The 72,089-nt window shown below is 34.9% G+C and overlaps 6 protein-coding genes across 13 annotated transcripts; 3 read left to right on the top strand and 3 right to left on the bottom strand.

Annotated features, from left to right (window-relative positions):
- Positions 1–2,881: 2,881 nt before the first annotated feature.
- On the bottom strand, positions 2,882–7,009 carry LOC133671267 (uncharacterized). Of its 8 annotated transcripts, XR_009834236.1 has the most exons (4): positions 5,030–7,009; positions 4,474–4,520; positions 3,827–3,910; positions 2,882–3,351 (listed from the first exon to the last, which is right to left on the bottom strand). XR_009834236.1 is itself a non-coding variant. In XM_062091988.1 (2 exons), the coding sequence occupies exon 1, from the start codon at positions 6,876–6,878 to the stop codon at positions 5,034–5,036; it is 1,845 nt and encodes a 614-aa protein (XP_061947972.1). In that variant the 5' UTR covers positions 6,879–7,009; the 3' UTR covers positions 2,882–3,351; positions 5,030–5,033. The 8 variants fall into 8 exon arrangements, 4 of the variants coding, with proteins under 4 accessions (XP_061947972.1, XP_061947970.1, XP_061947973.1 ...); XR_009834235.1 differs by lacking the exon at positions 4,474–4,520; XR_009834237.1 differs by lacking the exons at positions 3,827–3,910; positions 4,474–4,520 and adding an exon at positions 4,114–4,196.
- Positions 7,010–12,772: 5,763 nt separating this feature from the next.
- Positions 12,773–16,647, top strand: LOC133671388 (beta carbonic anhydrase 5, chloroplastic-like). The gene is made up of 9 exons (XM_062092149.1): positions 12,773–13,175; positions 13,276–13,343; positions 14,139–14,300; positions 14,387–14,435; positions 14,577–14,690; positions 14,846–14,899; positions 15,236–15,318; positions 15,447–15,552; positions 16,205–16,647. Exons 1-9 carry the CDS (start codon positions 13,056–13,058, stop codon positions 16,406–16,408), a joined length of 960 nt encoding a protein of 319 aa, XP_061948133.1. The 5' UTR covers positions 12,773–13,055; the 3' UTR covers positions 16,409–16,647.
- Positions 16,648–18,328: 1,681 nt separating this feature from the next.
- On the top strand, positions 18,329–20,127 carry LOC133671490 (protein PELPK1-like). The gene is made up of 5 exons (XM_062092256.1): positions 18,329–18,638; positions 19,106–19,201; positions 19,289–19,372; positions 19,477–19,571; positions 19,741–20,127. The coding sequence occupies exons 1-5, from the start codon at positions 18,329–18,331 to the stop codon at positions 20,125–20,127; spliced, it is 972 nt and encodes a 323-aa protein (XP_061948240.1).
- Positions 20,128–20,640: 513 nt separating this feature from the next.
- Positions 20,641–20,958, top strand: LOC133671491 (protein PELPK2-like). Its single transcript, XM_062092257.1, has one exon. The coding sequence runs from the start codon at positions 20,641–20,643 to the stop codon at positions 20,956–20,958; it is 318 nt and encodes a 105-aa protein (XP_061948241.1).
- Positions 20,959–21,284: 326 nt separating this feature from the next.
- LOC133670997 (mitochondrial uncoupling protein 5-like) lies at positions 21,285–22,565 on the bottom strand. The gene has a single exon (XM_062091610.1). It carries the CDS (start codon positions 22,443–22,445, stop codon positions 21,477–21,479), a length of 969 nt encoding a protein of 322 aa, XP_061947594.1. The 5' UTR covers positions 22,446–22,565; the 3' UTR covers positions 21,285–21,476.
- Positions 22,566–28,649: 6,084 nt separating this feature from the next.
- LOC133670913 (mitochondrial uncoupling protein 5-like) lies at positions 28,650–30,160 on the bottom strand. The gene has a single exon (XM_062091516.1). It carries the CDS (start codon positions 29,772–29,774, stop codon positions 28,806–28,808), a length of 969 nt encoding a protein of 322 aa, XP_061947500.1. The 5' UTR covers positions 29,775–30,160; the 3' UTR covers positions 28,650–28,805.
- Between the last annotated feature and the right edge of the window lie 41,929 nt (positions 30,161–72,089).

Below are 72,089 nucleotides of genomic sequence, written 5' to 3' on the forward strand. Positions count from 1 at the left end.
TTGGCCCCCTATTTTTTAATTTTGTCCCCACTTAACAATTCTTGATATATTAAGGGCACACAAGGATGCAATTGAAGAGAGAGAAATTCTAAAAAATTTCATTGTGAATTACTACAATGAAAAGTCTAGGGATTTTAGATTTTGTTAATGATTAATGATTTTATTATATGAAACCTAACAACATGACAGTGTCAAATGCCAACCTTCCCAATGATTTGGATGTGATAATGTTGAAAAAAAAAATAATAATAATATAATTTTAATTTTGAATAACACGCAATGAGTTTGCTATTAGGTTTGGTTTCCATCACAAAATCAATAACTTCATATTGGTATTTTCATCTTAGTACTGGTTGTTGTTCATCATAGCTTATGAGATGAAAAAAAAAAAAACAACTAATTGAATAAAATCATCTAATTATCAGCTAAATTGACATGAAACCAAGATGAAAATAAATTAATTTTTTTTTAACCTATATAACCATCAGAAAATTAGCAACTAATATCGTGTTATCATAGTTTCATAATATAATGCTAATTAATTCATCAATATCATAGTAACATAACAATTTGAAGATGATGAAGCTAAAGTACAAATTAAGTCGCTTTCTTGAAGGCACAAAATCACATAATGGTGATCTTGCTAAGGCATTGGTCAGGTCGATTTCTTAATACGATTAGAATCACTTCTCATGGCGCAGAACAAAATTATTTTGCACATCATCTCAATCATATAATAGCCCACCATCTAATATAATAATACACTTCAGATTACTTCAGCAAACAATCAATCACATTATATATATATATATATGGACTTCTTTAGAATTTGATATTGTGATATTAGTGTTTTAAAAATATTTTTTTGTTAAGAAATATATTAAAATATAATTTTAATATTAATCTATTAAAATAATATAAAAACATCAAAAAAATTAATTTTTTAAAAATAATAAATAAATAAATTTAATTTATTTTCTTTTAAAACACATAAACAATGCAAATCACTGTTGATACAAGATTAAGAAACAAAGGTGTTGTAACGGCAGCGTGGATAAGCTTAATATTTCCCACCCGGTGGGTGTGGTCATGGAATTCAACCTGTATTTTTTTAAAAATCAATTTATTTTTAAAAATGTGATGATTTTAAAAATAAAAAAATATTATTTTAATATTTTTAAACAGGTTATTAGGAGTGGGTATGACTTCAAAAATTATTAAATTAAATTTTTTGTATTTGTTTTTGGTAATTTTAATATATTTATATAAAAAACTAAAATAGTATTATTTTAATATATATTTTTAATAAAAAATATTTTTTTAAAAAAACACATGTTGAGAAGACATGATCATGTACACACAGTTCACAGGCTGAAGGTCAAAGAAGGGAACCTCACATCACAGAAATTACTCCTGTTGGAAAGTGATTTATGGTACTGACAAGTGACCACACACCAAAGAAATATTAAAGAATTGAAGTGAAGTGAAGTGAAGTGGGGTGGGGTCCATCCGAACTCCATTTAAAACACTGCTCCGTGTTTATGTCAAACCTACGCACCACCTAGTACATAGGAGGAGGACCCTTCAATAATTCCACCTTTCTCACACAACACATGAAACACGGTTCAGCCTCCATTTGTCCGATTTCTTTTTCTTTTTCTTTTAAAAATATTTTAAAATAATATTTTTTATTTTTTTAAAATTTATTTTTTATACTTCCATCACATTAATATTTAAAAACATTAAAGATATTTATGTATTTTAAAAGTATTTTTAAAAAAAATTAATTTTTATTATTTTTTTCTTTGCTTTAAATTTATATTTTTTGATATTTTTATATTATTTTAATATGCAGATATCAAAAATAATTTTTTAAAAATAAAAATTTTATTAAAAAATAACAGCAAACACACTTTTAAACATGCTCTAAAATTTATTTTTTGATTTTGAAGATCAAACTTGTGTTCTTATTCTAATAAAAATATAACAAAAATATAACAGTACCCTTAATATCTAGACCAAAACAGGCTCTAAAATGAGTATTGAGAAAGATGGAGATGCTAGTAATACGTGGAAGAAGATATGCTACCTATGCATAGTCATAAGATTTAGACTCTTTTGGGTGGGTTGACTCATCTAAATATTTAATTAAATTGTAGACCCGTAGGATCATACAAGTTAATTTAAAACTTTTAATTTCGATATGCTAAAGTTAAAAATAAAATACAAAAAAAAAAAAACCAATTTTAAGAAACATGCTACACTGGTAACTGGTAACACTGCTTCCACGCACTTCTTCTTTATTGCATGCTCTAAGCAAAAGCATGAACAGAAGCAGACAAGGAGAATCGTGCTAACTAACCTCTAGAAATGAATGACTTCACGGAATGCAAATCCTGTTTCTTAATTCAACGACTTCCTCCAGTCTACTTTTATATACAGTAGCGGCCTTCGTCTCTAGCGGCTAATCACGCAGAAAGACATTTCATGTTGACAAGCCATTAAACGATAATAACCATGCTTCGATGCCAAAACATGCATGCAACCGTGATTGTCAGCGTGTGCTTGCGCCACCGATAAATAATAAAAAGGTTTAAAACAGACCAGTCCTTCATGCACAGGACTACGTGGACGACAGAAACACACGGGATCAATCTTGAAAGCTTGCAACTGGACATGAGAAAAATGTTGTTGTTACCTTGTACCAAGGTGGGGAGGGAATCTTACCAATCACAGGCTGCATCGTTCCTCACACACGAGAAGTCGGGGGATGGGAGGAGCCATTGTCACTACTCTGCATGGTCTGCTAATATATTGATCAGATCATGTGCAGGCATGCAAAACTTTGAAAATGAACGCTATGGTCTACCATGCAATGATGTAGCAGCATACACAGAGAGCAATGTGTATATTAAGTTCTGTCAGTGGCAAAACGTAAACCCAGCTGCTTGATGAGTAGCACTAAACAAAATGAGGGTAAGGATGTTTGAGCAATCACAACAAGGGAAGGATAAGACTAATTGATACTCAGCAGAGGAAGAAGATGCATCTTAGGGAAACTAAAAGGTGGATTAATGGCACAGAAACTATATTTTGGAGAAGTTAACTGTCATCAATGGACAATAAAGCTTATTCGGTCGTGCGTTTATGAATTGCACGTGCACTGTCTTCACAGGGAAACCTCATGTCTGGGAGTGAGAGCAGCAGATGATACCTGGATAGCCCAAATGAGTCCACGGCCACTTCTCACGAAAAAGGGCTGCAGGGGGCTACATCACTTATAAACTCATTTCCATCATCTCACAAAATATTCCTTGAGCATCATCATACACTGCTGAGGAGCTGGTCAACCTACATGCCTTTCAGAATGAAGATCAAGCTCCTGGGCACGATTTTAATTCAAAATTGATCAAGCAGCAAGGATAAAAATGCAGGAAGACTATAACAAAATGCAACACTTCACCAGGTACACAAAAGCGTAGCTGTCAACAACTCGGTAAATCCATGAGAAAGAGTAGAAGCCTAACACAAAGGTAATGCAAGGTTTCTGGCCTGGGATAAGTTAATAGGGTTGCGGATTGCATGCATCTGTTATTGCAGCACCAGGATTAAAAATTGAGGAGTAACTCAAAACTGTATTTTACGCCCTTCAATCAGTTTAGCGACTTCACATGCTTTTCAACATGGAAATCATTTAGCAACTTCGAAAGAAATCCTGAAAAATCAACCACCTTTACTCCATTTTATAATGAAATTTCCTAGTTCTGAAATGTCTAACAAACTTGCTAGTTATGAAAATCCTATGCATATTAGGTCTTCAGTTAACAGGGCTGATATGAACACGGGTGAGGGCTCTGCAATTAGCAACTGGAACGCTCAGCTGCTGCAGTGCAGTCTATCTCTACAGGCCCTGCATTCAGGCAAAAAAGCTCCCCATCCGATTAGCAGCTCCAAAAAGTTCAGCATTCCATTGCTTAAAGACGCTGTAGCTTGCAATTACATGCAACAAGTAGCACTCCAGAGTTTGTTGTCTTTGATACACTGTTGGTCTTTAAACTACATGACTTGGCTTTTCATTTTTTTTTATTAGTCAATTTTTGCTAATCAACTTACCAGACTTGATAGCATGACATGAGATCATCTCCCATAAAAGTGCTATTTCTATTCAAGTCCTAGAATGTGCTTCGCTGGGGTACCTTGAAAGCGTGAAACAAGTAGATTAGTTTCCCTAAAGGCACTATTTCAACTAAGAAGTTCTAACATACTTCCAAATTTATAGTACACAGGAGCACAGTAAGTTGCAGCTGTGAAAACCTCTCTCTCTTAAATTTCATGGAAACCTGAACTCTATATCTTATCATTTAAGTTTCTACCTTCCATTTAAAATCTACCACTAAAACAGAGCATGAAAACAGAAGGTAGTAAATTCAAGTAAAAGCGGACACTAAAGACCACCATATCTCATCTACTCACTTCCTTTAGTTCATCACGCAACTATCGGGAAGGGTAACCATGGAAATCTGGAAAAAGCAATCAATCAATTGGAGGAACAAAACAACATAAGGAAGTGCAAGCAAACTTATTCACGAAGCTCAATGGAAACAAAGAAATAAAAGTGTAGCAAATCACCACAAGACAAAACTTCAGGGACATATGCAAAAGAATTCATGCAATAGATAAGAGACTATCCAAGTTTCAGTCATGACAAACCTCTCAGTCATTCACTGAACTGAATTTTGCGCTGCTACTTGAAACCAAACACTCACCAACATCAAAGTCCAAACAGAAGAAACAAACCATTCCAGATAGTTAAGGAGTAACTAAATCAACCAAGATAAAATTAGATATCAACTACTAGGCAATTCTGCAAACAAAATGCCCAAAAGCCAAAATGCCTGCAAAATAAAGATTAGATTTCAACTACGAGGCAGTTGTGCAGACAAAATGCCAATAACTCTACATGATTATACTACAACATTACAGCAAACTGCTACGATAACAAAGTAACAACAAAAAGGAAGTGCCTTACATCGCTAAGTAGCCTTCACCTTATCATCCCCTACAACCGAAAGTATGGGCAAGGTACTTAAAAACTCATCAAGACCCTCAAAAAACCCAATCCCTTCAATATTATCCTCCTCCCCATGCCCAGGCCCATTCCTTTGACTTGGTCCAGGTGCAGCCTCATCCACCTCATTACTAAACATCACATTCAAATCCAACTTTCCCAAATCTTTTGCTGCCTTCCTTTTGCCACAACTCCCTTCCCCCTTTTCCACCACCTCCTCTGGCACACTACCCCCACCATCACCGTCCTCATTTTGAATATTTTCTGTTCCAGCCCCTGCTCCTACCCCCTTCTTCAATCTTTCATTTTGTGATTTTTTCGCATGTTTATTCGGAGTTCCTTTCCCCTTTGCATTTTTTGCTTTCTTTCTCTTTTTTACACCCCACTCATCACCAGAATCAGACTCATCTTCACTTGTGTCAGAGATATCTATATACACATCATCTTTATAAATCACCTTTTGCTTCAGTTTATTATACATTTGACCACCACTACCAACAGCACCACCAGCTGGGAAAGGAGCGGAAAACATTGCAGAAAACGGAGACCAATTACTACCAAACTCATTACCTCCTTTCTCATTATTACCTGAAAACCCCAACGGAACAAAACCCCAGCAGCAAAAGTATGTATCTTTATCAGTCACCGGTGGTGCTGGTACCATGACAGCATGAAATGCCCTTCTACAACTTTGACACCTTAGAATACACTCCTCATAAGCTTTAGGATACTCGTAAAGTATATAACAATAAGGACACGCAGTCCAAAAACTCGATAACTCTGGCTCACTCGCATTCGCATGCTTTGTCCCAGTTGCAGCAGCAGCGGTGAAGGTGGTTGTGTGCTTCATCGCTTGCCTCGAATCAGTGGCACTCGGTTTTGGCGCTGATCGAGATAACCCAATCACAACCTCTGGCCGAGTTGGCTCAGTGGGAATCTTAGACAGAGTTGACTGCTTATTTGGCTCAGTGGAAGACTTCAGCGGCGTAGGCTCACTGGGAGCCTTAGACGGGGTTGACAGCTTATTTAGCTCAGTGGCGGCCTTCAGCGGGGTAGGCTGCCGAGTTGGCTCAATGGGAGCCTTAGACGGGGTTGGCTGCTTATTTAGCTCAGTGGCGGCCTTCAGCGGGGTAGGCTGCTTAGGCGGTTCGATTGGTTTCTGCTGAGGCTGTCGCCAAGTTGGCTCGGGATTTCTCTGCTGAGTCTGTGAACGAGGTGACTCGGCGGGTTTGGTCTGAGAGGGGAACCGAATTGACGACTCAGGCATCCATGGCATACTGAACTGCGGAACAGGCCGAATCGGCTCAGGATTAGACGGCGGTTGCTGTTGAAATGGTGGAGGTGGCGGTTGCTGAGTCACGAGAAGACCGAGCTGACTCAGTTGCAACTCATGATCATACATTGCCTTCTTAGCAGGATTCGAAAGCACGAGCCAGGCCTCCGACACAAGCTTGAACGCCTGATCAGCGAAGAGCAGCCGGTTCCTCGTCGGGTTGAGCAACAAGGCGAGCTTCCGATACTGATCCGCAATGAGTTCGAGATCCTGGGTCAAGCGACCGAGTTGGAGAATCATATAGTAATCATAGTGGTGATTGTTCTCGACGCGTAACTCTCCGGCGAGGAGAGTGTCGGCAACGGCGATGATTTGATCGGAGAATTCGTAGAGTCTCGGGTCGGATTCTCGGGCTCGGATCGCGAAGCTCTTAGCCCCGTGCAAGTCACGTGCTGCTAAGAGTTTCTCTGATATAGTTAACCACCGCTCTGCTTCTACTCTGTAACCGTTTCCGCCTCCGCTGCTGCTACCGTCCATTTCTTTCTGTTTATCTCTCTAAAATTATTCTCTCTCTCTCTCAAAATTTTATTGGTCTTTTTTTTTAAAGGGCAAGGGGGAGAGAGGGAGGAGAGAAAATTGGGGAGTGGATATATTGTCTGGACGAAAATGGACGGGTGGTTTCAAAGAACTACGTAAACTGTCTGCTTTAAGGGACTTGAGGAGGGGTTCTTTTGGTCATTCTGTAACCTGGTCTCCTAGTGTTGTGTTTTTGTGCTGGAGATGGGGAGCGTGTGATGTTGAGGGTGTTTTGGCCATTTTAGGAGGGAGATCGGTGTTTTTGTTTGTTTATGGGGATTTTAATGAGGGGTATTCTGGTCATTAGATACGTGGTCCGGCACGGAGACAGTCCTGGAAATTAATCGAGGGTGTTATGGTCATTAAAATTGGGAGCTTATGTTGAGAAATGGAAGGACTGTTTTGTCATGTGGGAGAAGAAAGAAGGACTGGTTTTGATACTGTTAATGGCAGGGAGGAGGCTTCTTTGGGGGGTAAAAAAGGAAAGAAGAGGCTGGAAATGAAGGACAGCTGAGTTGGGACGCTTTGGTGGGTGACGGACAGAAGGGTTTATTACAATTTCCATTTTAGAAAAATCCAACTAAGGTTCTGTTTGGCAGTACAAATCATTGCTATTTGAAAGGAGTATACATACTAATAGGATACATACAGGCATTGGTAGCCCATGAGCAGGGGAGAACCAATGGGTCTTCACATATACTCCCTACAAAAGGCCTAAAGCCTGCCTGTATATTATATTATTAACAAAAACTAAACCTTGCAGTGAATTTTTATTTTTTAATTTGATTATTGGTGTTTTTTTTTTACAACCGAGCCTTTTTTAACTTAAATTAGAGCTTAATTACATAATTTTTTTTTTTTAAGGATAAGGGTTGAATTAAAAGATAAAGGATTAACGTGATAAAAATAGGTAAAATAAATGGTATGCATGTAATTTATTTGAAAAGTTCATTTTAGTCCCTTATCTTTTTAAGTTATTGGTAATCGGTCCCTATAATTTTTAAATATATATATTTTGGTATCAAATTTATTTTTTTATTTTTAGTTCTTTTTTGGGTGGAGGAGACAGAGGGGGTCACCGAATTTCAGTTTAGAGAGAAAAAGTTATCGTTGTGGAAGATTTTGACAAAAAAAACAGTTGATTTTTATGTCAAAAAGTTCCACATGATGAGGAGAGTTAATATTGGGTGTTTTTTTTATCCTAAAAATAGATATGGGCTTGAGAAGACTCTTAGTTTCAAGTTGATTTCGGGTTTTGGATTGTTCTTATTGCGTTTTTAGAGGCCATGAATTAGTTTAATAAGGTTTCTAAAGTATTTTCTAGGTGTTTTATGTAAAAAAAGAAGGAGGTGGGTCAAAAGTAGTTTTTGGGTAAAAAAGAAACTTTTTTTTTGTCACACCAATGGCCAGATTCTGGGATTTCTAAATGACGTGTTGTCTGCTGCGACATACCTGATTTCTTCTTGATTGGGTCAGGCGCTAAGCCTGGCTTCCCAGGCCAAGCAACGTCTGACCTATTTGTTTTTTAAAAAAAATTATTTTTTTATATTAATGACTTTTTTATACATGTATTTTAAAATAATTCTTAAATTTAAGTTTTAATTAATATTCATTCTCTATGATTTTTTTGGGTTTTTTTAGCCTTGGTTGAATATCGATTATTTTTTAATTATTTTGAGTATGTTTAATTTTTTCATAGGTTAGTATAATTCATCTATAATTGTTTTGTATATTTTATATAGATTAAATGTTTATTTTTGATAATATTTTTAATATGTTCAACATTGCATAATATTTTTCTTATTCTTTTGTTTTATTCAATAAATATTACGTGTGTGTCAAACTCTATTACAAATTGATTTTCATAAACAAATTAATTAAACACAACGAGGTAAATGACCTGTGTTGTGATATTAAATATTTTGATTTATATTGATCTCTTGATTTTTCTAATTATGTTTTTATTTGTCATTAATTATGTTTTTTTTTCATTTATTTACACAATGGTTCGTGATTTATTTAGTTGGAAGTGTGCATAAGTTTTTTGATTTACATTTATGATTTTTTATGTAAAAAAAGATGTTTAGAAATTCTACATGTTCAAGTTTTTTTAATCATGTATTGGTGTTTTCAATTTGATCCTTATTCTTATTATTTCTTTTTTTTTCCTTAACTCTTTTATAAGAGTTTTATTGTTTTTAATTTCACATTTTAATCTAAGTTGATAGTGTATTATTTTTTTATTTATTTTTGTCCTCATTGATCGGTTTATATATATATATATATATATATATATGTATATATATATATATATATATATATATATATTTATGTTTGTTATCATTGTCTTTTTTTTCCCATGTGATTCAAATAAAGTAAGCTTATTTAGTTGGTTAGAACTGTAACCCGAGTTATTGGATTTCTCTTATTTTTTAAAACATCCTAATGACGTCTAAATTTTTAATTGGAAAAATAATAAGGACTCGCAACGTAGTGTGGGCACCAACCTTGTAACACAACCTAAAAGAACTCGGTGTTTCATTGTACACACACTCACATTTCACTGTGGATTTCTATAGTGAAGTTATCATTTTGCCATTTATAATTTAAGTTCTATAGCATGCATTTAAGGGTAATATTATATTTTTCACGTGACACATTTGCTATTACATGATTGAATTGGAGTAAATGAGTCTTTTAACTTTTTTATCTGCATAGTATAATGTCTAAAATACCCTAAAAACTTGAAATTCCTTAATTATAAAGGCATAAACGTATTCAATTTTATATTCTTTTGGGCATAATGTATTTACTAAAGTGCCTTTTAAGTCAAATGATGTAATATCCTACATCGACGAGTGAGGATTTGGTAACTGACCTTATTAGTGGTGCTGGTTGTTGACTTGTCAGACGCGTTTTGAGGCCATGCATGGTTGTCAAGAACAAATCCGTGAGGGCGGTAAGACCCAAAGCGAACAATATCTGGCAGGTTGGGTCGGGCTATGACATTTGGTATCAGAGTCAGCCTCACTGGTTGTCCGGTTGTGCCGATGAGGTCATTGGGCTCCTTGAGGGGGGTGGATTGTAATATTCCACATTGGCGGGTGAGGATTTAGTAGTTGATCTTATTAGTAGTGTTAGTTGTTGACTTGTCAGACGCGTTTTAAGGCTATACATGGTCATCAAGAACAAATCCATGAGGGCGGTAAGGCCTAAAGCGGACATTATTTGGCAGGTTGGGTCGGGTTGTGAAAAATAATCTACAACTAAGATTTAGAGTTTTTTTGATCTTTTTATTATGTTTTTTTTAATATTGTGTGGGTTTAGGGACAATTTGATATTTGCATAAATTGATTTTTTTTTTAAAAAGAGAAAAGCAGCACGTGTGGGAGGTGTCCGCGCCCTTTTAGTGGTGCATGCGGCGCCTTCAAATGGCCCACACCACATTTTAAGACTGTGTTCAATGTGTATTACTTCCTCCTTCACGGTTATTGTTACTTATTTTTGGGTCCCCACAAAAAAAATACAAAAAAATCAAAAACATTGTCGGAAGAAAACCTTTTGGACTTTTCTTCCTCAAAATTAAATTTTCTTTATCAATAAGACCTTCTTCAATGAAAAATATGCTGTCAAATTTCAATCTTTGCATTTTTTAACTTTCTCAACCAATTTTTAGTCATTTTCTGGGTGCCCTGATATCTTTAACGTACTATAAATGTTAACAAGGCATAAAAAAGTAAAAATCTCGTAAATGATCAAAATCATAGTTTGCAATTTAAATATTAACATTTTAATAACCACCATTATCAGAGAAGAGATGTGATGATTAGTCGGTCAGATTTATCATCAACTAAATTGATGATCGTATTACGTTGTTAACCGAATTATTTTTATAAAAAAATTAAGATTATACTAGTGCTTTAATAAAGCGAAAAACATTTAAGATTTAAGTCATTGACTTACTTAGTTCAATAGGTGTAAGTGTGATTAATTTAATAATATAATTAAAAAAGTAGGTAACGAGAACAAATAAACTAAACTAAACTAAAAAAAATGTACAATGATAAATTTTAAAAATAAACACAGGCTAATATTATCTTTTCAATATTTTTAAAAGGTCTTCATATTTTTATTTGATAATAAAATTAAATTAAATGAAAATGTGACAACCTCATTGAAAATAAAAAGAAAAAACATCTCAATTCTCTAAAATAAAATGTTGACGGATGTAATTGGAAAAAAAATCAATTTAAAAAAGAGCATAAAAACTAACTCGAGTTCACCCGAGTCAATTTACCATTATACACGATTTGAGTCATGAGATTATGATAACCTCATAGAAAAAAAATTGAATAAAATAACGAAACTTAAATCTTAGATAGCTCATTTTTGAAAGTCAAAACTGGAAAAAAATCTAAGAAAAAGCAACAAGAAAAAAGACTCAAGTTAACTCGCTTAGCCCATGACCTTGGGCATGAGATTTAGATAATTGCATTGAAAAAAAGTGAAAAACAATTACTAATATTGCAGGATAAAATTGAAAAATTAATCAATTTTAAAAAAAAGAAGAAAAAAGTTAACTCAGGCTAATCTTTGAAATCCATCACTCGAGTCATGAAGTTGAGACCAACCCCTTATAAGGCAAACTCAAAAAATTATGAAGTCAAATTCTCAATCAACAAAATACTGAGGGATAAAAAAAAATTCAATCAAAAAAGAATAAAAAAGTAAATATCAATAAAAAAAATGAGGGGAAATTTGACATAAATATAAAATAAAACTAAATGCCTAGGGATAAAATTGAAAAAAAAAATATAATAAAAAATATAAATAAAAAGAATAAGGACTAAATTTGATATAAAAATTAAATGAAATCATATGGTAAGGGATGAAATAAAAAAATCAATAAAAAAGGATTCATAACAAAATAAATAACAATTAAAAAAATAAAAATCTAATTTAATAAAAAAATGACTTGACATATTTAAATTTTGGTAGGCCAATGCGATCCTCGATGAGAGGATAAAAAAAAAGAAAAAGATCATTGGAGCCCAATTGTTGCCCATCCAACGACTTGTGTCAAACTACTAAGAAGAGTGCGTGCATGAAGCTTCAATGCTGTTATGGAAGTTGCTGTTTGGCCACTGGATAACTTCTCATGCGCTGCTTGAACATCATAAATGCCTCTCACCTGTTAGCACGTGTATTGACTACACCAACTTATTCACCGTAATCCCATTTTGTTTTAATTTTAATTTTGGTCTTTTAATATTTAATTATTTTAAATTAGTAAATTTTTATTTTATTTTATAAAATCAAGCATCAATAAGCATAAAAAAATTCTCTAATATTAAAAAATTCTCATATCAACACAGCTAAAATAAATTACCAAATCAAATCCTAAATAAAATCAATATAAAATAAATATTAAAAAAATTAAATAAAAAAAGTTGAGGGTTAAAAAGAAGAAGACATGAACTTCCCTTGACTGTAATATACTGAGAGTACTTTAGTTTATTATTATTATTATTTTTTTGTCTTATTCACATATAGTTGGAATCAACAACTCTTCTAAGATCCTTGACCTAGATATACCCTCTGGTAAAACGTTGAAAATGAAAAAAAAACCAATATACTGATAACAAAATACTATTTTTTGTTTTGTTTTAAATGAGAACCTGTTCTTAACTTCTTATATTGTTTGTAAATATGGAAAAACTAAATTTACATTGAAAATGTGAAATCGACACCAAAAAAAAAAAAAAATTAACAAATGAAAGTGGAAAAGGCTTAAGAATATAAAGAAAGCCATTCCTTTTGCTTTGCCTTTTTTATCCCCTTTGATCCTTTACACCACCATGTACCCATCAGAGCAGGGTTGTTTAGCTGGCATCTTCATGAACACACACACCCACGTTGTTTGACCTCTTTACATAGTTTTCTCCGTCTTTCTTTGAGACAAAAACAGGTGTTTCTTTCTTGTTCTTTCACTAACACTTTAACCCACCAGCCCACCACATCCTCCTCCTCCTCTCTCCGGGTTTTTTTAATCAATTAATTACATCTCTCCTATGTCTATGAATTCTCCTCATTTCTATCCATCCAAAGACACAAACTTTACCTTTATTTGTCTCTCCAATGGCTGTCCCATCACCACCTTTCTCTCTTTCAAAACACTCCTTATCCAATTCCCCTTCATTTCATGCTTCCAACCCTTCATTGGATCCCTCTAAAGCTTCAGTCTTGGGAACCCAAAATGTAAACTTTTCGTCTTTCTCTCTGTGTATGGATATAAAGATGTTATATTTATGTAGTTTCTTTTTGTTGGTTTATCTGTTTATTGCTTTTCTTGTTGCAGGTCTTTGGTTCTAAGGCTAATTTAGGAGGAGTTGAGCAGACCCATTTGAGATTGTGGAATAATTTGAAGTAAGTTGTTGTGAGTGCCTTGGTTTTGTATTGATTTTCCTTCTCTTGTTGTCAAAAGTTACTGTTTTATTTCATTTTCTTATTGTTGTTTAATTTCTGTAGCTAAATCAATAATTAACTCAAATTTTGATTTTAATGTTGTACTGTTATTTTAACCAGAGGTTTATCTTGAACTATTTTGTTTTTGATTTATTGAGCTGAATTGATTTCAAAATCAATCTTGATATGACTTTGTATTCATAATTTAATCATAGAATATCTGGGATCTGACACTAGCAGACTTTACAGGGATCTTCAAAATGACCAGTTAAAGTTGCAGGTCGATGCATGTGGTTGTTTTATACAAAGAATTATTCTTTCTGTACTTCAAAAATGTATAGTATAGTGCAAGGACATAACTTGCCTCATTATTATTTTTATCTGTCTACATTTTTCTTGAGTTAAAAAACATATATTGTTTCATCAATTTTCATTTACTCTGCCATCCCTTGGTTAAAATACTGAGGACTTTTCCCCTGCTGATGATTTATCCGGTGATGTTGAGGATATTACTGCCTGGTGATTTTCTGATGATTTTTTTTTCTATAAACATCTAAGTCTTTTTAATCATCTACTTTATTTATAGGAGAGATTGTATAGTATAAGACAATGACTACAACCAGCAACCTTTGGTATTGAGCTTAAGAAAGAAAGATAAGCCTGTCTTTGATTTAATACAAGTTTTTTGCCATCTAATTCATTAGTTTGTTGCATATTTGCATATTCTACTAAATTGGCTTTCTTCAACGATTTCAGGACAAATTCAGATTTGAGATTACAGGCTTCCAGGGAGCCTCCTGGACTGACTAAGGAACTTAAAAGTGACAAATCTGAGCGCATGGAAAGAATCGAACATGGTTCTGATTTATTTGATGAGATGAAACAACGGTTCCTGAGCTTCAAAAAGCATAAATACATGTAAGGAGAGAAGAGCTTTGGCCTGATGTGATTTTTCTTTGATGGAAACTTATCTTGTCCTCTAATGTGAGGTAAAATTTGAGCAGGCAAAACTTGGAACTCTACGAAAAGCTTGCCAAAGGTCAAGCACCAAAGGTAATAGCGTTTTCTTATTTTTTTGAAGTATGTTGTACATATTCTGGATGCATCTTAGCATCTTGTTTGGCTTTTACTGTGATTTTGATGCTGAATGTCAGAAAAATATTATTACACTTCAACTAACAAATCCAAGTGCAGTTTATGGTGATTGCTTGTGCAGACTCAAGGGTTTGCCCTTCGTCCATCTTAGGATTCCAGCCTGGTGAAGCTTTTGTCATTCGTAATGTTGCAAACATGGTGCCACCCTATGAGGTATATGATACTTTGCATCTAATATGTCCTATCATCATGTCTGTTTTATTTGAAGCATTGATGCCTTGGAGTGAACACTTACAAAACAATAGTTTTACTAAATATGTTTACCAGCATCTGTTCTTTTTTGTTTGATATTGGTTCTATTTATGCAGAATGGACCATCTGAAACAAATGCAGGCTTAGAGTTTGCTGTAAATTCTCTGAAAGTAAGTTATACACGCCTACAACTCTAGGCTTCTTTCTTTTCTCGCATTCCCTTGAAGTCATGGGTTTATACAACGGAGTTATACAAAGTATATGTGCATATTGTCAAAACTGAATTTTAAGTAGGACACCAGGCTATAAAGTAAAGCTGATGACTCATATTACCCATTTAATCATGGACAGTAAGGGCATTAGCATCTGGGAAGTTTTATATCTAGAGCCAGAAGTGCTCTATGTCCAGCTTTAGAATATGCAACAGTATGGAAACTGGTTACTTTTGAAGTCTCCTAGATCATATTTATCTTTATTTGACAAATCATAAATAATTCCTTTTGCAGGTTGAAAACATTTTAGTAATTGGTCACAGTCAATGCGGAGGCATTCGCGCTCTAATGAGTATGCATGATGACGTAGAAACAAGGTCCAGTCAAGATAACATATGCTTTGAAATCTAGTCGTTTCTTGCAATCATCAGATAGCATATTTGTTAAAGGTGTGGATTTATGTTTATCCCTCTATTTTAGCTTTTCTACAATTTTCTATCTTCAGTAGCCTCATTGGAAGTTGGGTTTCTGTGGGGATGAATGCAAGAGTAAGAACTAAGGCAGCCACGAAACTTCTGAACTTTGACCAGCAGTGCAAACATTGTGAAAAGGTGATTAAGCTTTACTGAATTTATAAGGCTATGGTTCCTGCTTTACCCAGCGTGCTTGTCTGCATATCTAGTTTTTTTCTCTCTCTCTAAGGCTTGAGAACAAACCCCTTTTCGTAAGATTTTTCTTTTATGCTTGAGCATTTTCCTTCAGTTCTGAGCTTGAAGTTTGTAGTTTTGATACATGTTTTGCTTGCTCTAAGCATTTTCCGTTTTCTGTTAATTTGTTTTTATCCAGTTCTTTCTTTCATTAAATAGTTGATGGTGACCAACTTGATGCTTTTGAAATTTGTGGCCAATATCTGAGAAATGGAACGAGAAGTTTAATACCTGCATGTTTGCTACTGGATTGGGTCTAGATTGATCCTTTTTACTGTTTTGCTTTATCACAACTCTGGCAATCTTCCCTGTGTGTACCCCTCTATGAACTTGCGAAGGGGACAGCCCTACTTTGCAAAGGCAACTGTTTTTTCTCCAATCCCATTTCTATTCCCGTTTAATATTGAAAGTTTTGGGCCTTGATGCCCACATGAAATTTCTTCTTAATGAATAATAGGTTTTGCGGGTAGACAAGAATATAATTTGATAAGAGGTGGCTTACAAAACTTAAACCATGGTCATGCCGGATGATTTGTTCCTGACATTGTTTCTACAGGAATCAGTCAACTGTTCATTGGCAAACCTCCTCACTTATCCATGGGTGGAAGAAAAAGTGAGGAATGGGGAACTTGCTATTCACGGTGGCTATTATGACTTCGTCGACTGTGCATTTGAGAAATGGACTCTGGATTACAAGGAAAGCAGTCTGAAGGACAAAGGTGGGAGAGTTGCAGTAAAAGACCGAGCATTTTGGTTCTGAATTTTGCTGCTACTGATTTATCTATATGTTGTTGTTGTTGTTTAGTCTTCTTAGTGCTTTGTTTATATGCTGTGAAGACAGACAGACAGACAGAAAAATAATGTTATTCCTCGAATTCCAGGGAACAACTACTATGTTATATGTGTGGTTGTATTATAATCCAATTTGATGTCATAATTTGTAATGTGCTGTTGTATAACTCTAACCTTCGTAGTTCATAATGCAGAAATGCTTCCAAATCCCAGATTCTGATGGATGATATTTGGCATAATAGTTTTCTTCGTGTCTGATTGCATGGATAAGTAAGAGCTGAAGGTAATTAGTTTGACTTAAATTCGTTCATACCTGTAGATGTAAACTTACTGCGGAAGTTGCTGGTTTCTCAAAAGCATTAGGGCAAAGTAGACTTGTGAGTGTATATTATAGAAAAACTAATTCACGTGACGGTTTGCTATGCTCAATGTACTGCACATGCACGTACAAATCACTGTATAGATTTCAATAGTTTTTTTTTTTTTTTCCCTGAATGATTCAAGATTCCTGAATGATTCAAGATACAGAATTAAAGTGAAAAAAACAGGAAAACTAAGTGACATTTTCAATAATTTTATTAGATACCATTGAATATTTTTTTAATGAGATCTTTTTTTATTATTATATTAGAAAGTTCTATTTGTACAATCCTATTTCATACTCTATGAGTCCAAGTCTTCATGAAGCCTATTTCACTAGCCTAGCATGAGAATCTAAATATTCTATGCCTCCTTTGATTACTGTAAAGTTTTTATTTTTTTGAAAAATAAATTTCAGGAAAGTAAATTTTAAAAAAGTAAATTATTTTTTGATGTTTGGTAATGTAATCAAAAATAAATTGAAAAATACTTTTCAGTGTTTGGTTATGTAATGGAAAATGAGTTGGAAAATAACTTATTAATGTTTTATTTTTTCAAGTTTATTAAAATAATGAGAAATAAATCTTACAAATTAAAAAGTTAAATGAGGATGACATTGAAAAAAATATAATTTCATAAATTATCTCAAATAAAATAAATAATAATCAAAATAATAGAAATCAAATCTAAAAAATAAAATAAAAATGAAAGATAAAAAAAATTAAAATAATAATAATAATTAATATTTAATAAATTATTTCAAATAAAATAAGTAACAATAAAAAGAATGAGGACGAAATTTAATAGATTAAAAATTTCAATAAGAAAATGATAAGAAAAAAGTAAAAAACAATTATAAAAATAAGGATCAAAACTAATATAAAAATTAAATTTTAAGAGATGAAATTGAAAAATAAATATTTAAAACAAAAAATATATAGTAATCAAAAGTTTGAGGATCAAATTTGATATAATCAGTAAATAATATGATATTTCTAAAATTTTCACAACTTGTAGAAAATGTTTTCCGTTTAAATTTTCTAGGAAAATATTTTTTTGGAAATCAAGTTAAATTTTTTTTTGACTGAATTCATTAACTAATTTTTCTAATAACAAATAAATATAAAAAAATTTAAAAAATAGATTCCAAAAAAACTATTTTACGAGAAACAAATATGGTTTAGGTACAAACAAACATGGTCTAGGTTCAAATCATGAAGTAAAAGTGTGACGTGAAGTAAAAGTGTGACGTGAACGATAAATTGAATTTGGTTTGAGGAGGCCCCTGGTGAAGAAGAAGAGCTAGTCAAACCTAGATGTATCAGATTTCATCATATTTCAAGGGGATATTTGAAAGCTGATATGTTATACCAGTGTAAGCCAACGTTATAGGTGAGAAGTTGAACTACCAACGCACAGATTTTCCTACCAACTCACCCTTCTCCACCTCCCACATCTATAAAAATCCAACCTGTGATTGCTAAAAGCCTAGGACTCTCCTCTGTCAGCCATTGCCATGTCCACAACCATGGCCAATCATAACTTCCCATTATTTATCTTACGGTTTTTCCCACTCTTTGTGATCAGTAGTTTGTCACTGATGAACAGCCAGACAATTCTTGTTGAAGCCCGGCAACTCCTGGAGGTAACATTGCCTGAGCTTCCCAAGCCTGAATTGCCTAAGTTGCCACCACTGCCTGAATTCCCAAAACCTGAACTGCCAGAATTTGAAATACCAAAACTGCCTGAATTGCCACCTTTTCTTCATTTTCCTGAGCTGCCTAAGCCCGCATTGCCAACTATTCCCAGCGGCATCAACCCATCTCACTCAACTACTAGTCCTTGATGATCAACTTACCATCTAGAAAATGTTTTATGTTATGGTAAAACTTCATCCAGTTTGCTTGGTGTACTATTATCTGCTGTGGTGATTTACTGTTCTCTACCATCTCTTCATGTAATTTTTTCTATTTGTTACAGAAATATGCACTTACATTTACAATCAAGTTTAATGTATAATTGAATGTCGTAGTCCCAACATCATGGTTTTTCTTTAATCAAAGCGGAGAAGTAGATTTAATCTTGATATACAAAAACTAAAACGAAAAAAATCATCTTAAGGTCAATTTGCTTAATTTTGCTAATCATATAATTAAGATGAAGAGTATAATGAGAGTGGTGTATTTCTAAATTGTACAAAGCATAAGTGAATGTCTCTAAGGTGTATTCCTCCTATCGGAGAAGGACTTCATACTACACAAAAGATAATTGCAGTGCAGTAGCTCATTATTCTTGTAACTCACAGAAGCTGTAAGAGAACTGCAAGAGAGTGAGAGGTATGCCACCCCTTCCCAAAACCAACGAGGCACTTGCCGTGTGCATCTCATATCCTCTGCTCAAGGTCACATAACTCCTCTGCTCAAAGTTGCAAAATGATTAATCCCAAAGGCTTTCACATCACCTTTGTCAACTCTGAATACAATCACAGACGCTTGCTCAAGTCCAGATCCTCCATACTCCCTTATTGGCCTTCCAGTTTTCCCTCTGATCGATGCTGATGTTACCCAGGACAGTTCGTTTCTTTGTAACTCTACCCCAAGCTCTTGCTCAATCCCATCTCGTGAGCTCCTTGCCGAACTAATTCATCAAATGTTGTCCCACCTGTAACTTGCATAGTTGCAGATGATGGCATGTACTTCACTCTCGAAGCGAAGGAGGAATTTCAAGTCCCTATTGTCTTGTTTTGGACTTCAAGTGCCTATGCTTTTTTGGCCTTTGCACAATATAAACTACCAATTACCAACACACAAAATTTTCCTGCCAAGTGCCAACTAACCCTTCGAAATTCCTCCCTATTCTCCTCATTCTACATGTATAAAAGCCCATCAATTGCACAGAGCAATCCATTGCAAACCACACTTCCTTGCTCTTTGTGATCAGCGAAAACTCTGCTTTCTCTCAAAGCCATTGCTAACCATCTCCACAGCTATGGCTTATCGTCACTTCCCATCATCCATTTTACCACTTATGGTGATTAGTATGTCATTGATGAACAGCCAGACAATTCTGGTAGAGGCACGCCAACTCCTGGAGGCATCATTGCCTGAGCTTTCAAAGCCTGAACTTCCTGAACTTCCCAAACCTGAATTGCCTGAGCTTCCTAAGCCTGAATTCCCTGAATTGCCACCAAAACCTGAATTGCCAAAGTTTGAAGTGCCTCAACTGCCTGAATTGCCAACTTTTCCCCATTTGCCTGAGCTGCCTAAGCCCACATTGCCAACTATTCCTAAGTACATCAACCAATCTCACTCAACTGCTAGTCCTTGAATAATCATACCACGTTCTTCATCTTTTCTTGGTGTAGTATTGCCAGATAATTAACTATACCGTTCTCTATTTCTTTACTGTTCGCTACAGAGGGTTTGCATACTTGTGTTGGGCCATTGTTACTTTTATTTTCTACTACATATTCAGTTATAATACATGTATTATACGTATACTCTTTTCATTTGGTTCTGAACTGTATATTGCTTTAGCACAAACCATTTTTGTCATTACTTTTTTCCTTTGAAATCCGATTTTCCAACGACAATCGGGTAAAAAATTATTAGTGGACATATATATATATATATCATTTTTTTAAACTATTTTTTTAATAAAATCGACCAACATCAATTTGGTTATTGAAGGATGCCACACAAAAATAGCTCTAAAAATAAAACTTGCATAAACCCTGATTAACTTAATTTTCTAGCCAGGTTTGTCTCCGACAATCTCATAGAACTCTTAATTTTCCAGCATACATAGGCTTGTAAGCCCTCAAAGTTTATAAAAGAAAATATGGCAGGATTCAGATGTTTTCTTATCTTGGCTATCTTCATGGCTTTGTCAGTTTCAGGAGGTGAAGCAGCTCGTCATCTCCTGCAATTCCCACCTCTACCTTCTGTGCCGAATTTGCCGAAACCAACATTGCCTTCTATGCCAACACTACCGCAGCTCACATTGCCAACCTCGCCAAAATCTCAACTGTTATTGCCTAAGCCTACTTTACCTCCACTCCCTAGCCTGCCAACCATGCCTTCTCTCCCTAAGGTCGCATTGCCTCCACCGCCAACCATGCCTTCAATCCCCTTCCTCTCCCCACCTCCTGGAAACTAGACCTTGTCATTTGTTTGTTCCTGGCTTAGTTCAACTACTTCAGCATTGTTGGTTCCCATCTTTCTACAGTTATGACTGCCAGTTTTCACTTACAAATGAAAGTATCAATTGTTTACTAGTTCTTAATTAAGTTCCTTTCGAAGTCTCATAGATTTGAACAATGGTGAATCATCATGAGTGTTTGGTAGTGGAGAGCATGAGACAATCACTCTAGCATCAGAATGAGGAAAGGTTAAATTATCTTTCGGAACAATCAACAAGACACGAGTAAGGAAAAAAAAAATCTTCTACAAGGTATTGTACAGATTGACAAGCTTGCAGGTAGATACTTTAATTTCTAGCTCCATCAAGCTTGAGTTTTAATCATAATTTCTTATCATCATATGAACCATGATGAATAGTTTTACACAGAGACTCCGTATTATACAACTGATTTAAAAAAATCAATAAATATCCATGCTTGTTCTTGTTCTCACTGCCTTAAATTTCAATTAATCTTTGGCTGTCCTTTACAATAATCAGAAATCTTTAAGTAATTTCCGAACCTGCTCTAGTGTGACAAATAACACAACCGTGAAGGGTCCTTGCCTTGAAATTGTAGGGATAAAGCCCTTATACAAGGCCATAGGACCCTCTGCCTTGACAGTCTTCAGTGCACAATCTAATGCGCCCTTATAAGGTGGTTCAACCCCGGGCTCAACCTTCATGTTCATAACTCTAGTCTTGATCACATCAATAGGGTTTGAAGCAACGGAAGCCACAAAACCAGCCAGAAAACTTGCTGCGACATGGGTGCCGATCCCATCACTCATCAAACCCTTCTCCAAGATCATCTCCTTGGCTTGGTCATATGATGCAAGCTGTGATGCAGTCACAATCATCGCACGGTTGACAGTAAGACCCGAACCCCGCCACAGACTAGCGACACCCTCCTGCTTTGACATTTGACTTAAGGCATCGACAACACTCTTGTAGTTTCTGCGCTGATCAATTGGGAGACGTCCATCAGCCTGCATACGGACCATCGCTACATCAGCAGGGTTACCAACAGCAGCCCCGACAGCACCGGAGATTAGTCCAGCCACGATCTTACGTACAAGTGGCATGGTATTAGTATCTGGATCCGTCCATTTATGTTTGAGGACATCATAAAGGCCCATACGGGTGGTGGAGTATAAGGTTTGGCGGAGTATGGTAGCGGAGACACCAGAGAAAAGAGCGGCAGCACCCTCGGATTGGATGATACGGACACCAATGGAAAGGGGTCCCACACGGTGTGGAGGAGGGAGTTCTAAGGTGGTTGGTAAGGAGATGTTGGCCGTAGAGCTCAACGCAAAAGCAGGGCGATAGGATTGCACGGAAGATAGATTTGGGATGTGGGATTCACCTTGAAGTTGCATACGGACCTTGATTAAATCCAAAGGATGAGTGGAAGCACCGGCAATGATGGAGGCAACACCACCTTCAGCAAAACCTTTCAAACCCATGATATAGTTTCTAATGGGACTTTCAAGAGCTGATGATCAAACAAAGAATTGAACGATGTGAATATATATGAAAGAGAGAAGTGAGATGTAGTGGTGTGTTGATGAGTGTTAAGGCCATCATCGATCCATATTTATATATAGAGTCGACTGGGAGCAGGGAAAGAACAGAGAAGCTTCCAACCTTCATGGAAGCTTGACGCGGCAATCCAACTACACAAGTGTTTTTGCTTGTGCCTCTTTATGGCAGTCTTGGTTTGACCTTGACAATTGAATAATTATATACTATTCAACTCTCTGTCACCAATGGTATTTTATTATTTATGGCACTTGTTCTTCGGGTTCCATGAGAAAGACCTGATCAACATGCAATAAATTTACACTCGATGTCTCGATCAATAACCCCTTGATCCAGTCCAAATTTATTCTAAATCTTTAGAATTTCTTTCTCCATATAATTTCAATTTCAAGTTCTCTCCAGTACTCTGTTCTTCTGTTCTTTCCATTTATAAAACTACATTAAAAAAATGTTATAGAGGGAAAATCTTGGAAGTCTCGAAGTAATTTTGCATATATATATATATATATATATATATATATATGCGCGCATACTAGATTCCAGAATAAACATGCTAAAATACACTAAAATAAAAATTTATTGTTCTAATAAAAAAAATAAAATACTAACAAGAATAAAATTGACAATCTTACTACAAATTCATATAATATTTATATTAGTCATAGTTACTCAAGTAAATTTTTAGTTTTTAGAAAATAAATAAAAAATAAAATAAAATGAAACCCATTATCCAAAAAAATAAATAAAAATGATAACAGATAACCCCCCTAATTATTACAAAAATCAGGTCCGTCATTCATGTTGATAAAAATTACTTGATTATCGATAGGGTAGATCTCATTATTAAAAGAAAAAGAAAAACCTAAAATATAACCCACTTTTATTTTGAGTTTTGTCTTTGTGACTATGGATGACATTGTTCATGTTGTAGTGCTTCGTGTTTTCTTAGTTTTCAAACTTTTTATTCATTTCATATGTTTGTATCAATTTATTTTTTAATTCTTTTTATTTTTATTTTCATAGGTCTCTTGGAGTGTTTATAAAAAATAAATTAAATATATTGTTGGGAAAAAATAAAAGAGAAAGAAACAAAATAAAAAAGATAGACCTTTTGTATTTACTATTCAAGAGGCATCATTGAAAACTTTAGCATTGTCCTAAAGTTTTAACTTTTTCCATATTCAATCCCTATTATTTGAGGATTTTTTATTTAGATTGTAAATTTTATTTTATTTTTGTTTTGGTCCTTATATAGATAAATGAGAAAAAAAAATCATTTAAAAAAAAAGAAAAAAATATTATATTGTTCACATTCAAATAATAAAAAAATTGATCTTGATACCAATAAATTTGCCTTACAAAATAAAGCTCTATAAGAATAGAATGAAACTTCTTGTAAAAAAAAAAAAGATCCATGCTCAGAAAAGTTTTTTTAAAATCGGTCTAATTTTTTAATTTTTTTTATACTGATTTTATGGTATTTTAGAGTTGAAAATAAGTTTATTTGGGTTTTTAAAATATCCTTTTTACATGTTTTTTAGTGAAAACAAATTGAAAAATAGATATTTTGGATCGAAGAACCCAAATCCTGACTTTCTAGTAATTAGAGATGTACTAAATTTGAACCATGACTATGCATCATCCGTTTATTGCAGACCAAGGCGCATCGAAGCTCTCTTTTTGGGCTACATGTGCAATCCAATCTTTTTAGGCCCAACGTTTTGTTTTATATTACCCTTTAATTTTTTTTTTCTTAAATCAAATTAATTCATCATGAATAAAAAAAATTATATTTAAAATATTATCCATTTTTTTTATGGTTTTCAAATAAGATTATATTTTTTTTATAATTATGTTAATAATTACTTTGTTAGTTATTATGTATAAAGCTAATATGTAAAATTTATATATATAAAAATATGCTTATGAAAATTAATTGAAGATAAAGTATCTGTTTTTTCTTTTTATTGAAATATTCTCATGAAAAATAATTGAAGATAAAGTATCTGTTTTGTTTCTTTTTATTGTAATTAATATATTACATTTAATAGGATTATTGGTAAGTGATAACTTGAAACCACGTGGCAACATCCCCAACCGCAAGATACTCAAAGTTTTGGTTTGAAAATTAACATAAAAAAAGTAGGACGCTAATTAATTAGTTAATTACAAGACCAGACTGAAAGTTCTCATTAAATAAGGTTCCGTTAGTATATTTTACATGTAAATATTTTTCACCGGTAATAATGGAGGAGAGGGTGATTGTGGTAGTGACATACTGACAATAGTGATGACATTACAATAGTGGTGGAGAAAATGGTCATGTGATGGTAGAGAAGCAGATGGTTGTGGTGTGGCAATGATAATAAAGTAGACGGTTGTGAGATGGTAATGAAAAAGAAGGTGGTTGTGAGGTGATCATGGTAGTGATGAAGTGGTGGTGACAGTTGTTGTGGTAAGGTAATCGTGGTGGTGGTGAGATAATAGTGGTGGTAGTAGAGGAAGAGCTAACTATAGTGGTGGTTGAAGAGAAAGTGGTGATGAGGTGATTGTGGTGGCAGTGAGATGACGGTAATGGTAGAAAAGGTGGTCGAGGTTGTCGCACGTGTGCGGCGTCGCGCCGAAAACATCCACCCTCAAATTTTGTATCTTATGCGGCAAATCTAGAAAATAAGGGGAGACAAGGGATTCTTGTCTTTTATTAGTGGAAAAATGGAATGGGAGTCGCCACATAGTATTTTGATCACTAGGAATCCTAACTGGTCTCAGAGATCGGGTACGGGGACTGGTTGCGTAAAGGGAAGGTGTTAGCACCCCAAATACGCCCTACCTAAGGTAAGCTGCATTGTTTTATTGTCTGATAAAATCTAAAGTCTTGTCATGTTTTCTAGTTGGTGGTCCGTCTATGGTTTAAGAAAAGTCCTCCTCGGTAAGGAGATCCTTATCTTAACGGATAATTTTGACGTCAATAAAAGAATTTAATATCCAGAATACGTCTTACGTATAAGGTCGTAACCCCAGATATTAAAAGAAAATAAAATAATTTTTTTGGAATTTTTGAAATATTGGCCTAGTTCTCGTGACTTTAATAAACTGGTTATTAAAGCCAAAATGCATGTTAATACATATTTTTTGAAATTTTCTTTATTGTATGAAAATACAATATGATTTTTTATTTTTGAGAGACTTGGCCGTATGCATGAAAACAAAACATTTTATTTTATTTTTATTTTTATTTTTATTTTATGAAAATCGAGTATTTTAATACCGAATTTGTATCTTTACAGTATAAAAATACAAACTGATGTTGATTAAAATACAATAGAAATATTTGCGGAAAATCACAGCCTTTTTTGAAATAATTTTTGAAGAAAACTCTTTTTTTTGGGGCTGGGTCCAGCCCGGCCCAAATGGCTGGGGTGGACCCAGCCACCCATGTGGCTTGACCCAACTAAGCCATGCACGCGTAAAATTCTACGCGTGCATGGAACAGTGCGAAGGTAATTATATTACCTTCGCACTGTTCATCCTTCGTTTTTTTTTTGCAGATAGCTGTTATTCAAAAAAGTAAAAACGAAATGGCGATCTTTTGGCTTACTTTCGTCTCCTGTTTCTTTTTGTTTTTCTAGACAAAACTGGCGTCAATTGTTGCGAAGAAAGGACATGAACATACCTGCTGCTTCTGGAGAAAGGAAACCGATGGTGGTGTTAACCTCCCCTGCTGTCTTTGCGTTTTGGCTTCAACGTTCGGTTTCTCCTACTGCTGTTCCTTTGCTCTTCGGTTTTTATATCCTCATGCGGCCTTCCTTTGTGTTTCCTGAATTTCTCACTGTGTTCTCTCCTCTGTTCTTCTTTCTCCTCTCTCGTTTCCCCTGTCTCGTTCTTTTTCTCCCCTCCTTTGTGCAGTGCTGGTGCGTTTGTGATGGGTAATGGCAGTGGCTGCTGGACGAAGTAGATGATGAGCTGATCACGATGGCGTTGGCAGTGCTGGTGCGGCTCTCTCCCCTCCTTTTTCTTTCTCCCCACTGTCACCTCTCCTCTCTCCTTTCTCCCTTTGTTCTCTTTTTCCTTCTGTCGTTCTCCCTTCCAGTGTTTCTGCCCCCCCCTGATTCATCGTCTTTCTCTGGCTTTTATAAGCCAATGAATGCCCTGTGGTGTAACGTTCGGCTTGGTAACGGCATGCAGAGGAATAGTGGCCGTGAAACATTCCCCATAATTGAAGCAATCTGCTGTTTTTGTTGCTGAAATGGCTCCACTGTCTGCTGAAACGGCTGTGAAGAAAGGTGATGAAATAGTGCTCTGAAACGGCGCCGTCTTCCTATCAAAATGGATATTTCTGATTTGGTCCTCGGATGTTCTTACAATTTTGTAATCAAGCCCTCCGGATAAATTGTAATTGGATCCCTTGATTTTAGTGCCTTTTCCGGTTTGGTCCTTCATTTCAGATTGTTTCAATCAAGTCCTAATTGACCATCAAACTTCAATAATTATGCAATTAAACCCTTGATTTGACCAAATCAACTCTTTAAAATTATAATTGGACCTCGGAACTTTAATTTCTCCCAATAAAAGCCTATGTTGACTTAAAACTCAATTTTCTTACAATCTAACCCTCTATAAATTCAATTAAACCTTAGATAAAATTTAATTGAGTCCATAAACATCTGATTTTAGACTTTTTTCTTAACTTGAATTTCTTTTGTCAACAAGGCTTTCATTAGTAAAAAATATAATGTCAAATTTCAATTCTTATATTTCTGAACCTCCTCAACCAATTCCTAGCCATTTTATGGTAGTTCCAGCATCCTTTTCTCACTTCTATTTTTTATTCCTTCCGAATATATTTTTTTGATATGTATTTTTTTTTGTATTTTTTTATTTTTTGTGGGGAACCTAAAAATGAGTAACAACAGAGGTGGTGATGGTGGAGGAGATGGTGGTGATGTTAAGATAAAAGTGATCGTTGAAATAGTTAGATGATATTATAAATTGATTATTATTCTTAAAATATTTTACAGAATTTCATGAAATAAAAATTTATAAATTATTTTGCGAAATTTCATTAGCTAAAAATATTTTTCAGTAAATGAACCAAGTTTGAAAGTTAACTATAAAATATTTTATACTGATTAATTTTCTTGTAAAATATTTTATATAAAACAAACATAAAATATTTAATTTTTTTTATGATAAACAAAGAGATTAAATATGAATTCCAATTATGATAGACAAACTTCTACTTGGCTGTAGAATCACCCCACCAATATTGTGCACTTTGGCATATCGATTTACGTGCAGCAAAGATATAATGCAGCATCATTGTTCAAACCAGGGGCGGAGACAGGGGTGGCAACAGGGGCTGGGCTCCTGCAAAAAAATTATTTTTACAACCTTTTCTTGATAATTTATATAATTTTAGCTAAAATAATAATATAATTAAAATCATGCGCCCTTTAATTTTATCTTTTGGCTCCACCCCTAGTTCAAACCATGGTGGTTGAGTTTTTCAAGCTCATGCTGCTAATGAGAACATGCTGTAGAAGGGAGTTTGGTCCACCAAAATGGCTGATGAGAGGCTCAAACCATAAAGATCATATGGCATCTTGGCATATCACGTCTGCATTGGAGGGTGAAAACGAATGATTGAACTTGCTGGGACATCATTTTTGGCAAGCTTTACAATGGGGCTAAGATCTAATTATGATCCCATTTGGGATTATCATATATCTCTCTCTTTACATCCTAAGCTATGATGAACTTCATTCATGCTAGCATCTTGGAGTGCCATATGTTACTGTTATGGCCCAACCTGGAGCTTAGTTTTCAAGTCCTAGCACCCTCAATTCGAAAGCTGTTGAGGCTCGATTTTGCTCCAATGGATGCTAGGGCTTGTTGTGCCTGCCAAAGTCCAGGACCCAGGAGGCTTAAGAAGAGGGGACTTGTTTTCAAAGCAGGGAGAACTATAAGAAACCACAGAATAGAAATCTGGACAGCTGAATACAAAGATTAGGAAGAGAAAAATAAGAAGGATTTTCATACTCAAGTATCATCTCTTAATCAGACTAGCTTACTGTAATTTTTAGTACAATTCACCACTGATCATCCATTTATGTTCCAACCACACACTCTTAAACAAATAATGAAGGGGGAAAAATTATATTGCTTCCAACATGTAATCAGAGTTGAACAAACAAATCAATGAATATACAAGCTTGAGTGCTTGTTCTACTGCCTTCCTTCAATTTAGATTCATCTTAATCTATCTTCATCGTCATAATAATTGATCATAAATCTTTGAGTAATTTCCGAACTTGCTCTAATGTCACAAATAGAACAACAGTGAAAGGTCCTTGCCTTGAAATTGTAGGGATAAAGCCCTTATACAAGGCCATAGGACCCTCTGCCTTGACAGTCTTCAGTGCACAATCTAATGCACCCTTATAAGGTGGTTCAACCCCGGGCTCAACCTTCATGTTCATAACTCTAGTCTTGATCACATCAATAGGGTTTGAAGCAACGGAAGCCACAAAACCAGCCAGAAAGCTTGCTGAAACATGGGTGCCGATCCCATCACTCATCAAACCCTTCTCCAGGATCATCTCTTTGGCTTGATCATATGATGCAAGCTGTGACGCAGTCACAATCATCGCACGGCTGACAGTAAGACTTGAACCCCGCCACAGGCTAGCGACACCCTCCTGCTTTGACATTTGACTTAAGGCATCGACAACACTCTTGTAGTTTCTACGCTGTTCAATCGGGAGACGTCCATCAGCCTGCATACGGACCATCGCTACATCAGCAGGGTTACCAACAGCAGCCCCGACAGCACCGGAGATTAGTCCAGCCACGATCTTACGTACAAGTGGCATGGTATTAGTATCTGGATCCGTCCATTTATGTTTGAGGACATCATAAAGGCCCATACGGGTGGTGGAGTATAAGGTTTGGCGGAGTATGGTAGCGGAGACACCAGAGAAAAGGGCGGCAGCACCCTCGGATTGGATGATACGGACACCAATGGAAAGGGGTCCCACACGGGGTGGAGGAGGGGGTTCTAAGGTGGTCGGTAAGGAGATGTTGGCCGTAGAGCTCAACGCAAAAGCAGGGCGATAGGACTGCAAGGAAGATGGATTTGGGATGTGGGATTCACCTTGAAGTTGCATACGGACCTTGATTAAATCCAAAGGGTGAGTGGAAGCACCGGCAATGATTGAGGCAATACCACCCTCAGCAAAACCTTTCAAACCCATGATATAGTTTCTAATGGGACTCTCAAGAGCTGACGATCAAAGAAAGAGTTGAATTAATAATCGAGATTGATGGAGAAATGAACAGAGTGAATATACAAGAGAGGAAGGAGAGATAAAAAATGGTGTGCTGATGAGTGTTAAGACCATAATCCATCCATATTTATACAGAGACTAGGCGCTGGGAAAGAACACAGAGACCTTCTTGAAAGCTGGACGCGGCAATCTCCGTTCACATGTTGACTTGGGTTAGTGTTGTTCAAAGGTGCGCGTGTTTTTCTGTTCACAGGTGTGATGATATCTGGTGACTGCTGTCAAATGGCAGTCTCTGCAGACTGGCGCTTCGAAATGTCATAATCCCATTCAACTTTACATGTACGTGGGAACCCCCTGTTGAATTATATGGAGCAGACGTTCATGGAAGATGCTCTGTTTTCATTTATGTGAACCAATTTTCGAGCAATCTCCGTTCACATGTTGACTTGGATTATGTTTTGCAAAGTTTAGAGGGGACCTGTACTTGATGCTACTTGCAGAATTATTTATGGCATATAAATTTAGGGTTCTATAAGAAAGACTCTGTCTACATGCAATTGACCGTTAAATCAGACACTCCTCGATCCTGTCCAAGTAAATGGACTTAAATTGAATTTGAGGAAAAACAAGCTTTCGAGGAATTAGCGGCTCTTGAGGTATTTGAGGTATTTTTCCTTCAATTTTTTTTTCAAATAATTTTTTTCCCTTTAATTTAACTGTTATACGCCTCAGCCCAGACCTTCCGAACATAGGAGTGTGCGTGGTTATAATTAATTTTAAAAGTATTTTTTATTTAAAAATATATTAAATTAAATTTTTTTTTTTAAAATTATTTTTAACATTAAAACATTAAAATAATTTAAAAACATTAAAAAAATATTAATTTAAAGCAAAAAAAAATAAAAAATCTTTTTCAAGCTTATTTTATGTTGTTTTTTTTTACCAAACTTAGATGTGTTTTAAATTCAGAAATTAGTTTTAGAGATATTTTTAGATGTTTTTAAATTAAATAATTTAAAAATAATTTTTTGAGTTAATAACCCATTGCTTTATTTTCCAACCACTTTTACGATGAAAGAATTCTGGAAAATTCGAATGACGCATGTCTATTTTTTTTTTCTTTTTAAGAAATGAAGGGGTGGACCCCATGAAAAAATTAAAGGAGAGCCTATCTTAGCCGCATATTCCATCACAAACAAGGCCTCCTGCGCTAGCCAAACCTGGATTGTCCTTCCTACTTCAATCAGTTTTTTTTTTTTTCTAGATTTGCTTCAGCCGATTTACTATATACGTGGCATACGCTATGTCACGAGGTGGGTTAATTTTTTAATATAAAAGAAATATTCAAGTAACACTATTTTTTTTTTTTAAAGAAGTCAGAAAACAAATTGAGACTTGGATAGTTGATTTGAATAGATTTAATGAGATTCATTAATTTAATAATATAATAAAAAACATTGGTAGTTAAGAAGCGATAAAAAAATTAATGATAATTAACTATAAAAAATAAATTGTTAATATCATGCTCAGGAGGAAAAGAAAACAACCCATTGAAGACTCAATGTCGCTCCGCTGTGAACATCGCTCCACCACCAAAAAAAGCTCGCCTAGACGATTCTAACATTACCGCGAAAGGTTACACGACGACACTAAAAGAGGTTGCACATGCCGTGAGAGCAACGACCTGGAAAGTAAACCAAATAAAATATTATGAAGTGATCACTTATGCTTATAATTAATTAATTAAATTTGAAAATATATTTTTTTAAGAAAAAAATATTAATTTAACAAAGAACGACAAGTAAAAAGACTCAAGATAACCCGAGTCATTTTTAAAATCAGTGAAAAATCCAACAGGAAGCAGATAAAAAAATAACAGAGCCCGATCTCTAATTAAATAAATGCTGAAGGATGAATATAAAAAACATGAGTTTTAAAAAGGAAAAAAAAGCATTGAATGTCAATTCCCAAACTTGTAACCCGTTAAATCCTAGACCCGAACTTAATCAAGAATCTCAATTCCCAACTAATTTAATGTTGATGGATGAAACCAAAAAACTATCAATTTAAAATTTTTACCAAAGTAAAAAAAAATAGCACTCAAAAGAATGAATATTAAATCTAATAGGAAAAAAACTAAAGGAGGGTGAAATCATAAAATAAATTTAATTTTCAAAATTATCTAAAATACAAAATTAGCAATAAAAAATGAGGACTAAATCTGACTTACGAAAAAACTGATGGAGGAAGAAAATGAAGGAAAAAAAATAATTTTATAAATTATTTCAAATAAATAAAATAGTAATAAAGAGAGCAGGGGCCAACTTTAAAGGAAAAAACAAATTAATGGGTTTTTTTTTTAAAAAAATTTGAAAGGTATTGTAAGAAAGTCAACTGAAATAGAGAAAATAAGGAAAAAAAAGGTCACCTAGGCATGGAGGGACTATCGAGGTGATTCCAACTATGCCTTAAAAGTTGATGTTTGGCTGCTAGGAGACAAAACACACACCGCCTCAATAGCTCGGCCACTACCCATGCATTGATGCGTGCAACACATGCATCAATTATTTTTTTTTAAATAATATTTATGTTTATTAAATTATCAAATCTCCCCTAAATGAACCTGATAAAAAAAAAAAAACTAAAATGAAAAGACAAAAAACATCATTGGATACAAGTTAAGGGAATTTTGATTTTAATAGTAATGTAGTCATTTAACATCATTGGATGAAAAGACAAAAAACATCATTGGATGTAATATGATAATACCAAATGGATTATATAGAAAAGACTATTATCTTCAATATTAAGTTATTTGATTTTGTTTGAAAATGACAAAATAATTATTATACTGTTCCAATCCATAGTACAATAAATTTAAGGGCACAATGTTTTACTTAGACCTTTTAGATTTTTTTGATTTTATAATATTATTTCTTTACTAGTACAATCATAAATAATTTAAAGGGTAAAAATTCTTGTTTTGTTTTTGAATTTGGTTTTTAAACATAAAATAAAAAATGGAAATGATTCAAATAATTAAGCAAATAATCCACTAGTTTGATTTCCCAGCATTATAGATTATAAAGTCTAGTAAACTAATTAATCACATAACATTCAATCAACACCTTGTATTAACCTTCAAGAAAAGAGGGATGATGCAAAAGAAGGTGAACTAACAATAACAAAACCCAAAATGAGTGTTTGTTTTCCCAACCATGCATGATCCCTCTGAAAGACAATTAAAAAAGAAGAATAATATAAATCATATCTTGGGATCTTATCTAACAACTTAAGATTTTGGGTTGAGATGATTCTTTAACATGGTATCAGAGCCTTAATGACTAAATGGTTATGGGTTCGAATCTCACCATCCCTATTTATTTGATAAAAATCAAGCACAAGGTAATGTGAGCCTGTGTAAGTTTCAAGTCCAAAGAGCTTTCACTTGAGGGGTGTGTGCAATTTTTCCGATGGACTATCAAATAGTATTATTTTTAATTATTCTGTTAGTGATTCCGTTGGTTAATTCATTTTAAATTTTTGAATTTGAAACTAAAATTTTTAAATAACCCCCTAGAATTTTCACAGTTCATCGGTACTGTGAAATAAATACACAAAGTTAAAGATGCATTAATTACCCACGTTTTGGAATTCACATTCCATCGGTGATTCAGAGGACTTCACCGATATAGAAGGTGAACAGTTCCCATCCTCTTGAAAAACCAATGGACTCATTCTTTCTGTAGAAGTGTCGATGATTGTGGCACATGCAATAAATATTTTAGAACTATGTGAAATACCGACGGACTCACTCTATCTGTAGAGACATCTATGATTGTGACATATGCAGTAAATATTTTACAACTCTTTGTAAAATACCAATGGACTTAATCTGTTTGTAGATCCATTGGTGATGTGCATAGTGCACAAATTGTGTTTGTATTGCCTATTTATCTTCCTTGTAAACACTTAAATTGCAAACTACCCGCATAACACAATAACAATAATGAAAAATTATAAAATAAATATTTTGTGGTACAAAATTTCATCAATAATATAAAAAATTCTTTACACTTTCGTGTTTTGATAGTTAGTCATAATTTTCTTCTTTTTCTTCATTAATTGAATCGTTATCAGTTCCATCACAATCTTCAATGTGGATATCATCATCATCTTCATTGACATGTGCTTATTCGCTAGAGCTCAGAACAACATTTAACTCCTCTTTGTCAACATTAATAAGACTATCATAAAAAAATGCAAAAAATTGAATTTTCTTCTAAGTTAATTGGATTAGCAACTCGATATGGTTTAACGAACTCACTAACTTGAAAGACTTCATCTCGCACACTTGTATCTTCATTCTCATCCTGAACAACCTCGCTATGACTCCTGGGTTTTATTTTTAAAATGGATAACCAGTCAACTCTTGATTGATCCTTTCTAAAGGAAAGGATGTATGAGTAATAAACTTGTTGGCATTGCTTTATGAAAACAAAGACATCGTTTACGTTGTAGAGTCTATCTTTTTAGTTGATTTTGACTAGACCATAGTGAGGATCCACTCTGATTCCTCTATCAGTGGTGTCATACTAATAGCATTTGAATAAAAACACTTTATTATGCTCGCTATGATATTGCAATTTGACAACATTTTTTAATTTACCATAGTAGTTAACTTCAAACTCACTAGAAGTCGATCCCTTAACATAAACACCGTTGTTATATGTCTTTCTTCCATGACCGTATTCTTCAGTATAAAACACATATTCATTGAAAAAATACCCATTACAGCACTTAACTTTTCTTTTAGGACCCAGGCTTAGTAAAGACAATGAAATAGCAGCACTCTTTCCTATTTGATAAACCTTATATATCAAGTACAACAAAACAATAAATGAGAATTCTGTAATGAAATACAGTAACTTGCAAGAGATAATGAGTTTGTGATAGTACTTACATGTGTTTTGAACCACGTGGTAAATTGTTCATCTTGTAATTGAAAGATTTGAGATTCAGTCAACTGTGAGTTATTGGACTATAAATATTATTGATGTTACCTACAAGGTTTTGAAAATTATATGAGTTTATGATATTACAATATATAAATAGTACATTTTTAACAGAGTTTAAGTCGTACATATACTTAATGAATAAAAGGTGTCAGCTCATCACAATTAAATAGAACATAATTATGTGCTAGTCTGAACTCTATTTCAGACAAATATATTCCATTTATGATATTTTTAGGTATGGGTCGTCTAGGATTGAAGAATATTGACAAGTTCCCACTAGAAGACACTTCACCACAATCATCATGTCGTGAAACACGATTGATTCTCGTTCTTAAATTAGGTTCAAAATAGTATGAGATTAATGTTGAGATCTCCTCAACAATATGGACCTCACATGTCGAAGCCTCAACACGCCCCTTATTCTTAACCTTTTTCTTAAGATTGAACGAGTACCTGTATGGAATTAAAAAAATATTTTTCAATTAAGAAAAATAATGAAAATACTTTATGGATTGCATTGCATCTATAATATCTAACCTCTTGGGGGTGCAACATCTTTTTTAACTCTGCCAACAAAGAAATCCTTTCTGTACCTGTGATTCTTTGGCAAGAAACGATGGTGGTAGTAAAAAAGAAGAAGCTTTACCTACGTTTGTTAGTGTGAATGCCTTGTTATTTTCCATGCAGTATAGATATGCTAGTTTTCCATGCGTGCTTTAACTAGAAACCATTCCATAAGCTGGAAAATCATTGATAGTCCATATCAAAGTTGCCCTCATAAGAAAATTTTATTTTCTTGATATATCATAAGTCAAAGCTTTGGAGGACCACAACTGTGTCAACTCATCAATCAATGGTCAAAGACAAACATCTATATTCCGGCCAGGACTGTTCGGACCAGGTATCACCATAGATAAAAACATGAACTCCGACCTTATATACATCCTCGGTGGCAAGTTGTAAACCGTTAGTATGACTGGCCAACAAGAATAAGGAGCAGCAAATGACCCGAATGGGTTGAATCCGTCTGTACACAACCCAAGATGCACATTCCTTGATTCAGCTGAAAAGTGAAGATGCACACTATTAAAGTGTTTCCATGCTTCACCATCAGAAGGATGCACCATCACTCCATCAACCACATCATGTGATTAGTGCCATGTCATGTGCTCAACAGTCCTTGGTGACATGAATAACCTCTGCAGTCTAGGTATGATTAGGAAGTATCTTAGTTTTTTATATGCCACGAGAGTCTTTCCCATACCAGTTTTGGGTTTGTAATGGGAATGCCTACATGTCATGCACTTGGTTAGCTCAACATTTTCAAGGTAGTACAACACGCAGAAGTTAGGGCATATGTCAATTCTCTAGTATCCTAAACCGAGGGGTTTCATCATGGACTTAGCAGCATATAAGTTCTCTTTCAGCCTATTCTTTTCAGGTAAAATACTTCTCGCCCATTTGATAATTTTGTCATAACCAACCTTACTCAACCCACAATCCGACTTGATGGTGAACACTTGTGCAACGATCAATAATTTACTATGATTTATGCAACCATCCCATAATGGTTTATTAGTTGCTTTCAACATATCAAAAAACCTGGCCGCGTCTGCATTAGGTTTTTCTTCTATAATTGGACATTGACTGGCATTACCTTAATTCATTCTCATTGCATCCATAATCATATTCTTGTAAGGATTACTGTTGTCATTTATAACTCCATGCACGCTGTTAGCACTAGAAGTTGACCTAACCATCTTTTTACTATGCTATCATTATGAACAAATAGTTCTCCATGTGCATATCAACACCAGTAATCCTCCATGAACCCCTTGTGAAGAAGATACATTGTTACAACATCTAGATGCAGATACTTTTTATTTTTACACTTCATGCATGGACACCTAATACCGCATCCACTAAAATTTCTCGGAATAAATGTTGCAAAATTAATAAAACCCTGGACCTTATTACAATAATCCATCCTCCGCAATTCTTGGGATGAATCTTGATTCATCCATAAACGATCATCCATAACTTCTATCGAACCTTTATAAAATAATGATGACAACATGTATTAATTAATTATGTTAAGTAAATAAATTTGCAAAAATATTGGTTTAACTCAAGATTATCCAACAAACTAATTAAAACTTCTCTTAAATATTAATTATCAATTATCAATATCCATACAAATTTATATACATAAATTTATGGAAATTACAATTATGCAATAGCATTGATAAAAATTAAAATGGATCCATTAAATAGGCTATTATTTATTTCATCACAACATATTTAATTCGGTAATTCGACATAAGTTTCAACAATTTACAAACAAATATAATTTTACAAATTTTAAAACAAACCATAACAAGTATAAAATTATACATTTATACTACAAATTTGTTTGAGAAAAAACAATAAAACATGTACATACACTAACAAAATACATATACTACAAAAAACATTAAATAATAATACAATTGACATTTTAATGTTAAAATTTAAAAAGATAGATTTACTTATAAAAAATAACAAAATCCATAATAAATCAGAACACAAATGCTGTGACTACAAAAAATAAAGAAGGATGATATGTGTTGAGAAGTGAGGGATGTTTAAAGGGGTGGTTACTTGCAGTTTGGGAGGGGAGAGTTTGTTTAGATGCAGGGATAGAAAAGAAGGAGAAATAAGGGAGGGGAGGGGAGGGTCGACAATGTGGTGATATATTAACTTTTACCAATGAAATCACAAATGAAAATATTCCATCGGTGATTCTGACAATGAAGGGGTCACATCACTGTACAGAGATCTCAGTTTGAATATCTTGGTAATTCCGTCGGTAAAATCGCCCGTAAAAACTTCCACATCATCAAACTACTTTTTTTCTTCTTCAAAATTATATATATTCCATCTGTAATTTTGTCGGTATATACCAACAAAATTATCGTCTAATTTACATCCGTCGGTAATTATCACTGCAAATTACTGACATAAAAATTCCGTCGATAATTCCGTTTGTTTAAGTCAAATTTCTGATAGTGTAAGGATAATCAAGTAATATTACTTTGCAAAAAATTGTGAAAAAGCCATGTCACCCCTGAACAATTTTAGGATGACAAATAAACCTTATAAAAAGACTCTTTTACCTTTCAAGACAACTTCATTGGTTTTAGAATTGAAAAGCGAAACTGTAATCAAACTAATACAATCCAGAGTCAATTTAAACATGTGTATAGTGATTTTAGGTTCTTGTAATTGGAATTCAGAACTAGATGACCAAACAAAATATTTTATTGTGTGATTTGTCAACAAATACAAGTTTGAATCCTGAACAACCCGACCTAAGGAAAAGAAGAAATTAAACATAACGTGTCACAATAACAGCAACAAGAAAAGGAAGACATGGCATTGTTTTCAATGGAAGATGGATAAGAAGGTGAGCTAACAACAACAACATTCAAAATGACTCTCCTGTTTTCTAAACTAAACCAACCATATGGAACAGATCACAAATAGATCTCTCCCACCGTCCCACGTACATCGATCTATGTATATAAACCCATTATCATCTCTGGTTTGTCACAAACAATATCACACAGTTCTTTCTTCTCTTAATCCTAGCTAGCTAGTTCATATAGTCTCTTCCAGGCCTTGAGATTTAGCGTCGAGATGGCAAGTTTGAACTCGTTTATCTTAGCTCTCTTCATTGCTCTATCAATTTCAGGCGGCGAGGCAGCTCGTCAGCTTCTGCAATTGCCCCCTTTACCTGCGGTACTCAATTTGCCTAAACCAACATTGCCACCAATGCCTTCTATACCAACACTACCACAGCCCACATTGCCAAACGCACAACCTTCCCTGCCTAAACCCACACTGCCTCCACTTCCAAGCATGCCCTCAATTCCCACCATCCCTATCCCAACAACAATCCCCTCTATCCCGTTCCTCTCCCCACCACCTGGAAATTAGACCATGCTATTGCTCATTCTGAGTTTGATTAGTAAGCTTTCTGTCAAAAGATCATATCTTTTGGTCCCTGTGAAGAAAGTGTGAGGAGGTGTGCTGTTTGCTTCTGGTGTTTTTCGTTCATTTATATATTTTCGCTTCCCATTTCCCTGTATTTCATTGCCTTCTTGTATTATACATGTACCTATATCAATAAAATGAAAGTAGTTTCAAACATTGTTATCTGGTGTTTTTTCCACACATTTGATTACTAAACTCTGCTCTTTCTGAAATTCTGCTGAGCTTGCACTACTAATGATGAAACTGTGGATATCTAACAAGAGATTTATTGAGTACAAATGCCAAAACTTGATGTATTCCAAGAGACATACCAAGTTCAAGATTACCTTGTGTGTTGAGACTTTTATAATTTTAATTTTTTTTTTTAAATAATGAAATAACGGTTCAACTGCAACCTCAAATAGGCTTTTAGATTCAAATGGCAAGAAGAATATTCATTTGATCGTAAATTTGAGTTTCATTACTAGCATGTCTTTGAAATAATATAATTACATCCGATTTATTTTCTTTTATTACACTATTCTGAGTTTTAAACTCAACTATGGTGATGTGTGTACAATGACCTGCCTAATGTATTATCTAATGTGCAATTGATATATCAATACTCAACCTAAGTTCTTCATATTTTTACCTCCAAGTTTGAACTTAAAAAATCAAGAAAGGCAACGTATGTTTTAACCGCTAGAAATTTTGCCTGGACAAAAAGATTGAAAATTATAGTGATATAGAATATGGATAATCACTTGCATCCTAAAATGTATTTTATATTATTTATACTAAAAAAAAATCACTTTCCATACTAATGACCACATTGGATAAACTTGAGAAAATTAACTAAATTTCACCCTTTTAGGTTTAGACTCTATTGATTGCCCGAGCTTTGCCGTGGATAATATTAGGCTACGTATAGATTGTATGCACACCAACAATCTCATCTCTTCCTATATTTTTCTTAAAAAATATGTTATGTAAGCTCACTTAAAAGAATAGCAAGAAGTAGAATTGAAAGCCTAACTCACTTTATTAATATTTTAAGAAACCTAAACATTGTCATTGATGAATTAACATGCAAACCATGCAAAACTATTATTATCATGGATCAATTTCCCATTCTGCCTTGTATGCCTAAGTGTCCGAGCATCAATAGATTCTTCAATTCCTTTCTTTCCCCTTGCTTGGCCATCATTCTTTACTGCATGTTTAATTGGGCTTTAAATTGTTGTTGAAGTATTAGTTAGCTACCAGTGTTGGATTCTTGGCATATTTATTCATTTCTGGCTTAATTGCTATATTAAGGACAATTGACAACATTTTCTGAGAATGATTTTGCTATGTAAGTTGTTTGCTTGTTGAAGTTTTTTGTTGCTGTTGATTTCATTATTGTTTTGTTTCATTGTTGTTTGAGTTTGTACCAAAAACAATTAAATCCAACTGCTTCCATATTTCACTGTCTTCTCCGTTCTTTCATTGTTTAGTGCATGTTTAATTTCATGCGATAAGTTTATTTTTCTAAATGGCTTCAAAATATTTTGTTTGCAGGTTTTTTTTGTTTCAGTTTTGCTTAATTGTTTCTTCCCTTTCTCTTGGGGTTGGTTTGGATGGGTTTTCTTTGTTTTTATGCAGCATGATTTCTTTTTTGGATTCCTTTTGGCTTACTGTCTTTGGATTTTTAAATTCTTCTTGGTTTACTGTCTTTTGAGGTATGATTGGTTCATTTCTTTCAAACAAAAACTTTTTGTTTTTGCTTAGTGGGATGGAATAATTTTGTTGTTTCCTTAGCCTTTACATGATAGTTTGGCTACAATTCTTATCATAGATGGGATGGCCTTGAATATTTTTTCTCAATCTTTGCAATGTTGACAGTTGCTTATAGCTAGGGCATGGGAGTTTGGGATTTAGATGTTTCCTCTCTCAAGCTTAGGAAAAGGTGTTCTTATCATGGATGATTTTTTTTTACTTCACTTCGTATAAAATATAAATATCAAACAATCTTAACATATTGGACTATATAAATGTAAGAAATAATCTTGAGAAGAGCAAATATAAATGTGATGCTAGCCAAATGTGAGCTAACCTGAAACCAATTGAGCAATTATAGGGAGCTAAAAAGACAAAGAACTCATAAAAAAAATGAAGACTTGGCTAACTTGTAGATTGAAGGAGAAGGTCTGCTTCCCAAGCTTCAACGGACAACAAACAAATGCTGGTGGTTTCTTGAAGATATTTTTTATTTTAAAAGATAATAAAGCATCATACTAGACGAATGAGCCAAAAAAGGCAAAGAGCTTATATTTTAGATTATTTTTTAATCTATTCTTTTAAAAATTTGTACAATTTCAATTTGTTTACAACACATCATCCTTCCAGCACTACCAGTTAGCCACCCCCACACCAAGTAGCCCTTTTCTCCTCCCTATTTTGCTAGGAACCATGGCAATTTGCATGCAGAACCATTGTTTTGCAAGAAAAATGAAGAAAAGTTAATTAACATGGTTGTTAGGTCAGGTTAGCAACCATGCAGACTGTGTGCTAAACTCGTTTCGGCCCAGCCCATATAAAGACCTGTTCATGGGAATCGTTTGAATTATTTTCAGAACAAGTTTACTTTAAACCAACATAAAAAAGATTTTTGTGAATTTTCCATGAAAATAACTCCTTATAAATAACCAAATCTTATTTCTCATGGCCTCATCCTCAAAGAAAACTTGAATTAAACACTCGGGGGCATGATCAAGCTGGGGGGCTATCCAAAAAACACATTATAGGACTAGCTCTATAATTTCCTTTCTTAAAAAAATAGAAAATGTAGGGCAGAGTTAACAACCTTTGAGATAAAAGTTTGTAGATAAAAAAGTATGTTGATGTTATGCTCTTCTTAGATGTCAAGATCACAAGATGTGACTCAAGTAAGCAAGAGCGAAAAAGGCATCGAAGCTTACTATAGAAACCCAAACTTTTGAGAAAAGGAAAACTCCATGAAGAAAGGGGACCTATATTTCTCAGGTAAGTATACATGCACATTGATCATAATACATTACTTTGATCTTTAATAGATTAGTGTCTCAACAACAAATCTTTTTCGAGCGCACCTTTGGGTCCTTATCTCTTGGGTAGTGCATTTTGTAATCCCACCTCCTTTCGAGCGTGCCTTCATGCCTTATTTTTTTTTTCTTTTGAGTGTGCCTTTGAGCCCTTATCTTCCAGGTAATGCGTTTTCTAACCCTACCTCCTTTCGAGAGCCATTATCTCCCAAGTAGTGTGTTTTCTAACCTTACCTCTTTTCGAGCATGCATTTGGGCCCTCATATATCTGGCAGTGTGTTTTGTAACCCTACCTCCTTTTGAGTGCGTCTTTGAGCCCTCAACTATGGTAGTGTGTTTTCTAAATTTACCTCCTTTCGAGCACACATTTGAGCCCTCACTTCTCAGATAGTGCGTATTTGAGCCCTATTTTGTCATCCCTTCAAGACATCTCTGACCAAATCCTTTCGCCAGGTAGATCATATGTTCCATTTAGTCAGGTCATCCATCATAATGAGATCATTGTGAAAAATATTTGCATTTTTCACCTGAACAAGTCACCCAATACAAAAGGACAACCTTGAAAATCTTTTCATTTTGACCTGGGCAAGTCGCCCATTACAATGAGACCATTTTGAAAAATCTTTGTATTTTTCACCTAAGCAGGTCACCTATATGACTACTTTGAAAAATCTCTGCATTTTCCACTTGGGCAGGTTGCCAATTATAATAAGACCACTTTAAAAACCTTTCATTTTCTACCTGGGCAAGTCGCCCATAACAATGAGATCACTTTGAAAAATATTTGTATTTTTCACTTGGGCAGTCACCCATTATAATGAGACCACTTTGAAAATTTTTCCCATTTTTCACCTAGGCCGGTCGCTCATTACAATGAGACCACTTTAAAAAATCTTTGTATTTTTTCACCTGGGCAGGTTGCCCATTACAATAAGACCACTTTGAAAATTTTTTGTATTTTTCACTTGGGCAGGTCATCCATTACAATGAAACCATTTGAAAAAACTTTTGTATTCTTCATCTAAGCAAGTCACTAATGACAATTTGACCATTTCAAAATTTTTAAATTTTACCAATAAGCAGGTTGCTTGGTACAACCACACCACTTCAAAAAAAAAAAGAAGAGGAGAAGTCTTTCTGTTTTTCACAAAGATCATCTTTACAAACCTTATCTCTATTTTCTTTGAATGCACTTTCTAGCCCTCGTCTTTGGGATAATGCACTTCCTAGCCCTATCTCTTTTTCCTCTGAGTGTGCTTTTAAGCCCCCACCTCAAACACTTTCAGAAGGATTAACTATTTCTTAATCTGGAGAGTTCATTATCTCTTATTCCTTTTTTTCTCTTTACAAAACTTACTATTTAAAGTCTATTATGAAACTTTCTATCATAAGCATTGTAAAGAGGAGGGAGCAATTGTCATAACTTATTTCTGGGTTATTTTTTAAATTCACCTTTTTTCTTTCCAAAATAAAAAATAAATTAACAATAGCAAGAAGACTGACATTTAGGCAAAAGTAGGTCGAGAAGGATTCCAAATATACAGAACAATCAAGCTGAAATTGTTTTGACAAAATTAGAAGCCTAATCGTACCCCTTTGTACGAAACCTGGAGGAACAATATAGATTCCAGGTCAAATTAAATGATTTTTGGACAAATCTGCATAAAAATCAAGTCCAATGAAATAATTATATTTTTAATAGGCCAATATGATTTAATCATAGGTCAAATTAAAGTTTAATTATGTTTAAGAATTAATTTGGGTCCAATTAAAGGAGTTAATTAGGTGCAAGGACTTAATTATACTTTAAATGGATCAAATTAATTTTATTTGGGACTTAATTGGTGAAAAATTAAGTTTAGGAGCTCAATTTGGGCTTAATTAAGAAGATTGGAAGTTTAGAAAACCAAATTTAATTTTTACCAAGTTAATTGATTCAAATCAGGGGTAAAATTGCAAAAAAATCAAAAGTTTGGGGGTCAATTAAGAGCTAAATTGAAGAAACTCGCAGCCAATGACCATTTTGAAAAAAAGATGTCGAAATCTAGGGACTAAGTTGATTGAAATTAGGGGTGAAATTAAAGAGAATTAAAAGTTTGATGGTAATTGAAGGTCAATTTGCATAAATCCATAACCAAGGATCAAAATGAAAAAGGCACTAAAATTCAGAGCTAATGTTGAAATTTGACTAGGGCAAAATTAAATCAAATCAAAGGTTTAAGGTCAATTAGGGGTGAAATTTAAAGAAATTAAAACTGGAGGATCAAATTGAACTTCGGCCAAAATCCCTAATTTAATGTCCAAAATAGCACCATTTTGGACATTAAAAAAAGAAGGGAACCACACGAAGCATCGTCTGGTTACTATTCATTATCTTCTTCTTTTGGCCGAGAAAGCTATTCGGGTGGCTACTTTTCAAGGGCATTTAATGCTTCATGTCTCAACCAAACCGGACAAACAATACACCGCCATAATCGGCTAACATTGTACTACACCTCAGAGTAGGTCTCGCTGGCCAATTGTCCCTATAGCCATTGTGACACCATCCTAAAATGGCCAACCCGACCAGCCTTTAGCAACCAAGTTTTTAGGTCATAATAACAACTCTAAACCAACAGTTGGGATCTTTCCAGGTCAAATCAATGACCAAGATTTCGCACTAGTAAAAACAAGATGTCCCTCTTCCATCTCTTATAAATAGGGGTGGATTCCATGCATTGAGTAGGAAGATATTAGAGCCTAAAGTTGGTGAAAATCAACTTTTCTTCCTAATTTTTTCTTCTTATCCGCCAACCATCTTCTTCCTTTTCTTTCTTCACGCCTCTACCGCCATCACCACCACCAACATCATGTCGACATTCCCAGCACTGCCAGTTAGCCACCCCCCACACCAGGTAGCCCTCTTCTCCTCCCTATTTTGCTGGAAAACCATCGCAATTTGCTTGTAGAACCATTGTTGGGTCTGGCCAGCAACCATGTGGATCATGGGCTGGACCCGTTTCGGCCCAACCCATATGGCTGGGCGGGGTCCACCCCACCACCCCCCCAAAAAAAGAATAAGGGTCTGTTGGGCCACCTGTCGGCCCAACTCGACTGGGTCGGGCTGGACCCGCTTTGACCCAACCCATATATAAACAAAAAAATTTCAAAGGCCCTTTAAAAAATTTTTGTGATTTTCTCGTATGTTTTTCTAATAATTTTGTATAATATCAGGTTATATATTTAAACTGTAAGATACAGATCTAGTATTAAAATACTTGGTTTTCTCCGAAACATTTTTTTTTAAAAATTGAAGATTAAAAAAAATCTCAATTTTTTTAAAAATTAATTTCCTCTTTAAAAAAAAAATAAAAATGTTTTGTTTTCATGCATATGAAAAAATCCTAAAAGTTTTCTAAGCATACTTTTTACAAAAAGAAAAAAGTATCTTTCTCATGTTTTGAAATGCAAAAATAGAAATCATAACTAGTTGATGATTATTCGTTAGGGTTTGACCAAAATATTAAAAATCCTTCACCAATCATTTTGTTCACTTTATATTTAGAGTGTTAGGATTTAACTGTAGACTTTAATATTGAGGGGTGTAAAACTATATAGTAGAGTACATCCTCAGGTATTAATGATAGAAAGTGCAAAATAAATGCAATGTTAAAATTTAGATTTTAGAACAGTTAGAATTTTACCTGATAAGGTAGAGACTTCCACATGAAAGGAGATCTGCTTTAAACGTTAGACTAGACCAACATACAAAAACACGACTTAGAATAACAATCAAATAATAATGCAGCTTACCTTAAGTTAGGTGTATTGGGGTGATGCGTCTTCTTTTTGCACAACTAGTCTTTTACCTGAACTCTCGTAGACCATTACGTTTTTTAGTGACCATAATATAAGGTGACGACTCCTGAACCTTAATCATAATTTTATAATTAAACCCAAAACACTTTCATTTCTCAACTCCTCCCAGGAGGTAGAAAAGCGCGTCATTCGACGTCGCCCTATGGTACGTCACACACTAATTTCTCCATCAATTATATGTTATCTCTCTCCATGAAGAAATTTCAAAATCTAGATGTATAAATACACCTAGTCACATGGCAAAAGTTGATATCCCATCCTTGGCCACACAAAAATAGCTGTAAAAAGTTAGACCTAAAGCTATCATGTTTAGCCTTAGCAAACTCCTTGTGAGTAAGGCAAATTATCACTATAAGGAATAAAAACTGAGCCAAGGAATCTATCATGTTTCCAAATGCAGAAAAATGTTGAAATTCTTCAGGCACTTTCCTGTAATCACGTGGGCAAGTCCTTTTCATGTCAAATTGTGACCTGAGGAATATTTTATTGTGTGATTGGTCAGCAAATATAAGTTTCAGTCCTGAACAACCCAGTTCAAGGGAACAATGGAAAGAAGAAAACATAACGTGTCACAACAAGAAAAGGAAGACATGGCATTGTTTTCAATGGAAGATGGATAAGAAGGTGAGCTAACAACAACGACATTCAAAATGACTCTCCTGTTTTCTAAACTAAACCAACCATATGGAACAGATCACAAATAGATCTCTCCCACCGTCCCACGTACATCGATCTATGTATATATATAAACCCATTATCATCCCTGGTTTGTCACAAACAATATCACACAGTTCTTTCATCTCTTGATCCCAGCTAGCGAGTTCATATAGACTCTTCCAGGCCTTGAGATTTAGCATCGAGATGGCAAGTTTCAGCTGTTTTATCTTAGCTCTCTTCATTGCTCTATCAATTTCAGGCGGCGAGGCAGCTCGTCAGCTTCTGCAATTGCCCCCTTTACCTTCGGTACCCAATTTGCCTAAACCAACATTGCCACCAATGCCTTCTATGCCAACACTACCACAGCCCACATTGCCAACCGCACAACCTTCCCTGCCTAAACCCACACTGCCTCCACTTCCTAGCCTGCCAACAATGCCTAGTACTCTACCCAAGGTCACCTTGCCTCCACTTCCAAGCATGCCCTCAATGCCCACTATCCCTATCCCAACAACAATACCCACTATCCCTATCCCAACAACAATCCCCTCTATCCCGTTCCTCTCCCCACCACCTGGAAACTAGACCATGCTATTGCTCATTCTGAGTTTGATTAGTAAGCTTTCTGTCAAAAGTTCATATCTTTTGGTCCCTGTGAAGAAGTGTGAGGAGTTGTGCTGTTTGCTTCTGGTGTTCTTCATTCATTTATATATATATATATATATATATATATATATTTTCGCTTCCTGTTTCATTCCCTGTATTTCATTGCCTTCTTGTATTATAAATATACCTTTATCAATTAAAAGAAATGTAGTTTCAAAAATTGTTATCTGGTGTTTTTTCCACACATTTGATTACTAAACTCTGCTCTTTCTGGAATTCTGCTGAGCTTGCACTATTAATGATGAAACTGTTGATTTCTAACAAGAGATTTATTGAGTACAAATGCCAAAACTTGACGTATGCCAAGAGACTACAGCAGATATATACCAAGTTCAAGATTATCTTGTGTGTTTAATGCTTGCAACTAGTGTTGAGACTTTTTTAATTTGAAGAAAAAAAAATGATCCAGATCTTTTTCCGAATAAATCTTGTGAAAAATATGGTTCACGGCATAATAGATAACCAAGCAAGTATTCAAGATTTTGATAGTCCAACCTTATTGAAAACAAATTATAGCAGCTCAGTTACCCAACAACGAATGTACTGTGAACAAATAGTGTTTTGTTTAGCTGCACAAAAGAGGAGAGGAGAGGAGAGGAGAGGAGTTTGGATCCTGGACTAGCAACTTGAGGAATTTTTTTTTTTTTTTAAAACAAACTAATCATACGGAAACATAACGTTAACGTTTTTAATGGATAGGAAGGTAAACTAACAATAACAAAACTGAAAATCGTTGTCCTGTTTTCTCAACTATACAAACAATACAGGACAGGTAGATCTTTCCTACATCATCTATATATACCCAAGGCATGCCCTGGTTGGTCACAGACAACCTTGCACTTGCAAGATTCTTTGGTTGCTCATTTGTATCTCATAGGTTCATTGAGGCCTTGTAACTTAGTAACAAGATGGCAAGATTCAAGTGTTTTATCTTAGCTCTCTTCATTGCTGTATCATTCTCGGATGGCGAAGCAGCTCGTCAGCTCCTGCAATTGCCCCCTCTACCCTCTCTACCGAATTTGCCTAAACCAACACTGCCGCAGCCCACATTGCCAACCTTGCCAGCCACTCAACCATCACTGCCTAAGCCTCCACTGCCTCCACTTCCCATCCTGCCAGCAATGCCTGCTATCCCCAAGGTCACCTTGTTGGGATTCAGAATCAAGAGCGATTAAAGCTTGATTTATAAATCATATCTTAGTGATGGAGTCGGATTGTAATTTCTATAATTCAGTCCTAAAGTTTAGGTGCTAGTCTGTCAATTTACTTCTTTTAGACAAGATCTTTTTATATAAGCCATGTATATGAGTTGTACAAGACATAGAATAAACAAGGGCAATTGTGGTTCTTTCTCTTTATCAGTCCCTCTGTTTTCTTTACGATCAGTCCCTCTGTTTTCTTTACGGTATAAGAGCATAGGTCTAGTGCGTGAAACTGCTCATTGTTTTGCTTCCGCCAATATCAGCATGACTGAAACTTCATCAGAAAAATATTTGACAGAGACAATGGATTTTTATGATCCCTGCTACATTCATCCCTCATATCACACTAATCATGCTATTGTCACTCAACTCTTCGAAGATGACAACCACGCAACATGGAGTCGTGCCATGATGGTGTTCCTAAAAGCCAAAAATAAGCTTGGCTTCATTGATGGCACGATCAAAGCACCTTCAGAGAAAGATCCTAAATGCTCAATTCTATCAACCCATCCCTGATGAATACCATAATCTTCTTCGTCACCGCTACTGATGTCTGGGCAGATCTCAGTGAACATTTCTCACAAGGAAATCTTTCACGTATCTTTGAATTTAAGCGAAGGATTGTTGAGCATCATCAACAACAACAAACCATAGCAACCTATTATATACAACACTCAAGTCTTTTTAGGATGAGCTAGGATCATACAACGATCCACCTTTATATAACTATGCAAGATTAAAACAGATTGTTGTAAGAGAAGAACATGAGTGAATCCTTCAATTCCTCATGGGTTTGAATGACATATACTCTATTATTCATGGGCAAATTCTTGATGCAACCACTCCCCAACATCAAAAAAATCTACTTGCTTTTGCTTCAAGAAGAAAAACGACAGCATGCTGATGCTCATGATAGCCCTATTCATGTCATAAACATGAAGAAAAACACAAGGAACACAAAGAATAAACAACCTGCAAAGTCACAAAACAGCAAAGGCAAATCTTTATATTGCACACATTGTGAGGGAGATACACATTCAGTTGATCGTTGCTATTATATCATTGGATACCAGGGCATAACTTCCATGGTAGAGATGTCAAGCCACCAAACAGGAACAAATGGTTTGCAGCCAATAATACCCACAACATGATCAAACTCAACACTGCAGCAAATGGACTCTAGGGCTTTTCTCGGTTCATAGAAGAAGAGTACAACCAAATAAGGGCATTACTCAGTAAAAATCAGTTTTGTGGAAATGTGACAGGTAAAAACAATTCTAAATGTTATAAAGCTGCGATCATTAACAGCGGTGCGAGTGATCATATATCCTATTCTTCTCATTTTCTATCCCAAAAAAGTAAAATAAAATAAAGTTTATGCAGTGTGGAGAGCAAATGAGATGAGAGAGGTTCTTAGCATATTGTACATCGCTTAATGAATTTGATCTCACAGACAGGAGCATATTGTGGCCACATCTAGCTTTAGAGATTGAGAGGATCTGATTCAACTTAATTGGAGACCTTGATCTGCTAAACCGAGAGCTTCCACTCTTCTAGAACATTAGATGAGTCGTCTGCAACTTCAGCAAACAGACTTACATTCATAGCTCTTGATTAAGAACGAAAGGCTATCTACTGAGAACATGATCTGTGCCCTGAGTTGCAACTTAGGTCCATTTCCTTTTCATGCACGTGAGGAAGACATAGATGGACTTGGCTCCAGTCACCAGCAAAGAAACGTAGTTCTTGTAAGTTTTAAAGAAAGGAAGGAGTATAACAGAGGTAGAAGTTTATGGATATGCATAAAGAAGAAAGATAGAAGAGTAGGTAAGGGAATGCAAACTAGGAATTTAATTTTATTATGTAACAAGCTTACATTATATAAAAACAGAAAAAATAACTAAAACCAAGAATTAAACCATGAACAGCAACATGTGCCATGAACAACAACATGTTTCAACAAATTAACCACTTCCTAAAGACTAGGACAAACTAAAAACAGAATGGAAACATAAAACAATTTCTGATACTTTCTGATACTTAGACATGTTGCAGTCCTAAAAACAATCAATTAACACTCCTCCATGTTTTAGGAACTGCAAACTCCGAGTCTTTGCCTAAGAAGTTCAAACTTGTTTGCTGGCAAAGGTTTTGTAAAAATGTCTACAAGCTGATCTTCAGATCTGCAATAAATGAGGCTCACTTCTCCTTCCTTCTGCACTTCTCTTAAAAAGAAAAATTTGATCTTAAAATGCTTGGTTTTTCCATGAAAAACTGGATTGTGGGAGATTGCAATTGCTGCCTAATTGTCCACAAATACCTCTGTATCATTTTGTTGCTTCAAATGTAAATCACAAAACAACTTCCTCAGCTACAATGCTTGATTCACTGCTGCTATAGCAGTCATAAATTCAGCCTCTGTAGTAGACTGTGCTACAGTCTCTTGCTTCTTGGAACTCCATGAGAAAACTCCTGATCCCAGGCTAAAACAATACCTAGATGTACTCTTCATGTCATCCACGGATCCACCCAAATCACTGTCAGAAAATCCCAGCAACTTGAAGTTTTGACACTTCTTGAATTTTACACCAAAGTCAATAGTTCCTTTGATGTATCTAATGACTCTTTTTGCAGCTTTGAGATGCATTACACTAGCACAATGCATGTAATGTGAGAGAATGCTTACAACAAAAAGAATATTTGGCCTGGTTGCCTTTAGGTACATTAGGCAACCAATCATGCTTCTGAAATAGCCTTCTTCAACTTTGTCTGTGTCGTCCTCCTTACTTAAGCTCTCCTTTGGATTCATTGGAGTAGCAATTGCCTTACAGTCCTCCATATGAAACTTCTTGAGAATTTCCATGGCATTTTTCTTTTGACAGATGAAAACTTCATTTTCTAACTGTTTAATCTCCATTCCCAGAAAGTATGCCATGAGTCCAAGGTCTGTCATTTCAAAAATTTTCATCATTTCCCTTTTGAACTCTTCAACAAGCTTGGCATTGCCACCTGTGATTAAGAGATCATCAACGTAAAGAGAGACTATAAGCAGATCGTCTCCTTTACATTTCACATAAAGAGTAGCCTCTAACATGCTTTTTTGAAATCCTAGGCTTGACAGATGCTCATCTATCTTGCTATACCATGCTCTAGGTGCTTGTTTTAAGCCATATAGAGCCTTCTTGAGCAAGTAGACCTTCTCCTCTTCACCTTGTTTTATAAATCCCTTGGGCTGTTCAACATAGATTTCCTCCTGCAAAATACCATTCAAAAACACAGATTTTACATCTAGTTGAAACACCTTCCACCCATTTTGAGCTGCTATAGCTAGCACAAGCCGAATAGTATCCAATCTAGTAACAGGGGCAAATGTATCCGAGTAATCAACTCCAAAAACTTGAGCATATCCCTTGACAACAAGCCTGGCTTTGTGTTTGTTGATGGATCCATCTGCATTGAGCTTGGTTCTAAACACCCATTTTACTCCAATAATTTTTCTATCCTTTGGTCTGTCAACTAGCTCCCAAGTTTTGTTCTTTTTTATCATTGATAGCTCCTCCTCCATTGCCTTCTGCCATTTTTGGTCTTTGATGGCTTCTTCATAACCAGCAGGTTCATAAATGGCCACATTGCATCTCTGATAAATATCATGGAGTTGTCTTGTTCCACGAGTTGGTAAATCATCCTCCAATTCTTCTTGCCATTGTTCTGATGCTTGCTCTTCTCTTGTTTGGGAGGAAAGACTTGATTTTTGCATGCTCGTGGATGTCTTTTTTATTTGTTCCAAATTCCATTTCTCTTCTTCATTGAAGAACACATCTCTATTGACAATTATCTTCCCTGTTTGAGGTTGATAAACCTTATATGCCTTTGAGGATGAGCTGTACCCAACAAAGATGCCTGGTTCTGATTTTTTATCAAGTTTATCCCCCTTGGCCTGTGGAATGTGAGAGAAACACAAGCTACCAAACACTCTAAGAAAATTGAGTGAAGGTTTATAGTCATACCATGCCTCAAATGGAGTTTTATCCTTCAATGCCTTGGTGGGTAATCTGTTCTGCAAGAAAACAGCAGTACTGGCCACTTCAGCCCAAAAATTTTTGGGCAACTCCTTGTCATGTAGCATGCATCTGGCCATCTCCATTATGTACTTGTTTCTCCTTTCACTTACTCTATTTTGCTGAGGATTGTAAGGAGCAGTAAGCTGGTGTTCAATGCCAGCTTCTTCACAAACCATATTAAATTCTGCTGAAGTGTACTCCTTTCCATTATCTGACCTTACAGCTTGAATTTTGCAGCCACTTTGATTTTCTACCATTTTCTTGAACTTTTAGAAAACTCCAGCTACTTCTGACTTGAATTTCAAGAAAAAAATCCAGCACATTCTTGAAAAATCATCAATAAAAGCAATGTAATATCGACTACCTGCTAATGTTCAGTTCTTTGAGGACCCGATACATCTGTGTGGATTAGCTGCAACTTGTGAGTGGCTCTCCAGGATGACTTTGGGAATCATCTCCTATTTTGTTTACCGTATTGACATGCATGACAATTCGGTAAGTGATCTTCAAAGGTTGGTAAGCCAACTGTGAGTTCCCTTTCCTGCATAAGTTGTATCCTTCGTAAGTGACAATGACCGAGTCGCTTGTGCTATATCTCAGTGTTGCAAGCTTTCGTGGAGAATGCAGCAAGTTCCTCTTTGATAGGATCAAAAGAAAAATTTTTTCCTTTCATTCTCACTTTGAGAATTTCCTCACTGTTGACATCTAGTATGTGACAGAAACTATCTTCAAAGATCACTTTAAAGCCTTTTTCAATCAATTGGCCTACGCTCAACAAATTTTGATTAATTTCTGGTACATAGAGAACATCATAAATTGTTTTTGTGCCTGCAATGCTAGTTATGGTGATTGTCCCTCTTCCTTTGACAGAGATGTAATCACCATTGCCAATTTTGACTTTAGTAATGTCAGTTGGCCTCAAATCTCTGAAGAGCTTCTTGTCATTGGTCATGTGGTTGGTACAACCACTGTCAATTAACCAACTTGCAGTCAAACTACTACTTGCAAAACAGGATGCTACAAAAAGCTGATCTTCATCCTCTTGTTCTGCAACTTGGGCGTCAATTTCATGTTGCTGAGCTTTTCCCTTGCAAATTACTACTTCATGTCCCATTTGATTGCATTTTGAACATTTTGCATCAGGTCTCCTCCAACATTTGAATAGAGGGTGACCTTCCTTTTTACAGTGACAACAATGAGGATATTTACCCTTGAAGCTTTCTTTTTTACTTATGTTGTTATTCAAAACAGGAGCAAAAGAATTCCCCTCTTGGCCTTTCTTCTCTTTCCTTTTGTTTTTGAAAGCTCTGTGATGTTTTGCAAATAAGGCTCCTTCAGTGTTGACCTCTTGCCTCATATGTTGTCTCTACTCTTATGCCTGTAGGGCATTAAGTAATTCTGCCAAAGGAATTTTTGACAGATCCTTGGTATTTTCCAAGGTTGTAACTGTCGCTTCATACCTTTCAGGTACTGTGACAAGGATTTTTTCTACAATCCTTGAGTCATTGAATTCAGACCCGAGTAGCCTGATTTTTTTTTTTGCAATTCCAAGAAGTCTATTTGAATACTCTTTAATTGTTTCAGATTCCTTTATCTTTTGCAACTTGAAATCCCTTATCAAATTTAAAACTTGCATTCCTCTTATCCTTTTGTCTCCTGCATATTCTTCCTTAAGGTAATCCCATATAGACTTGGCTGTCTTATGGGACATTATTCTTGTGAAGATTGTTGATGACACCGTAGCAAACAAGCATGCGTTGGCCTTCGACTTCTTCATCTTCGTCTCCTTATGAGTTTTGATTTGTGTCATGGTGGGATTGTTTGGAAGTACAGGAACATCATAGTCTTCTTCCACTGCTTCCCAAAGATCCAAAGCTTCCAAATATGTCTCCATACGTACTGCCCAAATCTGGTAGTTGTCTCCACACCGACAGAGCAATTGAGGATAAAATTGTTTCAGCTTCCATGATATGTCAAGCTCACACACAGATCCCTTAAGAAAAAAGCTATGATACCAATTTGTAAGTTTTAAAGAAAGAAAGGAATATAACAGAGGTAGAAGTTTATGGATATGCAGAAAGAAGAAAGATAGAAGAGTAGGTAAGGGAATGCAAACTGGGAATTCAATTTTATTATGCAATAAGCTTACATTATATAGAAATAGAAAAAATAACTGAAACTGAGAATTAAGCCATGAACAACAACATGTGCCATGAACAACAACATGTTTCAACAAACTAACCATTTCCTAAAGACTAGGACAAACTAAAAACAAAATGGAAGCATAAAACAATTTCTGATACTTTCTGTTACTTAGACACGTTGCCGTCCTAAAAACAATCAACTAACAGTTCTCCTTCAATACCAGCACTTCCCTCTTTTGTTGCAGAATGGTGAGATCTTATTGAAAGATTGGCATTTACATTGGGAATGGTGAGGCATCGAAGGACTTCAACATTGAAATCATGGAAATGTACAACACTTGCACCCTGATGCAGCAAAACAAGAAGCTCAAGAAATATTTAATATTAAATAAATTTTAATTAAATAATTCTAATTTAAAATTAATATTTAATTATCCATCGATAAAATCATCGGTAAAACACCCCAATAAAAAGCCTAGAATCTCTAATTTCACAACAGACGGGGCTCCTTTGTTCTTCTTCTTCCCCATATATAAAAAACATCAATATCCATTTCTTTCTCTTCTCTTCTCTCCTCAACTCCTTCTCCTCTTCTCTCCTCAACTCCTTCTCCTCTTCTCCATGCTCTTGTATGTATTCTTCTCCTTCCATCTTTTTTCTTCTCAGTTCTTTTCTAATTAATATACTTTACGAATTTATTTTTTTTCTTCTTAGCTTCACTTGCAACCACATTAAGGTAAGATTTTTCTTTTTTCTTCTTTTTTTGTGTTTTTTTTTTCACTATACTTGTTTTTTTTTAATTGTTTTTGCTCTTAATTATTGTATGAATATTGTTGTAGGAATTGTTTTTCATATGATTTTCTTCTTCTTTTTTCCAAATATTTTGAGTATTATAAAGTGTTGATTTATATTAATTTAATTATTTTATCAGTTTTGTAAAATAGATTTTTTTAAATAATTACTAACGGAATTACATATGGCATTTTTCCGAGGGAAATACCGACAGAATGAAGCAAATAATTGTTTTTTGCGCGCCTTTTCTGTTAGTAAATCCATCCGTAATAATATTTTTTTATTAACAATGAACTTACTAACGAATAAAACATTACCGAGTAAAGATTCATCGACGAAGCATTTTTATCGGTGATTTTGTTGGTAAATTAATTATCAACGGAATAATAATAAAAATACCAACAAAAAATTCTATCAGTAAATATAAAGATTGTGGTAGTGTGAGAGCAGTAAATATAAAGTTTCAGTCCTGAACAACCCAGTTCAAGGGAAAAATGGAAAGAAGAAAACATTACGTGTCACAACAAGAAAAGGAAGACATGGCATTGGTTTCAATGGAAGATGGATAAGAAGGTGAGCTAACAACAACGACATTCAAAATGACTCTCCTGTTTTCTAAACTAAACCAACCATATGGAACAGATCACAAATAGATCTCTCCCACCGTCCCACGTACATCGATCTATGTATATATATAAACCCATTATCATCCCTGGTTTGTCACAAACAATATCACACAGTTCTTTCATCTCTTGATCCTAGCTAGCTAGTTCATATAGTCTCTTTCAGGCCTTGAGATTTAGCATCGAGATGGCAAGTTTCACCTCGTTTATCTTAGCTCTCTTCATTGCTCTATCAATTTCTGGCGGCGAGGCAGCTCGTCAGCTTCTGCAATTGCCCCCTTTACCTGCAGTACCCAATTTGCCTAAACCAACATTGCCACCAATGCCTTCTATACCAACACTACCACAGCCCACATTGCCAACTGCACAACCTTCCCTGCCTAAACCCACACTGCCTCCACTTCCTAGCCTGCCAACAATGCCTAGTCTCCCCAAGGTCACCTTGCCTCCACTTCCAAGCATGCCCTCAATGCCCACTATCCCTATCCCAACAACAATCCCCTCTATCCCGTTCCTCTCCCCACCACCTGGAAACTAGACCATGCTATTGCTCATTCTGAGTTTGATTAGTAAGCTTTCTGTCAGAAGTTCATATCTTTCGGTCCCTGTGAAGAAAGTGTGAGGAGTTGTGCTGTTTGCTTCTGGTGTTTTTCATTCATTTATATATTTTCGCTTCCTATTTCCCTGTATTTCATTGCCTTCTTGTATTATACATATGTACCTTTATCAATTAAAAGAAATGTAGTTTCAAACATTGTTTTCTGGTGTTTTTTCCACACTTTTGATTACTAAACTCTGCTCTTTCTAGAATTCTGCTGAGCTTGCACTATTAATGATGAAACTGTTGGTGGTATCTCACAAGAGATTTATTGATTATAAATGCCAAAACTTGATGTATGCCAAGAGAATACAACAGATACATACCAAGTTCAAGATTATCTTGTGTGTTTAATGCTTGCAACTCGTGTTGTGACTTTTATAATTTAAAAAAAATAAAATAAAAAAATAGTAAAATAACAGTTCAACCACAACCTTTAACAGGCTCTTAGATTCGAATGGTAAGGAAAATATTCATTTGATCGTAAATTTGAGTTTCATTATTAGGAAAGGGTGTTCTTATCATAGATAATTTTTTTTTACTTCGTATAAAATCTAAATAGAAAACAATTTCAACATATTAAACTATATAAATGTAAGAAATAATCTTGAGAAGAACAAATATAAATGTGAGGCTAGCTATCTAAAACTAATTGAGCAATTATGGGGAGCCAAAAAGGCAAAAAGCTCATAAAAAAATGAAGACTTGCCTAACCTTTAGATTAAAGAAGAAGCTTCTGCTTCCCAAGCTTTAAACAAATGCTAGTGGTTTCTTGCATATTTTTTTTTAAAAGTTAATTAACAGCAAGGACACCTAGTTAAAGAGCTGAAAAACCAAGGGGAACTAAAAAAAAAGAAAAAGAGGTGTGTAAAAAAAGATCAATCTTAGCTAACTAGAAGAGGGAATGAGAAGCCTTGCACCACAACCCTCAATAGATAACTAACAAATGTTGAGAGATTAATGCAACCAAAAACAAATGCAAGCTAGCTAAAACTAAAAATAAGAGACAAAACATAAGATAGTGTTGTGCCTGAAAATAGAAAAAAGAAAAAAAAAAAAAGAAAAAAAAAAAAACCAGCAAGATCAAAGGTTCAAAATGCAGATAGACAAGCCAATTTCAAAACAGTCCCAAAATAGTGAAAAACATAGTAGAGAGGGTTCCTATCTTTTCAAACAAAGGAAAAGGATAAAAAAAGTGTGTAAACCCCCTTACAAACCAAGAACCCTTTAATTACAATGACCCTCGGAGAAAAACATTAGCAATCAATGTCAGAACCCAACGTCAATCAATTCAGAAAAGAGGCACCAAAAATTTTATATAATTTCCCGCAAACCAATGACCTCTCAATTGCAAGGGTTTCCATGTAAACTCAAAGGACAAAGCCATGTCAATCCATAACAGAACAACAATTATCTTTCTGGATTTAGTGCACTATAATGACATATCATTCCCCAAGAATCATAAATGTTATAAAAAATAAAGCTTGTTGGCTTGAGGCTCTCATGTGAATGTTACAAAAATAGAATTTGTACTTTTTACACGCTTCCATATGGCGTTGTCTTCAGTTAAAGATTAGGCTTCATCTCCATTTCATTTCTCGCTTCATTGTGGCGTGTGTATGGGTATACTGTGGATTAAATTTTCTCTTGGCTGAGGTGCTCAATTTGTCGTCTTCTCACATGTTTCCTCATCATTTTAGCTGATGACCTTTTTTCCTACATGCATTGTTATCTTCCAGGCATGTCGTTCTCTTATAAATGTGGCTTTGGTGCATTAGAGATGGGGAGTTTGTTGATGTCTATTATTTATGTCTTGGCTCTTCTTTCATTTGAGACTCATCTATTGCCTGTAGACTTTCTTTTTCAAGGGTGTGGCTCTTTTGTTATATAGGTTAGTGGATATGTCATTATAGTGCATTAAATCCATGCTTGATGTCACAGGCTGGGTGTTTCTATGATAGGTTAACATTAAGTTGGGGAATGAGATTCTTGTTAGCTTTCCAGTTCGCTTTCTTTTATTTTTTCTCTTGTTGTTCTTTTATTTTTTATAACATTTATGACAATCTAGCTATTGAGAGTCAAACATAACAATTATTTTTATAACCTTTGAAGCCAGCAAGCCAGTTATTTTTTTATAACATCCATGTGAAAGCCCAACACGTCAATTATTTTCGAGAGCCTCAAATCACCAACCCAACTATTTTTTTTATAACATGCACTTAAGAGTATACAATGTTCATCGATGAAACAACCGGTCATTCATGGGAGAGCTCAACACACCAATCACACGTGAGATCCTAGCACACCAATTATCTTTCCCAACACGCATTTCAGAATAACCAATATAATTAACAGTCATGCACTTGAGAGTACACAATTTAGTTTTTTATACAGTGCACAGTACACAATGTTTCATCTTTGAAAGAGCCTAGCACACCACAATGCACAATGTATAGTGTTTCATCAATAAAAGAGCCTCTTACAAACTAATTGCTCTTTTTTTTTTTAAAGAGCTTATCACACTAATTATTATTTTTACTTTTTAGAGCCTCTCACACACCAATTACACGTGACATCCTTGCACACCAATTATCTTTCCTAAAATGCAGTAGATAGTGAACCTAAACAATACAATCCACAATAAAAATTCACTGATGATATTTTTTTTTAATGTGTCTTTACCATTCTAATTGTTTACAATTTGTTATTACATTTTAGATTATTTTTCAATGTTTTCTTTTAAAAATTTGTTTACAATTTCAATTTGTTTACAACACATCATCCTTCCTAGCACTGCCGGTTAGTCACCCCTATACCAGGTAGCCTTTTTCACCTCCTTATTTTGTTGGAAAACCATGGCAATTTGCATGCATAACCATTGGTTTGCACACAAAATGAAGAAAAGTTAATTAACATGGTTGCTGGGTTAGGCCCACAACCCTGTGGACCGTGGTATGGACCCGTTTCGGCCCAGCCCATATAAAAACCTGTTCATTGGCGAATCGTTTGAATTATTTTCAAAACAAGTTTGCTTTAAACTAACATAAAAAAGATTTCTGTGAATTCTCCATGAAAACAACTCCTTATAAATAACTAAATCTTATTTCGCACAACGACAACCCCAAAGAAAACCTGAATTAAACACTCGGGGCCATGATCAGGTTGACAGGTAATCCAAAAAACACATAATAGAACTAGCTCCATGATTTCCTTTCTGAAAAAACAAAAAATGTAGGGTAGAGTTGGCGACCTTTGAGATAAAGGTTTGTAGATAAAGAAGTATGCTGATGTTATGCCCTTCCCAAAGGTCAAGATCATAAGATGCGACTCGAGTAAGCAAGAGTGAAAAAGCCATTAAAGCTTACTACAGATGCCTAAACTTTTAGGGAAAGGAATACTCCATGAAGAAAGGGGACCTATATTTCTCAGGTAAGTATACATGCATATTGATCATAATACATTACTTTGATCTTTAATAGATTAATGTCTTAACAACAAATCTTTTTCGAGCACACCTTTGGACCCTTATCTCCTGGGTAGTGCATTTTGTAACCCCACCTCCTTTCGAGTGTGTCTCTGTGCCCTATTTTTTCCTTTTGAGCACACCTTTGAGCTCTCATTTTCTAGGTAGTGCGTTTTCTAACCCTACCTCCTCTCGAGTTCGCTTGTAACAGTCTCAAAATTATATCATCAAGTTCATAACTATTTCATCAAAATCACCCTTCAGAACAGAAAATATTATGGATTTTTTTTTTATAAATCTAACTTTCTATAAAAAATTCAACAGAGTTTCCTTTGTTTTTTATGATACCAAGTTATCGACTAGACTTCATTCAATCACACTACTCAATCTGTCACTTTGATCCAGCCATCATGGATCATATCTCATCTCATCATTCAATATCTCACATAGCAATACTTCATTATGCTTTCTCAACCTTACATCATGAACAAATAAATCATAGCAATTATATTCTCTTATAATAAAACATTAACTAAGTTCATACAAGTATAAATTCAAAGGATTCATATTGAACTAATTATTACTTTAATAAGCATCCATCATTTAAACATGCATAACTATGATTACTAAACTTCATTTCGAATAGCTTACTAATGCTAGTTTCTTACTTATACTTTCTAAATGTGTAAGTACCAAAAGCAATTATCTTTAGGATACATTTATTAAAATCTACATATAATACAATCTACATATAAGGTAAAAGATATTACATCCCAAAAGAAAAAAGTCTAAACACAAAAGCCTATATCCAACGCTTCACATCACCTCAAGAAATACCTGTATACATAACATTAATAAGAAATAAGTAAAATAACACATTAACAATGGTAAAATTATTATGTTCACAATTCATCAAAATATATCAAATTGTCTTTTATCACTGGCTTACTACATTCCAACATCAATAGCTCATTGATAATTTTATCAATCCTATATTTATAGGACTTCAACAACCAAAACTCATTACTTAATTTTAAATTTGGAAATTCACAAAATTTACCTTAAATCCAGCTAACCTTCCTCGGTAGCCAACAAATATCCGGTAATTTCATATGAATTACTCCACATCCAGCTAATCTCTTTTAATAGACAATAATTCCAATAATTCCATATGAATTACTCAACATCCAGCTAATCTCTTTAATAGCCAATCAATCTGGTAATTCCATACGAATTACTCAACATTTGGCTAATCTTTTAATAGTCAATCAATCCAGTAATTCCATACAATTTACTCAACATTCGGCTATTCTCTTTAATAGCCAATCAATCCGCTAATTCCAGGGCTAAATTGAAGAAACTCGCAGCCAAGGACCATTTTGAAAAACAAGGTGTCGAATTCTAGGGACCTAATTGATTGAAATCAGGGGTGAATTTGAAGAGAATTAAAATATTGATGGTCAATTTGCATAAATCCAAAACCAATGACCAAAATAAAAAAAGGCGCTGGAATTCGAGGCTAATGTTGAAATTTGACTGGGGCAAAATTGGATCAAATCAAATGTTTAAGGTCAATTAGGGGTGAAATTAAAAGAAATTAAAAGGTGGAGGACCAAATTAAAATTTGGCCAAAATCCCTAATTTAATGTCCAAAACAGTGCCATTTTGAACGATAAAAAACATAAGGGAACCAAACGACGCGTCGTCTAGTTACTATTCATTGTTTTCTTCTTTTGGCTTGAAAAGTTGTCTGAGTGGTTACTTTTTAAGGACATTTAATGCTTCATCTGTCAACCAAACCGGACTAATAATACACCACCATAATAAGCTGACATTGTACTACACCCTAGAGTAGGTCTCGCCGGCCAATTTTCCCTACAATCATTGCAACACCACCCCAAAATGGCCAACCCGACCAGCCTTTGGCAACCAACTTTTTTAGGCCGAGATAGCAACTCTAAACCAACGATTGAGATCTTTCTGGGTTGAAATAAGGGCTAGGATTTGGCACTAGTAAAAACAAGATGTCCCTTTTCCATCCCTTAAAAATAGGCATGGATTCCATGCATTGAGTAGGAAGAAATCGAAGCTCAAAGTTGGTGAAAAATCAACTTTTCTTCCTAGTTTTTTTCTTCTTATCCGCCAGCCATTTTCTTCCTTTTCTTTCTTCACACCTCCGCCACCAGCACCACCACCAACATCACATCGACATTCCCAGCACTGCTAGTTAGCCACCCCCACACTAGGTAGCCCTCTTCTTCTCCTATTTTGCTGGAAAACCATGGTAATTTGCATGCAAAACCATTTTTTTGTATGCGAAATGAAGAAAAGTTAATTAACATGGTTGCTAGGCCAGGCCAACAACCATGTGGATCTTGGGTTGGACTCATTTCAGCCTAGCCCATATGGTTGGGCGGGGTCCAACCCACCCCCAGAAAAGAATAAGGGTCTGTTGGGCCACTTGTCGACCTAACTCGTCTGGGTCGTGCTAGACCTGCTTTGGCCTAGCCCATATATATATATATATATATATATATAACAAAAAAATTTCAAAGGCCCTTTCAAAAATTTTTGTGATTTTCTCGAATGTTTTTCTAACAATTTTGCATAATATCGGGTTGTATATTTAAACTGTAAGATACAACTCTAATATTAAAATACCTGGTTTTCTTAGAAACATTTCTTAAAAAAAATTGAAGATTAAAAAAAAATCTCAAATTTTTTTTAAATTAATTTCTTCTTTCAAAAAAACAAAAAATGTTTTGTTTTCATGCATATGATCAAATCCTAAAAGTTTTCTAAGCATACTTTTTACCAAAAAAAATGCATTTTTCTCAAGTTTTGAAATGCAAAAATGGATATCGTAACTAATTTATGATTTTCGTCTCTAATTCTGTCGCAAATAAAAAAAACACCCACCGACGGTCTTATAGACGGATACGCGCGCGCCAAAATTTTTTTCCCGTGGGAACATTACTAACGGAATAAATCTGTCTGCAATTTCAACGGTAATTATCGACGGCCTATCCGTCGATAATTATGGCATCGGTAGTAATTGTTTGTCAACCATCTGTGAAATACCGACGGATTTTATCCGTTGGTAAATCTGTCTGTATGTATTCGCCGATGGAATATATTCGTCGGTAATTATGGCATGGCTAGTAATTGTTTGGCAACTCTCTGTGAAATACCGACAGATTTTATCCGACGGTATATCTTTCGGTATGTATTTAAAATATATATAAAAAATAATTTATTAATAGTAAAAAACCTTAATAAACAAATAAAATTGGATTAAACATTAAAAATATAAAAATAATGTTAAATAATATTCATCCAAATATTCATTACAAATTTAATGTGTTTTAAAAAAATAAAATTAAACTAGAATAGCGGCGGAGCTGGAGGAGGAGGAGGAGGTTGGTTGTTCCCGGGACCATAAGGCCAAAAAGGAGCTGCACAGGCATCGTCTCCCATCTTTTATCTCATCTCCATGACTATTTGACGGAGCTTATCATAATTCGTCGAGAGTTGTTGATATTGTTGTTTCAACGGAATGAACTCCTCAGACTGGGTGTTCGATACTGATGGAGAGCTTTCAATGGTTGAGACACTACGAGCCGAACGCAAGTTTTCAGCCGTAGTGTTGGAGAGCCCGTAGACCCAATTTTTATCGGGTCCACCAGACGATCTCACCTCCATCCACAAATTTGGATCGAAACCTGGATGGGTCGATGGATTGTCCTGATATCTCTCCCTCAACTGGCTATTATAGGTCTCTTGAAAATTCCGTCGGTAAAAAAATCATCAAATGCAATTCAAGATGCAATTCAAGAAAATAATAACTTACAAAATAAAATGAATGAATGAACATACCACAAAGTGCTGAGCACGGCTGTTCACAAACTGTTACACCCCTTTTGGCGGTCTTGACTCCGCACATGCGTCTCAACAAACAGCTCCATTAGACTTGGCTCACGTCCAAGAGACGCAGCCTGTAAGGAAAAAATAGGTTGAAAGTTAAATATATTATAAGGAACGACAAATTAATTAATGATATATTTCATTAAAATTAATCTTACCATCCGTTTTGCATGTGCGCTAAATGGGACGGATCTGCCAGTGTGCGTGGTCACCAAACCATGAATTTGCCGGTTCTGGTTGTCGGCGTTGAACTATGAGTGCCGTGAGAACCGCTCTGAGGTCACGTGCTCAATATATGCCGTCCATATTTCCCCCGAGATGAATGTCAGTTTGAATTCCTGCTAAACCGCCACCTCATTCCATCCTTCAAGACCATTATCCCTCGCATGTCTTTTTTATTTTTTTTTTGGTGTCATACCAAAATTCACGCAACCTACTTTCATAGTAACAAATTAGAATTAAAAAAATAAAATTATGAAACAAAAATAAATATTATTTTCGATGTTACCTAGTTGCCGCGTGATTCTCCCATACCCTCCTCACAACATTGTTGTCCGTCCTATCCCACTCAAATTTGTTATGTGTATATAAATAATTCATATAAAATAAAAATAGTACAAGATATAAAATTATAAAAATCATTTATTAAAAATAAGCTGGAAATTAAAAATTAACACCGACCTGAAATCGCTTAAACCATGCATCGATATTAGGTTTCCACTCAGGATGTCTGGAAACTTGGCTCCATTGAAACAATGGAATCTCCATTGATGATTTAAACGCCAATGTTATAGTCCTTGCAGCCTCAATATTTGTGAACTTGAAATTAAATAAAAGTAGTAATATTAATTAGTTGTTCATAAATTATGTTATAATTATATAAAAAAATAACTAAAACCTAAACAAACTTACATTGAGAGGTCATCCTTCCATTGTGTCTGGTACTTGCGGGTGAATTGACCCCGCTGTGAAGGCACTCCACTTCTGCGCTGTGAAACCGTGCTAGAAGAGGCAGCATCACAAGTTGGCGTAGATTCCTCGTTGTGATCAACACCTAAGGATACGTCCTCCTCGCTGCTAGAAGAACTAGGCATAACTGTCTTCTGACGACGTGCTGTACATTTCATTCTATGCATCTACACATATTTATATGAATAATTACATAATTAACTTTGATTATTTAAAAAAAAATCGACTGAGTCTCCCCTATACTGGGGGGTCCTAAGTTATCGACAAAATCATATTACACTTTCAATTTTATTTCACATCCTGATCCAATCATCCTGGATCTCAACCCAACTCATTATCATCAACACAACATTTTATTCAATAACATCATATAATGATATTCAAGTAAAAGAATCAATTTCAACTATGAACATTCATTGTTAAATTGGTACTTAGAGTTACAAACATTAGATTAAAGTCATACATTCAAATTTACGGATTAATATTACATTTCAAGTTTTAGGAGACAAGACTCTTAATTTATAAATAATTACATAGTCAAAAGCAAAAGGTAACTAAATCAATATCATTCCTAACACGATCAACCCTAATGGACATCAAAATAGAAATTCACGTGTACATATAAATATAAAAATGTAATAACAAGCAATAACAATGACATGTAAACAATAATATCCTAAAATTAAGATAAACTAATTAAATTTAATTCTATATTTCAATTAACATTTAAAACATAAATTCAATAATAATAATTATAGTAATACAAACAACAATATCTTAAATTAAGATAAACTAATTAAATGTAATTCTATATATACAAATTAACATTTTTAACATAAATTCAACAGTAACAATTATAACAATACAAACAATAATATCCTAAATTAAGATAAACTAATTAAATGTAATTCTCTATATATAAATTAACATTTTTAACATAAATTCAACAATAACAATTATAGCAATACAAACAATAATATCATAAAATTAATAAATAAAATAGAAAAACTAAAAAACACTATACATTACAACATAAACACTAAACAAACAATACACAAAACTAAAAAACACTATATCAATTCAAAATAAATTTGGGAATAAAAAATGGTTACCTTAATAGTGTGTTGAATTTAAGATTTTATCTACAAACAATACACAAAACAAAGAACACCAAAAAACAATAATCATAATTAAAATAAAACAAATACAAAGATAAAGAAAAAAGAATACATACCTTTTAAAACTACCACCAAACCAATAAAATCCCGTAAATTTGCCAAATATTAATCGAGAGGAGAAGAGAAACGGAGAAAAGAGAAACAGAGCCGGCGAAAAAAATGAACCAAATGGGGGGGGGTGGGGGGTTTTATATAGCAATTTTTCCGATGCTATTACCGATGGACATTAATTGTTGTCGATGGCATTAAATTCCGTCAATAATACCGTCGGAAATTAATTGAAATGCGCACCAAAAAATTTCAAAAATCCCGCCAGACTTTTCGATTCGTCGGTAAAGTCGTCGGTATTTGTGCAGACGGACACGTGTCAGACATGCGTGTGCTTCGGGATGTGCGTCAATCCATCGGTGATTCCGTTTGTATTTGACGTTGGTAAAGTTGTCAGTGACCCGTCAGTGAAAGTGGCACAATCCCGTAAATGTTTTTCAACTCTCTGTGAAATACCGATGGGTTAATATCCGCCGGTGAATCCGTCGGTGAAACTGGCACAATCCCGTAAATTGTTTTCAACTCTCTGTGAAATACCGATGGTTAATATCCATCGGTGAATCCGTCAGTGAAAATGGCACAATCCCGTAAATTTTTTTCAACTCTCTATGAAATACCGACAGATTAATTTCCGTCGGTATACCCCGTCGGTAAAACCATAAATTTTTCTTATTTTTTTTTTATGTAACCCTGTCACAAAATCTTGAATTGCAATCATGTAGCACACACAACACAATAACAAGGGCTGACCTTTAAAGAAGAATAAATATTTCATGTTTCAAATTATTACATTATAAAATAAGGCTTTATAACATGTTTAGTTAGTCGGAATTTTCATCTTCGTCCTCTATTGAATTGTTATCATTAGATTCATCGCACTATTCAATTTCGTTATCATCTTCTTCAACAACATTCTTTTTTCCACTAGTAGAGCTCAGAACAACATTCAACTTCTTTGCGTTAACATCAATAAGACAATCGTTGAAAACACGAAAATTCAAATTTTCTTTTATGTCAATCGATGGAGCAACTCGGTATGGTTCAACCAACTCACTAGCTTGAAAGACTTCATCTATCACACTTGTGTCTTCGTTCTCATCCTGAACAACCTCGACACGACCCTTAGGTTTTGTTTTTAAAATGGATAACCAATCAACTCTTGATCGGTCCTTTCTAAAGGAAGGGGTGTATGTGTAATAAACTTGTTGGCATTGCTTTGCGAAAACAAAGACGTCGTTTACGTTGCGATGTCTAGCTTTTGAGTTGATTTCAACGAGACCATAGTGAGGATCTACTCTGATTCCTCTGTCAGTTGTGTCATACCAATAGCATTTGAATAAAAACACTCTATTTTGCTCGCTATGATATTGCAGTTCGATGACATCTTCCAATCTACTGTAGTTGTCAACTTCAAACTCACTAGAAGTCGATCCCTTAATACAAACACCGTTGTTGTATGTCTTTCTTCCATGCCCGTATTCTTCAGTATGAAAGACATATCCGTGATCTGACTTGATGGTGAACACCTGTGCTACGGCTGATAATTTACTGTGGTTTGTGCAGCCATCCCATAATTGTTCGTCAGAATCTGTCAACAGATCAAAAAACCTTACTGCATCTGCATTAGGTTCTTCTTCTACGATAGGACATTCCCTAACATTACCTTCACTCATTCTCATTGCATCCATAACCATATTCCTATATGGATTACTGTTCTCATTTCCAACTTCATGCATGTTGCTAGCACTAGAAGTTGACCCAACCACCTGTTCTTCCATGCTCTCATCAGGAACAAATAGTTCTCCATGAGCATACCAATACAGGTAATCCTCCATGAACCCTTTGGTTAGAAGATGCATCGTTACAACATCTTGATGCAGAAACTTTAAATTTTTACACTTCCTGCATGGACACCTAATACCGCCATCAGTAAAATTCCTCAGAATAGATGTTGCGAAATTAATAAAACCCTGGACACCGTTACAATAATCCATCCTCCACAATCCTTGGGGTGAGTCCCGATACATCCATGAACGATCATCCATGACTTTTATTGAACTTTTATAAAACATAACAAAAATATTGGTTTTCCCCGACATTATCCAACAAACAAAAACAACACTTACGTTAAATATTCATTATCAATTATCAACTATCAACGTTCATACATACAAATTTATACATATATAAATTTACAGAAATCACAACTTCAAAATAGAATTGATAACAATTAAACAAGACTCGATAAACAAGCTATTAATTATTTATTTCATCACAACGACACATTTAATTCAGTGTAATTCAAACAAAATTTCAACAATTTACAAACAAATATAATTTGACAAAATCTAAAACAAACTATAACAACTACAAAATTATACATTCATACTACAAGTTTCTTTGACAAATAACAATTAAACAAGTACAAACGTTAACAAAATACACATACTAAAACAATAAAATTTACAATTAAATATTAAAACTAAAAAGGATAGACTTAGAAAAAAATGATAAAATCTACAAGAAACGGATATTGTGACCACGTACAAGATATAAGAAACTTGAGTGCTCGTGTTGAGAATAGTGGAGAGTTGGGATGGGTGTTTGACTGTAGTTTGGGAGGGGAGCTGCAATTTGGGAGGGGAGAGGTGGGATGGGAAAGAAGAAGAAGGAGAAATAGAGGAAGAGAGTGTCGGTAGATCGGTGGGTATATGATGGTTTTATCCGATGGAGTCACCGGCGGAAGTAATCCGTCGGTGATTCCGTCGGTGACAGTGCCACGTCACTGTACGACTATCTCAGTTTGAATCCCTCGGTCATTCCGTCGGTAAAATCATCTAACATCACCACGCCGTTGCATATTTCCAGACAAACTGTATACCCTGTCGGCGAAATGGTCGGTATATACCGACATAAATATTCCGTCGGTATATACCGACCGTTTCGCTGATGGATATATGCCGTCGGTATATACCGACAGATTTTGAGATGGAATTATTTTTGTCAGTAATTATTACCGCCAGAAAAATTCCGCCGGTAATTCCGTTAGTTTTCTCTGGTTTTCTGGTAGTGTAGTCCCTTATCTGGACTCTCGCAGACCATTAGGTTTTTTAGTAACCATAATACTAGGTGGCGACTCCTGAACCTTAATCATAATTTTATGATAAACTCAAAACCCTTTCCTTTCCCAACTCCTCTCAAAAGTCAGAAAAGCGTGTCATTCGATGTCGTCCTGTGACACGTAACACACCAATTTCTCCATCAATTATATGTTATCTCTTTTCATGAAGAAATTTCAAAACCTAAATATATAAATACACCTAGTCACATGGTTATATATGATTTCTAGCCATTACACCGAAATAGCTATAAAAATAGCTATTTAAAGTTAGGCCTAAAGCTAGAACCAGGTTAGACTATAGAATTTCTAGCCATTACACCGAGTTACGCACTCCATGTAACTTCATTTTATTTTTTGTCTTCTTATATATTATTCTATCTTTCTACTTTTACTAACTTTAAGTTGGGCAATTGTGAGGAGTATTTTAAGTTGTTGTTATAGATTATTAGATAGGTAGCCAATGTTAAGGCAACGGCCAAGTTAAATTTCTTTCATCGTAAAAAATTAATGTGCAGGCAAGCCAATATTTTAAAAAAGCAAAATAAAAATAAAAATGAGACATGAGTTATTCAATGAACTGAGTTAGTTTAATAATAAAATTAGACAAAGATAGTAAATAAAGCAAAGAAAAAAAAGTTTGGAATATCAAACTCAAAAGAAAAAAAAAAATATTGTTGGAGACTCATTGTCGCTGTGTTGTTCACACTACCCTACCACTAGAAAAAGTTCACCAATACAGTTCTAATATCATTATAAAGGTCTACATGACAACATAGAAAGGCCGCACACATCGTTAAAACAATGACCGGAAAATCAAACAAAAAAAAATATCATGAGTGCACATCTCATGTTTATTTTAAATTAATTAATTTAATTTAATTTGAAAACAAAATTTAATTCTTTCAACACATTAATTAGTCTGCTGAACAAAATATGAAGATCTCCACTGTCTTATGTAGATACACAGTTTCATTATTTGAAGATCTCGTGATTTCCTTTCTAATTAATGATTTTGGGCAGCCAAGTAGCACCCTGTAACCAATTTTCCATTAACCTTCAAGCAAATTCCTTGTGAGTAAGGCAAATTATCACTTTAAGGAATAAAAACTGAGCCAAGGAATCTATCATGTTTCCAAATGCAGAAAACAATGTTGAAATTCTTCAGGCAGTTTCCTGTAATCACGTGGGCAAGTCCTTTTCATGTCAAATTGTGACCTGAGGATGATGAACTAACAACACAAGTGAACAACTGTCAAATTGTGACATTATGCAACATGATAAAAGGGAATAAGGTTGGTGTTAACGTGGGAATATTAGTGAGAGCAGAAGATGTTATTAAAATTATATAGAAGTAATTTGAATTCAGAACTAGATCGATGACCAAACAAAATATTTTATTTTGTGATTGGTCAGCAAATATAAGTTTCAGTCCTGAACAACCCAGTTCAAGGGAACAATGGAAAGAAGAAAACATAACGTGTCACAACAAGAAAAGGAAGACATGGCATTGTTTTCAATGGAAGATGGATAAGAAGGTGAGCTAACAACAACGACATTCAAAATGACTCTCCTGTTTTCTAAACTAAACCAACCATATGGAACAGATCACAAATAGATCTCTCCCACCGTCCCACGTACATCGATCTATGTATATATATAAACCCATTATCATCCCTGGTTTGTCACAAACAATATCACACAGTTCTTTCATCTCTTGATCCCAGCTAGCGAGTTCATATAGACTCTTCCAGGCCTTGAGATTTAGCATCGAGATGGCAAGTTTCAGCTGTTTTATCTTAGCTCTCTTCATTGCTCTATCAATTTCAGGCGGCGAGGCAGCTCGTCAGCTTCTGCAATTGCCCCCTTTACCTTCGGTACCCAATTTGCCTAAACCAACATTGCCACCAATGCCTTCTATGCCAACACTACCACAGCCCACATTGCCAACCGCACAACCTTCCCTGCCTAAACCCACACTGCCTCCACTTCCTAGCCTGCCAACAATGCCTAGTACTCTACCCAAGGTCACCTTGCCTCCACTTCCAAGCATGCCCTCAATGCCCACTATCCCTATCCCAACAACAATCCCCACTATCCCTATCCCAACAACAATCCCCTCTATCCCGTTCCTCTCCCCACCACCTGGAAACTAGACCATGCTATTGCTCATTCTGAGTTTGATTAGTAAGCTTTCTGTCAAAAGTTCATATCTTTTGGTCCCTGTGAAGAAGTGTGAGGAGTTGTGCTGTTTGCTTCTGGTGTTCTTCATTCATTTATATATATATATATATATATATATATATATATTTTCGCTTCCTGTTTCATTCCCTGTATTTCATTGCCTTCTTGTATTATAAATATACCTTTATCAATTAAAAGAAATGTAGTTTCAAAAATTGTTATCTGGTGTTTTTTCCACACATTTGATTACTAAACTCTGCTCTTTCTGGAATTCTGCTGAGCTTGCACTATTAATGATGAAACTGTTGATTTCTAACAAGAGATTTATTGAGTACAAATGCCAAAACTTGACGTATGCCAAGAGACTACAGCAGATATATACCAAGTTCAAGATTATCTTGTGTGTTTAATGCTTGCAACTAGTGTTGAGACTTTTTTAATTTGAAGCAAAAAAAATGATCCAGATCTTTTTCCGAATAAATCTTGTGAAAAATATGGTTCACGGCATAATAGATAACCAAGCAAGTATTCAAGATTTTGATAGTCCAACCTTATTGTAAACAAATTATAGCAGCTCAGTTACCCAACAACCAATGTACTGTGAACAAATAGTGTTTTGTTTAGCTGCACAAAAGAGGAGAGGAGAGGAGAGGAGAGGAGTTTGGATCCTGGACTAGCAACTTGAGGAATTTTTTTTTTTTTT

Source organism: Populus nigra, chromosome 13 (genome assembly GCF_951802175.1).
Source record: "Populus nigra chromosome 13, ddPopNigr1.1, whole genome shotgun sequence".
Classification (NCBI taxonomy): Eukaryota; Viridiplantae; Streptophyta; class Magnoliopsida; order Malpighiales; family Salicaceae; genus Populus; species Populus nigra.

Coding starts and splice junctions, on each gene's coding strand:
- LOC133671490 (XM_062092256.1), top strand. CDS start 18,329: ATGGCCAATCATAACTTCCCATTATTTATCTTACGGTTTTTCCCACTC. Junction 19,202..19,288: donor TCTCATATCCTCTGCTCAAG/GTCACATAACTC, acceptor ATACAATCACAG/ACGCTTGCTCAAGTCCAGAT. Junction 19,572..19,740: donor CAAGTGCCTATGCTTTTTTG/GCCTTTGCACAA, acceptor CTTTGTGATCAG/CGAAAACTCTGCTTTCTCTC.
- LOC133671267 (XM_062091988.1), bottom strand. CDS start 6,878: ATGGACGGTAGCAGCAGCGGAGGCGGAAACGGTTACAGAGTAGAAGCA.
- LOC133670913 (XM_062091516.1), bottom strand. CDS start 29,774: ATGGGTTTGAAAGGTTTTGCTGAGGGTGGTATTGCCTCAATCATTGCC.
- LOC133671491 (XM_062092257.1), top strand. CDS start 20,641: ATGGCAGGATTCAGATGTTTTCTTATCTTGGCTATCTTCATGGCTTTG.
- LOC133670997 (XM_062091610.1), bottom strand. CDS start 22,445: ATGGGTTTGAAAGGTTTTGCTGAAGGTGGTGTTGCCTCCATCATTGCC.
- LOC133671388 (XM_062092149.1), top strand. CDS start 13,056: ATGGCTGTCCCATCACCACCTTTCTCTCTTTCAAAACACTCCTTATCC. Junction 14,436..14,576: donor CCAAAGGTCAAGCACCAAAG/GTAATAGCGTTT, acceptor ATCCAAGTGCAG/TTTATGGTGATTGCTTGTGC. Junction 15,319..15,446: donor CATGATGACGTAGAAACAAG/GTCCAGTCAAGA, acceptor TTCTATCTTCAG/TAGCCTCATTGGAAGTTGGG.